The sequence below is a fragment of the Diceros bicornis genome, chromosome 23 (genome assembly GCF_020826845.1).
Source record: "Diceros bicornis minor isolate mBicDic1 chromosome 23, mDicBic1.mat.cur, whole genome shotgun sequence".
In the NCBI taxonomy this organism is placed as follows: Eukaryota; Metazoa; Chordata; class Mammalia; order Perissodactyla; family Rhinocerotidae; genus Diceros; species Diceros bicornis.
In genome coordinates, this window is record NC_080762.1 from 14,852,357 (window position 1) to 14,924,445 (window position 72,089).

Sequence of the window (72,089 nt, forward strand, 5' to 3'; positions counted from 1 at the left end):
TCTCTCTAACTTAGCTTTTCTTAACCTTAACAAGATCTTTCAAGGAGCAAATATTTTTAAATTTGATGAAGGCCAATTTATCAATTTTGCCTTTATGGATTATGCTTTTGGTGTCAAGTCTAAGTAACAATTCTTTGCCCAGGCCTCAATTCCAAATATTTTCTCCTATTTTCTTTTCCTAAAAGACTTAGTTTAATCTTTTACGTTTATGTCCATGATTCATTTTGAGTAGATTTTTATATAAGATGTGACACTTATGTTATTTCATTTTTTTTTTGCCTCTGGAATTCCACTTGTTCAAGCACCGTTTATTGAAAAGGTAATCCTTCCTTCATTGGATTGTTCTTGCGCCTTTGACAAAAAGCAGTTCAGCATATACGTGTGGGACTATTTCTGAGTTCTGTGTTCTGTTCCATTGTTCTACATGTCTACCCCTCTGCCAATACTATACATTCTTAATTACTCTAGCTATATAATAAGTCTTGAAATTGAGTAGACTGATTCCTCTCACTTTATTCTTCCTTTGCCACTTGTGTTTTACCTATTCTAGTTTCTTTGTCTGTTTATATAAATTTTAGAATAATCTTGTCTATATCTAAAAAAAAATCATGCTAGGATTTTGATAAAAGTGCATTAAACCCATATATCAATTTGAAGAGAATTAATACTTTTACTATTTTGAGTGGACCAAACCATGAACATGTTGTCTTTCCATTTGTTTACATCTTCTTTGATTTCTTTCATCATTGTTTTTTGTTTTCTGCAGACAAGTCCTGTATTTTTGTTAGATTTATAGTATTCGGCTTTTTGAATGATTGTAAATGGCACTGTATTTTAAATTTTAGTGCCATTGCTACTATATAGAAATACAGTTGATTTTTGCGTGCTCATCTTGTATCTTGAAATCTTGCTGAACTCATTTATTAGTTTTAGGAGGTGTTTGTGTGTTCCTCGGAATTTTCTACATAGACAGTGATATCATGGGTCTATAAGGACTGTTTTATTATTTCCTTTCCAAGTTGTCTGACTAATTTTCTTTTCTTGCATTATCGACTGGCTAGAACTTCCAGCAGTATGTTGCATAAGAATGGTGACAGCAGACATCCTTTATTGAATTTAATTCTGTTTCTCTCCCTAGTTTATTGAGTTTACTTCAATCTTCAAATTTCATTTAATCTGTAAGGGTTCTGACCAGTGATCTCTACTACACTTGTGTGTTAACTTGCACACAAAGCTGCTGACTTGTAAAATGAACAAACATGTCTTCTATTCATATCTTTGAGTCCCTAAAGGCAATATTAAACATTACTACAAAAATATGACTTGAGGATCACCAACTGTAAATCCCTTGCCTTGGCGTAGACAATGGTAAGTCCTTTCTGTATAAGATCACTGAGCTAGCAGTAATAAAATAGTCAAACAAGAAAATTCCAATGGAGCCACAAGCAATTGGTTTTACCTCAACTGCTTCTACAAGATGAAGCAGGAGAAGGGAATAGGAAGAAATTTGAATATACAAAGCAAAGAATAACTACAGAGCAAAGGTCTCACTAGCAATGACAGGAAACTCTTTTAGGTTCCATGGAGACTAGAAATTGTAATATACACAGGCTGAGACCCAGAGGTTATTCACATTTTGCTCCATGAATAACTAGTATACAACCTGGGGACATACCTCCTGAAGTCTTACTTGATGACTTTAATTTTAGTTTAAGTATAAAAATATCTACCATAGAGAGTTAGTATATGAATTAGATGAGATAAAGTATAAGATTTATATGGAGTGACTAGTCTGGCACATAGTAAGTGTTCACTAACAATTTCATTTTCCTTTTTCTCCCATTGTTCTGCGGACCTGAAGTGTTTTATCAAACCCGTGCTAGTACTAAGGAACAGAGAAGGTGGTATCTTGTAGAAGGTACTTGGCATCATGTGAAATGAAGACAGTAATGCTACACAGTGCTTCTATAATTACAACCATTCATTCAGCAGAAAATACAAACACAAATAGCTATTGATATAGACATTTGTTTGAGACATTGTATTCTATTTTGAAATATGTGTACTGGACATATGCAAAGACTGGTATTTCTTACACAGAGTGGAAACAACCTAACAGGGAGGGTAAGACACCAGGGGACAAGAGAAGGAACCACTGGTAACTAAATGAGCAAAAACAGGAGACAGACAAGCGGAACCACAACTGGGGACATTTCCTGGTGACTTCTGTCTAAGAATTAATTACTCTAACGAAGAAAAATGGGTAGTTTACTCCAGAATTGCACTGAAATTATACTTAATAAAATCTGTAGCTGACTATTCATCTTGAGGGTATAGCCTTATTGTTCCTAGATCTTGATAAAAGGAGAGTTGTTTTGTTTTATTTGATTTTTGATTTTAATTTTGAAAGCTTTTATGAGTTATTCCCTCTCTGTGAAGAGGCCCTGTGCCCTTTTGGGTGTGTCACTGATTATACAATTGTTTAACAGTTGGGTTTATTAAAAACTATGCCATACCGGAAAGACTCAAAATTATTGCAAATGTCAAAGAAGATTACAGCTGAAGCTTACCCCTGAGTAGTATCAGTCTGTCATAAAACAGAATTCATATTTTCTGACAGAAATTATTGCTCCAAAAACAAGGCTGAAAGAGGACGTTTTTCTGGGTGGTTTAATAGCTGATCTTTGACTCTTACCTCTTTTAATTTAATAAAATATTTTTGAACATTCCTGATAAAGAACTACGTGGCAAATCAAGGTGTTCCACCTGGCTGCTGCCCTTTTAGTTGGCAGGGGCTGAGGAGCTATGTAATTAGGTAAGTGTTCCCACCAATTCCAGGGGTGCAGTAATGTTTTTCATCTTTTCCATTATTGTACACTTAGCTATGAAGCATACACTAGTTTGGCATGCTAAGCACTTTTGATTGATTTACAATGTCAGTAAAATTTACAGATTATGCATTCCAAAAGATAAGAGGGAATTAATGTCTTAGGAAAAGTTTTTAGCATAGCTCCTCTTGCCAACATTAATTTTTTTAGCATTAGTGTGTCTAAGTGTACAGAAGTAAGTAAACATGGATAAATGTAATCCAAATTAAATTGCTGAGAATATTGTTTTCCATTTGGTTTGCTCTGGGTTTGTAAGTAATAGTTCCTGATGTATGCTTTGAGGTATGTCCTGACTTTTATTAGAATGTCAAAATAATGTTCAAAATGCTGCATCACACGCTGTCACATATTCTCTTTGGACATGCTGTTTGTTTTTTCCCAGAAACACATATAGATTTAAAAGAAATGAAAATCAATAAAAATGAATTTTGAAAATGGAACATCAGAGTGCCTCTTGGTTTTATGGAAATTTTAAGTCGTTTAATAAGAAATAATCTGAGATTTCTTACAATGTATTTTAGCTTTACATACAAATTTTATGTAGTTTATAATATTAAAGTCTAGTCAAACAATTGAGAAAGTGTATCTCTAGTTGACTGAGAGATTTGATAGTTATATAAAATGCCTCCTACTCTGACTTAAGTCACAATATGGACATAGTAGAGAAAAAAATTATTATTTATAGTGATTATATATTATTGAAAGTAAAAATCAATTATTTGAAAGATTGGGTTTAAATAAGCTTAGCAGGACTTTGCTTTACAAAATAACTAAATCCGGCTTTTAGATCATTCTTTCATTCATGATTTATAAAAGGCAAATCTGCTATTTTAGGGGCTAGGTGAGTTTTTAAAATAAATATTTGGAATCTCAGAAAGGCATTTTTAGCTGTCAGGAAGAAATAAGATTTTTTACCTAAAAAAAGAATCTACTTATAATCAAGGCCTGAATAATTTTTTTATTCAGTTCGCATTTTGAGTAAATGCCGACAGAGTTGCTTCATGACGATTTAACGTGAAGTGTGGGAGTGCGTTTGATGCAGAGATACCTAGCTTAGCTTCTGGAGAAAATGAATATCCGCACGGGATTAGGAGACAGACATTCCTAGTGAAGGAGTCAGTGAACAGAGGTTGTTAGGTGGCATGCTGTAATTATGCCAAGCTATAAGCAAAGGTGATTTTTCTCTTTGAAGAGGTAGCTGGCTACTTGACTCCTGAGAAGTCTCATGTGCTGGATGAGAGGAGATTTTCTTGGGTTTTATTTTTTGCTTTCATCTTAATTCATTTTGAGTCATCATTTTGGGTTCGTTTCTTGTCAGATCTTGAGGAATCTTTTTGGGCTATCGTCTGGCTTTTGATTTTTGAATCTCAAGGTCTAATTATTCATATTTTTCCTTCTTTGAAGTACAAAGAGAAAAGCCATTAAAGCATTGTTTAATTAAGAAGCCACAAAGATTTTCACCTACAGGGAATTGTTCAGGTATATTAGAGGACTAGCCTAGTGTTTAAGTGTTCTGATAGACTTCTGGGGATTCATGAAGCTTCTCCAAAGACCTTTGTGGAGGAGGGGTGATGGGTTAAGGGTGGGGACAGAGGGGGCAGTCATAGTGTGGATCCCTTGCTTCAATCAGAATAATTCTACCTTTATCTCTTGCATATTCATCTTCTGTGTAGGCTTTCATTTACAAAAAAGTTCAAATGAAATTTAAATACTATTGGTTGAACTCTCAGATTTGCATGTTTTTTTTAAAAAGACATTATCTAGCATTTAATTCAATGCAGTTCATCAACAAATAATTCATTTTATTATGTCTTCTATGTGTATTTTAAATTATTCAAAGAAATACTCTATGGTTTAATAATTTTTTTACTAATATATAATTGACATAACGTTATATTGATTTCAGGTGTACAACATAATGATTTGATATGTGTATCCATTGCAAAATGCTCACCACCATAAGTCTAGTTAACATCCATCATCATATAGAGTTACAAAAATTTTTTTCTTGTTATGAGAACTTTTAAGATTTACTCCCTTAGCAACTTCCAAATATTCAATATAGTATTATTAACTGTAGTCACCATGATGTACATTTCATCCCCATGACTTATTTATTTTATAACTGGAACTTTGTACCTTTTGACCACCTCCACCCATTTTGCCTACCTTCCACTCCCTGCCTCTGGCAACTACCAATCTATTCTCTGTATCCATGAGTTCAGTTGTTTTTTTTTTAGATTTCACATATATAAGTGAGATCATTCAGAATTTGTGTTTTTCCGTCTGACATTTCACTTAGTGTAATGCCCTGCAGTTCCATCCATGTCGCAAATAGCAAGATTTACTTCATCTTTATGACTGAATAATATTCCATTGTGTGTGTGTGTGTGTGTGTGTGTGTGTGTATCTATATACCGCATTTTCTTCATCCATTCATCCATTGATGGACACAGGTTGCTTCTATATTTTGGCTGGTGTAAATAATGCTGCAATGAAAATGGAGGTGTATATCTTTCCAAGTTTTCAATATTTGAGTCACAGAGGGGCTAGAGTTTGGAGAAATAAGTTTTCCTTTTGGAAAAAGACAAAATCTTAGATTGAGTTAAAAAAATATATCCAATAAAGGCAGATAAAGTAGACTAAAAAAAAAATCAAAACTAGAAAAATATTGTATAGGACATTTAATAAACTTGATGTAATATATATTGTGTATATAAATATATACAAGAAACAACAAATACACATTTTTTCAAAGAGACATGGAATGGTTTTTGAAACTATTAGACTGAAAATATAACTTCAAGAAGTTCTAAAGAGAAAAGGAAAATTTTATACAGATCACATTCTCTGACAACAGTGTAATAAAAAAATAATAAAAAATAAAAGCTCAAACCTGCCACTGGCAATTTAAAATTTAAAAACACTATTTGCAAACTATTTAAAAATAAATAATGATGAATGTGGCCAAAATTGTTCTCAATTGAAATCTTATAACTCTAAATGCTCAAAGGGAAAGAATTTAACCAACTAGAAGAAGAACAATTAAATATATGTAAAAGTAAATTAAAAGTAAAATAGTCATTAATAAATTAATAAATATTCATTAATAAATTAGAAATCAAAACAAATTAGGCTTGCTTGATAATACCAGAAATGCATGCTTTCAAAAAGATCAATAAAATGGAAAGAAGGACTCATTTTTGTAAGTCCATTTAATCAAAGAAAAAGAGACTATGTAAATTAGCATTATAAATGAGAATATTATAGTAACAGGAGTACTAAGAATATCATCTGACTTCTTGCTGCCTGTAATAACATGCTAGAGAAGACAAAAGATAAGGAACAAACCATTTAATATAAAAGTGTCAAGGCTTGTAAGTCTAAAAAAATAAATAAATAAAACTGTTTCTTTTTCTCAGCCTCTTCAGATAGCAAATAATTTTATTTTACTTTCTTCCAGTGTTATTGAGATATAATTGACATACATCATTGTATAAGTTTGAAGTCTACAGCATAATGGTTTGACTTACATATATTGTGAAATGATTACTGCAATAAGTTTAGTTAGCATCCATCATTTCATATAAATACAATAAAAAGAGAAAGCAAAAAAAAATTGTTTTCCTCGTGATGAGAACTCTTAGGATTTTCTCTCTTAGCAACCTTTCTATAAATCATACAGCGGTGTTAACTATAGTCACCATGCTGTACATCACATCCCTAGTATTTATCTTGTAACTGGAAGTTTGTACCTTTTGGCCACCTTCCTCCAATCCCCCCTCCCCCCACCCTCACTTCTAGTAACCACAATTCTGACCTCTTTTTCTATGAGTTTGGTGGTTGTTGATTTTTTTTAGATTCCACACACAAGTGAGATCACATAGTATTTAGTCTTTCTCTGTCTGACTTATTTTACTTAGCATCAAGGTCCATCCAAAGACCATCCATGTTGTTGCAAATGGCAGGATTTCCCTGTTTTTTATGGCTAAGTAATCTTCCATTGTATATATATACTACAACTTAATTTATTTAGGAAATAATTTTAAAATTAAGAAATGGCTTCTGGACAAACATCAAATTCAGAGCACTGAAGAGAAAACATGGCCTAAAGATGAAGCCTTTATTAAGACCCATAAAAGATTTGAGATATTATCTCACTGTTCCTTTCAAACAGGCAAAAAGCCCTATAAGGGTCTTAAGGATATACTTAAAGCATACTTCTGAGAATATTAGGGATGTTGTTACTTCTGCAGGCACACAAAGATCCCAGGAAAGAAGGATTTATCTCAAAGATATTTGTGGGTAGATTATAATATAGTCCATTACAAACTGACACACAAAAGCCCCTGGAGGTTTTTAAAAGGATTATATCAGTTTAGACTAACAGGAACAGGGAGAGTACAAAAGGAAAAGAGGACTTCAGGGTTGTTAACTTCTATGGGCAAGAAGCAGATGTAAAATCCTATTCTACTGTATATATGGGCTAAATTTTATGGAAAAGGAAGGGTAAACCCAAGAGCCTTGATGGCAGAGCCAAGAGCCACAGTGAATGACCCCCAGGCAGTGGGACTGAGCCCCAATTAGGGAACTGGCAATATGTGCCAGGTGGATTTCAGAATTGCTATGGACCCTTGACTCCTCAGGGCCTCACATTTTCATCCTTTTTGAGTGGGAGGGTGCATAGTGGTTATCTTATGCCTATCCCACCTTCGTATGTTGCATATGATGGTAGAGTAGATAATTTGCCTTTTTATTTCAAAAATCTTTAGTTGGGTGGAACTGTACTCAAAGAGCTATAACTGAGGAACTATACCTGAGCTTCAACCACGCTTCAACCTGATTTAGTTAACAAGATGCAGGATTGTAATGAGATGATATTTGGGGGTCTTGAGAGAAGGGATGAGTATTTTTTCTACGTGGGAAGGATGAAAGTTGTGGTCAGAGAGTGAACTGTGGCAGATTGTATTTTCTCCAAATGGCCCCACATTATGTTGTGTTATTATGTTATGATGTTATGTTATGTTAGGTTATATTGTATTATAGTAGATGTATTGTGATGATCTGTGATTATATTATATTATATTATATTATATTATATTATATTATATTATATTATATTATATTCCATCACACATGACTTTCTTACAGTGACATTGATATTCTTCCCATAAAGATTGAGGAGGAGGGGTCTTATGTTACTTCTCCTTGAATCTGGGTAGACCTGTGACTATAGTTGATGTGATAGTATGTGACTTCCATGGCCACGTCATAAAGTCTGGTAAAGCTTCTGCATAGTTTCTGTTGGAAGGTTTATTCTTAGAACCAAGCCATTGTGCTGTAAGGAAGCCCAGGCCACATGGAGAAAAATGGGAAAGAATGCCCTAGTGACCAAAATATGGGGAGAAATAATCAATTATACTTTTGTGGAGAAAGCAGACAAAACATAGAATACTTAGGGGACAATGTCAAAAGAAAGAACATAGCACATGGCATTTCCAATGTATTTGAATTATGTTATGTAAACAGTTACCTGATTTCAATATTATGAATAGGAATAAGTCAATGAATATACTTGAATTCAATTATTCAATGGCCATTCAAACCACACAGCTCAGGACCAGAGGCTTACAGTGGTTTTCCACCAGAGCAGGGAATAGAATCATTTTCCTCTCCCTCTAAAATGAGGCTCTGTCTTCAGTCACAGCAGCACCTTCTCCTTTTCCCAGCCTATACCCTCTATCTTTTCTTAGTGCTAACACAGCCTGCCAATAACCACACACACAAAAATAAATGTTGGTGGAAGAGATGAATAGACTTCTCTAGCACAATGACAGACGCTCTCTTAGGGGTTAGGATTACACACTGGAATAAACAATGATTCTTATCCACAAGGAACCACATTTCAGCAGACTGCATCAAAATATCCCATTCTTGGCCTGCCTGGAGGCGTAGAGGTTAAGTTCGCTCACTCCCCTTTGGCAGCTCAGAGTTCTCAAGTTTGGATCCCAGGCATGGACCTACGCACTGCTTATCAAGCTATGCTGTGGCAGGCATCCCACATATAAAGTAGAGGAAGATGGGCATGGATGTTAGCCCAGGGCCAATCTTCCTCAGCAAAAAGAGGAGGATTGGCAACAGATGTTAGCTCAGGGCTAGTCTTCCTCAAAAAAACAAACAAAAAAAACCTCTCATTCTTTCAGCTGTATTATTTTGGGGATTTTATCTTTATCTGAATTAACTTTTTATCTCTTTCAACTCTTTCCTTGACATTATTTCAACAATTCATGACAACATGGTTTTCTTACCAAAAAAAGTCTTAGAGGGACAGCCAAAGATTTCTCTTAAATCAACTTCACAAACTTATGAAAAGATTATTCATTTCTCTCCACACAAGTATATTTGGCTATTGGATGGTAAATACCTAATGTATTTTATATTTTCATACAAATAAAGTCTCTTTTGAAGTATCTATTTTATTCTAGCTAAAAATAAGTAAATGAGTGACAGTCATTCAAGTTTATTAAAAGTAATTCTTTGTTATATATTGTAACAAGAAAGAAGGTCACTACAAAAAAACTCAGATTATAAAATTTTACCTTTCTGCTGATCATGCTATATACATTAGTGAAATACTTTTACCTTGACACATACCGTATTAAAATGGTCAAGGAATGGAAAATCCAAATGTAGAGAAAACTGCTTTATTTTCACTGCTTTCAAAGCTTTCTCCTAAGCAATCCTAGAATGTAATGGTTTACCTTCAATATGAAGCCAAGAACTTGACATTCTTGTCAAGTCAGAGAATTGAAAAATCTTTCAAAATAATAATTTGTGTTTTTTAGACTAATTACAAATATAGCGTGGAAATAATCTCCTCAGAGTGTGTGGGTTTTAAGCACGTACTTTCCCTGTGGTGAAACACCACTGCTTAGTTTTTTGCAGAAAACACAAAATGAAAAGTGTTCAATAGATTGTTTTAAAACGTATTCCCATGTTCTACAACGACAAAACAGATTCGTAACTTCTCTAAAACAGAGTAGTAGCCTGTCTTATGAATTTAGTAGTAAAGAGAGTCAGTCCAGTCTAGTGGCTAAGGCCCAGGTGTTGGAGCCAGACCTCTTGGATTTCATTTCTGGCTTTTCAGAGTACCAGCTGAGGGGCTTGGGTAAGCTACTAAACCTCTGTATATGGGATAACCACACAACCCACCCTCTAGGGTGATCGTGAAGATTAAATGAGTTAATATATGTAAAGCTCTTAGAACAGTATCTGACACATTAAGAATAGAGGTTTTGCTTATGCTTATTGTAATATATTAAAACAAAATATAAGTACCACTCTTTTGGCACGTAGAAGTCTCATTTCTACACCTCCTCTAGAAAGAAGCTGAGTGTTGTATGTTAAGTTTTTTTCTTTAAGATTTTTAATGCCTTTCTCCAGCTGTAGCACCAGCTGTCCCTCTTTCTGTCTCTGTCTCTCTGTCTTTCTATTTCCCTGTCTCAACAGGGAAATGTGCTGTAACATCCTTTTTATCCTTTAATTTATTATGACTATGTAGGCTTCATAATCTTATACCTAAATATTTGTAGATGACGTTTTAACTTGGTCCCCAATATTTGTTGGAAATATTTTCCTAGATTTTTTTTTTTACTAGTTTATAGGATTTTTGATATAAAGATGTAACTATGATTTTCTTAGTATGTTCTTTCAGGAGTGTGTAAAAACAACGAATTTTTTATTGCCATAACTTCCGGACATAGTGTTATACTCTATCAATCTACCATTTTGTATGAGATTTCATTTGCAAAAAAATATGGTCAACTCTTCCTAAAGACATTTAAAGTGCTGAAGCTACACAACTTTGCAGCCTTGCTTATCCAGTTGTACAAGCCCACATGTGAAGACGGGAGAGCCAGAGAATATTCGTGGGCTAGCTTTGGTCACTCTTTGCCACATCCTTCTCCATTGATGGTGAGCAGTGTCGGGAAAAGTGCCAATGTTCAGCCCACTCTTGTAAGGTGGCTGTGCTATAATTCATGTGTATGTGAGTATGCAAACAATTTTTCTTGCGATAAATATCTGTGCATCAATGCATCAATATTCTTGATTATCTCCTTAAGATGGATCATAAGACTTGGGTCAAAGGTTACAAATGTAAAGGGTCTTGTTCCATGTGGGGGACACCTACTGCTTGGACTGTGCAGCACCTCCCTGCCTCTTCTTCTGGAAATGACGCTTGACCCTTTTCTAACCATGTAATTTCCAAAGAACTTTCCATGTACTATTTAACTCTGCTCCTACAGCCACAGTTCATTGGCTAGGGCCAACAATTCACCCAATATAGATCATTGAGTATCTTCCCAGCATTTATTGACAAGAGGCTAAGGTGGAGGCAAGTCAGTATCTTTCCCGGAGCTGAAGCTACAAAATGTAAAACACCAAAGCTGTTAGTAGCTCTCATGTCCATGATGCAGAGCAAGTCAATGTGCAGTGAAGAGGGCAGTGAAGTTCACTTACAGAAACAGTCAAGTTTCCAATTTCAGTGGTGCACGAGCTGCATTCTTGCCCTTTTCGTGGCCTGATTCTTTAACTCTGTCTTGGATTCCAATAGTCTCTTCCAATCTCTCTCTTTTCTTATTCAGATACGTGGAATTGGAGTCATATGAAAATGTTGTCCAGAAACCTGTAACAATTAACTCCCACTAGAGCAGGAGATGAGGACGCCACGATGTCAATAAGTATTTTATTTCTCTCAATTTAATAATTTGTAATTGTTTTAATTTACCTTACTTAGTTACCAGTGAGGTTAGATTTTGCTCATATGCTTTTAGACATTTATATTTCTCTTTCACGTATGCTGGTTCATATTTTTGTTTATTACCAATTCATATTTTTCTTTAATTTGTATAGGCTTTTTCACATTTTTCTATGTAATTTCTAGTTACAACAGCAATTTGTAATCATTGTGAAAAAATTTTAAAACTTGGAAAAGTATGGAGAAAGAATATTAGTATTTTGGTGTGTGTCCTTTCAAATGTTTTCTGTTCCAAGCCACCTCACTAGGTGTCACAAAATTGAGTTCACACTGTACTTACTGTGCTGTGACCTGTTTTGCCATTAATATGCACTTACCCATTTTCCATAACATTAAGGCTTACTCTAGAGCATAATGTGTAAACTTAGCTTAAATAAACCCTTATTATTGGCCACTAAGGTCATTTGCACTTTTTGTTCCAGTTACAAGTAGTGCTCAATAACCTTACACATAAATATTTGTAGATGACTTTTTTTGTTTTTTACATATTTTTTTGTGGTAAAATACACAACATAATATTTATCATCTTAACCATTATTAGTGTACAGTTCACTGATATTAAGTACATTCATATTGTTGTGCCACCATTAATACCATCTATCTCCAGAACACTTCATTTTGCAAGACTAAAATTTTATACCTGTTAAACGATAACTCCCCAGTCTCCCCTCCCCCAGCTCCTAATAACCAGTGTTCTACTCTCTGTCTCTATGATTTTGACTACTCTAGGTACCTCATATAAGTGGAATCATACAGTATTTGTCTTTTTGTAGTTGGTTTATTTCACTTAGCATGTCTTCAAGTTCACCCATGTTGTAGCGTGTATCAGCATTTCCTTCCTTTTGAAGGCTGAAGAATATTCCATTGTATGTGTATACCACATTTTGCTTATCCATTCATCTGTCAATGGACATCTGTCAATGTCAGCTGTGTTTTAGCTGTTGTGAATAGTGCTGCTATGAACATGGGTATACAAATATCTCTTCAAGATCCTGCTTGCAATTCTTTTGGATATATACTCAGAAGTAGACTTGCTATATCATATGGTAATTCTATTTTTTGAGGAACCACCATACTGTGTTCCACAGTGGCTGTACCATTTTACATTCCTACCAAGAGTACAAAGGAGTTCCAATTTCCCTACAGCCTGGCCAGTACTTGTCATTTTCTGGTTTCTAAAATAATGGCTATCCTAACAAGCGTGAGGTGATAACTCATTGTGGTTTTGATTTGCATTTCCCTGATGATTAGTGATGGTTGTGTCTTTTCACGTGCTTATTGGTCATTCACGTATCCTCTTTGGAGAAACGTCTATTCAAATCCTTTGCCCAATTTTGAATCAGGTTGTTTATTGTTGAGTTTTAGGAGTTCCCATATATTCTAGATATTAACCCCTTATGAGATACATGATTTGCAAATATTTTCTCCCCTACTGTAGGTTACCTTTTCACTCCATTGGTAGTGTCCTTTCATGCATAAAATTTTTAAATTTTTATAAAGTCCAATTTGTCTATTTTTTTTGCTTTTTTCCTGTTCCTTTAGTGTTATATCCAAGAACCATTGCCAAACACAATGTCATAAAGATTTTGCTGTATATTGTCTTTTAAAAGTTTTATAGTTTTAGCTCTTACATTTAGGTTTTTGATCCATTTTGAGTTCGTTTTTGTATATAATGTTAGATAAGAGTTCAACTTCATTCTTCTGCATGTGGATATCCGGTTTCCCCAGAACCACTTGTTGAAGAGACTGTCCTTTTCCCATTGAATGGTCTTGGCACCTTTGTTAAAAATCATTTGACTATAATATGCGAGTATTTATTTCTGGGCTCTCTATTCTACTGCATTGCTTCATATGTCTGCCTTTATGCCAGTACCACACTGTTTTGATCACGGTAGCTTTGGAGTAAGTTTTAAAATCAGGAAAGGTGAGTCCTCCAATTTTTTTTTTTAAGATTCTTTTGGTTATTTGGTATCCCTTGAGATTCCATATGAATTTTAGGATGAATTTTTTTTCTTTCTTTTGAATTTTAAAATTTCTTTATTGATGTTTAATTTACTTATGGTGAAATAAACAAATCTTAAGTGTACAGCTTGGCGACTTTTTACATGTGTACACTCCTGTGACTGCCAGGCAGATCAAGATATAGAACATTTCCATCACTGCAGAAAATATCCTTCCAGTCAGTCCCCCCTGGAGATACCCACTATTCTTTTTTTCTTTTTTTTTTTTAGCTTTGTTGAGATATAATTGATATACAAAAATTGCACATGTTTAATATATACATCTTAATGAGTTTGGAGATATGCATACACCTATGATACCATTACCAATCAAGATACTAAACATATCCAGCACCTGCAAAAATTTCCTGTGTTCTTTTGTGGTTTTTGTTTTGCTTTTCGTAAGAATACTTAACATAGATCTATTCTGTTTATGTATTTTAAAATACACGATACCGTATTGTTAATTATAGGTATTGTGTTGTATAGCAGATCTCTAGAACTCATTCATCTTACGGAACAGAAACTTTATACCCATTGAAAAACAGTTCCTCATTTCTCTCTGTCCCTAGCCCCTGAAAACCACCACTCTATTGTCTGCTTAAAGTCTGAGTATTTTAGACAGCTTATATAAGTGGAATCATGCAGTACTTGTCCTTCTATCACTGGTTCACTGGTGTATTTGACTTAGCATAATGTCCTCTAGGGATATCTATGTTGTCACACAAGGAAGGATTTCCTTCTTTTTTAAGGCTGAATAGTATTCTATTGTATGTATGTACCACTAGGATGGATTTTTCCATTTCTGCAAAAATGTTGTTGGGATTTTTTATAAGGATGGCCTTGAAACTGTAGATCACTTTGGATAGTAGTGACATCTTAAAGATATTAAGTCCTCCAGTCCATGACCATGGGATGTCTTTCCATTTATTTATGTCTTCTTTAATGTCTTTCAGCAATTAGTTTTGTAGTTTTCATTGTATAAGTCTTTCACCTCCTTAGTTAATTACTAAGCATTCTATTATATTTGATGCTATTATAAATGGAATTGTTTTCTTAATTTCTCTTTCCAATAGTTAGTTCATTGTTATTGTGTAGAAATGCAGCTGATTATTTTGTGTTGACCTTGTGTTCTGCTACTTTGCTGAGTTTATTAGTTCTCATAGCTGTTGGCGGAGTCTTTAGAGTTTTCTACATATAAGATCATATCATCTGTAAATAGAAATAATTTTACTCCCTTTTTCCAATTTAGATGATTTTTATTTCTTTTTCTTGCCTAATTGCTCTGGCTAGGATTGTCAGGACCATGTAGAATAGAAGTGGTAAAAGTGAGAATCCTTGCCTTGTTCCTGAGCTTAAAGGAAAAGCTTTCAGTCTTTCACCATTGGATATAATATTCACTGTGGGTTTTTCTAATATGACTTTTATTATGTTGAGGTAGTTTCCCTCTGTGTTAGTCTGTTTGGGCTGCCACAATAAGATGCCATAGACTGCGTGGCTTAAAGTACAGACACTTATTTTCTCAAAGTTCAGGAGGCTGGAAGTTCTAGATCAGGGTGCCAGCATGGTTAGGTTCTGGTGAGAGCTCTCTTTCTGGCTTGAAGATGGCACCTTTTTGTTGTGTCCTCTCATGGTGGATTTATAGAGAGCAAGCTATCTGATGTCTCTTCTTATAAGAGTACTAATCCCGTCATGAGGCACTCACCCCCATGACCTCATCTAAACCTAATTATCTCCTAAAGACCCCATCTCCAAATACCATCACATTGGGGGTTCAACAAATGAATTTTGAGGGGAATCAATTCAGGCCATAGCAACTTCTATTTCTAGTTTGTTGAGCATTTTTATCATAAAACATTGTTGAATTTTGTCAAACGCTTTTTCTATATCAATTGAAATGATCATGTGGTTTTGTTCTTCATTCTGTTAATATGGTTTATTACATTGATTGAGTTTCATATGTTGAACCATCCTTGTGTTCCATAACAAATCCCACTTAGTCATGGTGTATAATCCTTTTAATATATTGCTGATTTTTGTTAGCTAATATTTTTTTGAGGATTTTTACATCAATGTTCATAAGAATATTGGTCTGTAGTTTTATTGTATTATAATGTCCTTGTCTGGTTTTAGTATCAGAGCAATGCTGGCCTTATAGAATGAGTTAGGATGTGTTTCCTCTTCCATTTTTTAGAAAAATTTGAGAAGTATTGTTAGTTCTTCTTTGAATGTGTGATAGAATTCCCCAGTGAAACCACCAGGTCCAAGGCTTTTTTGTCAGGAAATTTTTGATTACTGATTCAATCTCCTTACTAGATATAGATCTATTTAGGTTTTCTATTTATTCGTGTTTCAGTCTTGGTAGGCTTTGTGTTTTTAGGAATTTATCCATTTCATTGAATCTATCCAATTTGTTGGTGTACAGTTGTTCAAGGTAATCTCTTATAAACCTTTTCATTTTTGTAGAATGGTAGTAATTTCTCTACTTTCATTTATGATTTTACTAACTCATGTCTTTTACTAATTCAAGACCATTTCAGCTAGTGTATGCTTCAGCTCTAGAATTCCTTTTTGGTTACTTTTTTAGGTTCTCTATTTCTTTATTGATATTTCCATTTTGTTCATGCATCATTTTCTTGACTTTCTCTATGTATTCCTTTAGTTCTTTAAGCATCTTTAAGACAGTTTTTCTTAAAGTCTTTGTCTACTAGGTGTGTCATCTGGTCTTTCTTAGGGACAATTTCTATTGGTTTATTTATTTTTTCCTTTGATTGGTCCATGCCATCACATTTTTTGTATGTCTTGTGATTTTTTATTGAAAGCTGAACATTTTAAAGTAACAAAATGGTAACCCTGGTAGTCAAATACTCCCCTCCCCCCCAGGGTCAGCTGTTTTTTGTTTTTGTTTTTGTTTTTATTGTTGCCAGCTGTCTCCATGGTGAGGATCAGCCTGAGTTAAAACTTAAGGTTTTCTCAGGTCTTTTCTGAGCCTGGGTATGTGCAGTGTCTTTCTAATTTTCCTTGTATATGCAATCACTTTTGAACTTCCTTGTTGTTAGTGTATGGGTCCCAAAAGGAAAAAAAAGACAAAAGTGATGGAATCAAAAAGGCATTGGCCCTTTAAATCAGCTGGAAGTTGCTTTAGCCTGATGGGAAGGATTGCAACAGTGGCTGCCTAGCTCTGTGTCTGCACCTCCATGATCAGAAGTAGCAATCACTGATCCAAACACAGATCCCTGATATTTGGAGGAAAGCATTGTCATTGCCCACCCTGGATCCTGCAAGGTATGTGCAAGCTATTCCAGGAACACATGCACATCTGCTGTCCATGCGTAATGGGAGATAGTTAGTCACTGCTGAGCTAAGAGGTGAAATTGACCAACATGAACCACAATTTAAAATTCAAGCCCTCCACTGGAAGTCACAAGGCTTCAATAGACTCCAGAGTTCCAAAATAGTCACATTAGACAGATTCTGCCAGTGCAATTATTATCTAGGTGGGGAGATAGATTCCTAGTGCTTCCTACTCCACTGTCTTTCCATAATCCTCCTCAGTAGATGATTTCTTAACTTGGTCTGTAATATTTTTTATTAATATTTTTCTAACTTTTTTTTTAATTAGTTACAGGATTTATGATATACAGATGTTATCAAATTGTTTGTATGCAAATTATTTTTTTCATTTTGGTTTCTTTCACTGATTTTAATCTTAGAAAGTCTTTCTCCATTTTGAAATTAGTGAATGATTCTTCTGTATACTTTTTTCAAATTTCTATAATTAAAAAAATTAACTTTCAAGTCGTCTAGAATTAATGTTTACATAGAGTGTAAAGTTAAGAGCTAAACTGATTTTTCCAAGTAGCTGGCAAATTGTCCCAGAACATTTATTGAATAATCTTTCCCTGGTTTATAATATTGTCTTTGACACACACACACACACACACACACACACACACACACACACACTCTCCCTCTCTCTCTTTCAGTATTATTCATTCTTATACTTAATCTTAATGTGATAGTCTTGTATATTCTTTACTGACACAATTCTTATTTCTGCTGTTAGAGTGAACACATTTTGGGTTGGAAATCTGGAATTATACCACCAGTTTGTGAAGCTTAATGAATATAAGCACTACATAGATTTTACATTGATAATTGACTTCCTTGTTGCCCACCAAAGAAAATTTTTTTCTCTTTATCGCATTAGATCTTTCTGACCACTCCGTTTCTTGAAAGATGTCATCCAGTCTTCTGTGATATCAGGATTTCACCTCTCTGACATTCTTCCTCAGTCTCCTCTTCAACTACTTATCCCATACGTGGTGCTTAGGCTTCTAATATCAGGTTTCTTCTCTTTCCCAATATATAATTTTTCCAGATGGCATTCCTGCCTAATTATCTGATGATCAATTAAACCTACACACATTTATTTTCAGCCATATTCCATCAATTTCTTATATTCCAAATCCATGTATTTCATTTAGTACAAATAAGGCTACTTGGATGTGCCAAAGATACTTGAAAATAAACTATTCAACGGTCATCTCTCATTGCTCTTTCAATGCTCTTACTCCCACAAACCTGTACTTCCTCCTGTACTATATATTGTCCTTGACACCAAAACAAGAAACCTAAGAACCATGTTAGAGTCTTTCTTTTCCCATTATCTTCCTCTAACATTTGCCAAGTCTTCGTCTCCATTTCCATTTCCACTGCCTTTGCTCAGGTCTTCATTATTTCTTATCTGGGTTTCTTCAATAGACTCCTTACTGGTCTCCTGCCTTTAGCTTCTCCTTTCTCTAATTCCCATTTTATAGAGTAGCATCAGGATAAATCACCTTAATATCTTTCCTTCCCCATCCTCCAATACAATTTCCCAGTTATGACATCTTCCTGCTATGTCCTAAGGCAGAGCATTGCGAATGGAAGGGCACCATCTAACAAGATAGTCCTAGGGCTCTGCCTGAAATGGTGGACAAAAAACATCCACAGTTGTTAGTTCAGTCTTCAAGAACAATTTGTGATGGTTACAATTTTTCGGTGCAAAAGAAAAACAATGTCTAAAAATCAGTTGTAGAGGCTGGCCCTGTGGCCTAGTGGTTAAGTTCAGTGCATTCTGCTTCAGTGGCCCAGGTTCACTGATTCGGATCCTGGGTATGGACCTGCACCACTCGTCAGCCACACTGTGGCGGCGACCCACATATAAAGTAGAGAAAGATTGGCACAGATGTTAGCTCAAGGCTAATCTTCCTCAGCAAAAAAAAATCAGTTCTCTAAATATTATTAGAACACATTTCAGATAATTTGAGGGGACAAAGGATATTGTGACCTTGAATGTTCACTATGATTCCATCCCTCTTTACATGCCATGGGAAACTCTACTTGCATTTAGAGTAATCTTTCTAAAATGCAAAGCTAATAATGCCACTCATCTGCTTTAAAGTCTTTCAAAGGTTTCCCATTGTCCTTAGGACAAAATCTTAGCTATATATAACAACACAGAAGGCCCTTCAGGAAGAGGCTCCCGTCTCTCTTCAGTCTCATCTTCTTCCTTTCCACTATGTTTAGTGAACATTAACACTTTTACACTTTTTCTGCAAGCCTTTGAATGAGACATAATCTTTAAAACTCTTTGCTCTCCCTGGTCACTGTTCTGGTTCTCTTTGATTTACTCGTGCTTTAATCCTATTCAGAATGTCCCTTCTAGAAGCATCCTCTGAGGTCCTCACAGGCTGTATTTGGTGTAGTGGATGAGCACAGTCAGTTTGTGGATTGAGTACCATCTCTACTATTAATACGGAATCTTAGTTTTCTAATCTATAAAATTTGTACCTAATTGTCCAATTTAGGTCAGGAGAACCCTAAGTAAAGAAGTGTGCTTGGCAAATATTAGGTACTGTAGCAATGAATATATAAATCAAGGAGTTTCTGTATAAATTTGGAGATTTCTGAGTAATCTTCTTGGCATTTAATTTACTTTTTCCTTCAAAGTTTGTGAAAAACCCTGTAGGCTCCCTAGAAAGGCATTAACATCATGCTCTAGGAAATGAACCCTCTTTGCTCATATGGAAACTATCTACTCCTGACCTCTTTATTTACTGAAACCTAACAGAGCTACATCACATCTGATGCCGCTCTTTGTAAACTGGATGATTTTAATCCATTTGGCTGCAGAGTATGACCTAAAGTGTTTGTAGAGCTCACAATGAGAACGTTTTTACTGAATTCTTGTACAGCATGAGCCATATAATAGGTCCTATGAGTTCGTCAAAAGGTTGCTGCTACCTTCACGTCTTTTTATTTTTTTTCCCTTTGCGGTGCACATTGTGGGTGAGTTCCATACATGAACTATAATTCTTTTCTCTTGACATTTAAAAAAATAATGCTTAGAGTAATGGAGCATGGAGTCTAGATTCAGACCATATAGGTTCAAAATTCAGCTCTGCTACTTATGGTCTTTTTGACCTTCTACAAATCATTTTTATTTTCCAAGAATCCACCTCCTCATGTATAAAACAGGGATAATAGCAGGATAATTAGGAAGATTAAATCATATGGCTTATATTAGATAGTTAGTTCACATTACAGAGTAATCAACAATTAATAGCAAACTATTTTCATTATTAAATATAAAATTAATTTTCCCCATTTAACTTACCTTTAGATACTTAATGTAAAATATTAAAAGTGACAATTCAATAACAAACTGATCTCCATTTTCCTTGAGATCCAGATATCACCATCTAAATGGAGGCGATTTTAGTTATTATTGTTAACCAGTATGTTGTTAGTAGTTTCAAACTTGAAAACGATTTAGTTTGACTTAGATATACATTTAATTCTAATTTATCTGTAATTCCAGATCCAAGCATATGTTTCGTTTAGAGAGAACAGCTAGACAAGGATTACTTTTGGTAGATTTTCAAAAGAATTTCTCATAAAGAAAGAACAAAATAATATCTGGACATCTGGTAAAATTCTAAGCCTACAAACACATAATATAAACGTTTTTTTTCCTACAGGGAACTATCAAATTGCCACACACCCTCAATCTTCCCATTTCTCATGCATCGTGTCAGTAACTTTCTTAAAATTTATTGCATTAAGGACAGAATAAGTGAATAATAGCACATAATGTACTTTAAAAAAAATTTAGGCTTTTCTTTTTTTTTACAAATCCCCTACCCCAAACAGGTTTACTCTTTTATGTTTCTAGAAAACCATGAAGACATGAGTTAAAATTTGAAGATCATGTATCCTTGGCTCTGATTGGATGAGAAAACATAAGAAGGAATTGTGGGTGAGGAATATTTAATTCGTAAAGAGGTACTTCTTCTAGAGGTAGATGGATCCCCAGTACTGTAAGCTGTAAGACCAGGGTTTGTGGATTGCACTGGGTAGGGAAATCTAAATAAAATCAATATAAAGAGTTCTTTGAGAATTTTATTATTTTGATTAACTTCTTGTTATCATTTGTTTATGTTAATCATTAAAGTCTCATTTTCAAACTCAGTGCACTGAGTAGTGATGTTGTAGCTGGATCTGGCATAAGGATGGCAGAAGCAGGATGACTCGTCATTGAAAGATGGATATCACCGTGACTTGGCATCAGAAATCCAGACGCAATAACCAAAATTTATGTTTCCTCTTTTACCTTCTTTACCTATTTTCTTTCCCTGTCTTCCAACTCTGCTTTAAAGCTATGATTTCCAACCACCTCTGGAATCCACACTTTGTTTGCCTTCACTTTTGCCTCTTCAATGTTGGTTTTCTGTCTTAGGTACCAGTCCCTCTTGCTGGGTCTATAAATATACTAGCATCTCTCACATGCCTTCCCTCTGCCTCCTGCTCAACCACCTTCGTCATTCTCTTCCATTATGATTTAAACTTCTTGATGAAGTAGTCTATATACTCTGCCTCCACTTTCTTACTTCCCATTTTTTCCTCACACCACCAGAATTTAGTATCTGTTCTCATTTTTTTACTGAATTTGTTCTCCCAGAAGTCAGTAAAATATCCTAAATACAATAACTAGTTAACTCATTATAGTACAGCTAGTAGGTACATTAATCTCATTAATCTCTGTGGCCAAACTGTGAGCTACTTGAGACCAGGAACTGTGTTTTAGTTATTTCTGCAACCCAGGCACCTAGAACAGTGTCTGGCACATGATAAATACTCAATAAATATGTATTGAATTAAATATTAAAATCTATTGATAAATTAAAATTTCTGACACTCTAGTAGGGAAGAAAAACAAAACCAAAATTACCTGTTTTAACCCTCAACAGATCCCGTGGAATAAGTACTATTACCTCTGTTAGGAAATTAAGAAACTTATTAAGAGTAAATTAATATTTCTTGAGTGCATTTTTCCAGGCGCTATACTAAGGGATTTACACACATCGTCTCATTTATCTTCCCAACAACCCGGAATATTCAGAATTATAGTTTTCATTTTTACATACTAGAAACCTGAGACTCAGAGTTTTAAGTAATGTGCTCAAGATCACACAAGCTGTGAGCAGCAGTAGGATTCAAGCCCACATCTGATTGATTCTAAAATTGGTGTTCTTTCTACTCTCCTTAGTATCATTTGTCAGCAGCCTTCCAACTTGGGCATGAGTACTCCTGGGGTATCTGAAGACTTTCCAAGGGGTCCATTGGCATGGAGAATTTTAGGGACTCAGTTTCTGGTCAGGGGTGTCAGTAGGTTCCACTTTCCACCTCTCCTTTCACAACTGCCATTCTTCCACTTAAAAGAAAAGACATCCCGACCCCTAATCTTGCCATTAAATATTGTCCCAGAAGGTGAAAAAAATGAAAAAAGGCAACTTCACAGCGACAAATAAAAGACCATTCAAAATATCAGTGTCTGGGAAATATTCCTTTTCAAGGTGCCATCTGTGTCTCAGCAATATATTTTTAATGGAAGAGGAGCTAAAAAGTTTCAAATTTAATTCTGTTGAATCAGTGTTAAAGAGGCAAGTATAAGAAAAATAAGTTAATAATTTATAAAAGTTAAAATTTATAATATAAAATAATATTTTATATTTTCTTTAGCATAAGTCCTGACTCATTCTAGGAAGAAGTACTATTTATTCACGAATGCATCAACTAGCTGGAAAAATACTCCGTCCATATTATTGCAAAATATATTCCTCATAAAATTGTACTTTTATTGTAATAACTATTAACATTTGGATTATACTTACATCATTTTGGCCAATTGTATACGAATAATATTTGAAAAAATAAATCTGAAGAAACTGTTTAACTCTTAGAGCCTGAAGTGATAGAAAGTTAATAAAAAACATTCAAATACATTTATATGTTTTTGTTATAAGAAAGTATATTAGGGTGATTTTAAGTATAAAGATGTATTACAATAGGATAAATTCTATAGGGAAAGTGGGATGGAAATATGAGTTCAAAGAAAGGGAAGTAGTCAAAATAGTAACTTAAAAAAGTTACTCATATATTTTAAAAATGAATAATGACTGGAGTTAAAACACTACGATATATAAGGTACATTGGATAAATTAAAGTGATGAGAGTTTTATTTTAAAATGTCTATATTTAGACTGCATCAGAAATTACCACATTTATTACTATTTAAACTTTGGAAAAATACAAACATTAACTTATAAATATGCCAGGGAGTAGAAGCGTTGTCAGAATTCTTTTAGGGGCAATGTGAGCCAAACTTTTGTGGACAACTTTGTAAAAGTGATAGAATGTGGTGGAAATGCCCTGAATATACACAGAAAACTCGGAAGTCTCTGGCAGCTTCTACTTTCCCTGAGGACTCACTGATCCTGTGAATTTGGGCAAGTTACTTAACTTTTCTGGGTCTCACTATCCTTATCTATAACCACGCCCACCTCACAGGTTGTTGGAAGAAGGGCGTTCATCTATGCAATGCAATTAGCACAGTTTTGGCTCACAGAAACCTCTTGATCAATAACTACTGCTAGTACTTTTATTTATATTATCGTTATTGTTGTGTTGTAATGATGAGGCCTAATGGCCTTAATATCAATTTTCAGAGAATTTGCCAGCACTTGGGAAGGGCAGATCTGCATCAGCTCTCCACATCCAAATTTCCTTCGCTTAGCGGGGCACAAATGTTCATATTTTGCTTGAACGTATATCTGTTTCTTGTTTAAAATTCTTCTGGCCTTTCCTGTAATTGCCTCTCTAGTGTTCTTCCTTCCCCTCCCCAAACATTGGCCCTAGGCCCATTCGAAGGTTTCTCTCTTCAATTTTATCCAGAACTGCTGGTCTCAGCATGAACTCCTCTACCTTGCTGACTTCCTTCACCTCTCCAGTGCCCAGTCCTGCCCCCTCCAACACAATTCAGCCTTCTTCCAACTTTTCTCCTGGGGCCAGTAGAGTCTCCGCTCTATCTTGAGCAAACTCCTAATTCTTTTCGAGAAACTCTATGCAAAATTATTTTGAAATTAGATGTTATGCATTGTATTATTTTAACTCGTTAAAATGTTAAAATTGTCAAAAGGAAATGTTGATAAACAGGCTGAGCTATAAGTCTGTTTCTCAGCAAAAATGCATGATGTCAGTAAAACAGCAGGAAACCAGAAGAGGCTATTGTGCAATGAATTAACTTTTGGTAACTTTAGTTGTGAGCTAGATCTTACACTCAGTCATGTAATAAAGCAATAATATTCAGAAATATGCTAAGGAATTGGTTAAGAAGGAGTCTTAAATTTCCGAGATGAAGGAAATTGTAGAAAATATCCTTCTTTTGTAATAATCTATTTGAAAATAAATTTATACCATTTTATTGAGTCCACAAGGACAGGAGCAGAATGCTAACAGAGAAAATAGCTATATTAGAAGCATGGGATAAGAGTTTTTTCCATTAAACATAAATGTAGGCATCTTCCTTCCACTTGGCAATTTGACATGCCAATCCTTCCTGTCCAGCGCTTGTCCACTTAAAATATATTATTTAATATTTGATAAATACAAATGAATATACATACCATATATGTAAATTATAAAGCATAATAATAATAATAATAATGAAGATGATGATAAAACACTTGTGATCCACCACCTAACTTTCAATGATAGAATATTATTTATTCTGTTAGCTCCCTGAGCCCCACCCAACTTTTCCTACATTTTCCACCTTATCTCCTGCCACTCGCCATTTGCTTGAGTCACGAATGATTTGTGTAGCCTCATCTAAAACTTCTACTCATCCTATTCTTTTTGTCTCTTCGCTTTCTTGTTCTTTATCTGTTCAAATTTATCCCATTCATCAAGGGCCATGTCAAACCCTAGCTCTTCCTTTACCACATCCCATACCACACTGGCACAGAGCAGTAGCCCCTACGTTTAGCAAATGTAACACGTACGTCTGTACACTTTACCTGCTACTTTCCTTCTTAAAATAGTACCTCATTTTAACTGATTGTTGGGTGCTTTCTCTTCATTCTTTCAACAACTTATTGAGCACCCCCCAGGTGATGGCACTGTTCTACGTGGTGAGGCAAGAGCTATGCCAAGATCCTTACAGGCTTCAGCTCACATACTTCTCACAGTCGTCTTGTGTGCTGACACCGCTGTTATCCCCAGTTGACAAATGAGGACGTTGCAGCTTGGAGAGGCAAAGCAACTTGCTTCAGGTCACACAGTGAGTAAATAAGTGGGGAGGTGAGATTGGTTTCAGAGCCCAAGTCCTCCTAATGCTGCTGTCCCCTTGCCAGACTCTTCAGCCCACTGGCTGAATAGAGTCACACGCTTATTACACATAGCTGTCCCTTGGTCTAAAGAGAATTCCTAAGCCTCCCAAGTACAATCTGTTCTTGGTCAGACTTCTTTTGATTCCTTGCTTTCTCTGTCCAGGCAGCGCTTTTCTTCCCATTTTGCTAGTTCCAGTCTTTTGTTGAATGACACTGCTTTAAAACTCTCCCATTTGCTTTGATCCCTGTGGTCTAAATGGCTGTGTTTTATAGACTCAGAGGCATATAGCGTCTGTTAAGGAAAAAGAGAACAACTGCCAAATCCCTGTTGCCTTTCTCAAATTATTTACAGATTTCAGTTACTGACTGAAAAGAGTGCCCTCACTCAAATATGGATAAAGGGAGTGATGTGGCATTTACTCAACATTTCATTTTTTTCTTCTTGGCTCTTTTTACTTCCCAGCTGTTCAGTGTCCTTTTTCTTATGTCCAGGCTATACCAGCCTTACCAGTCTTGGCAGAGGAGGAATGTCTGTCCCAAGAGGAAAATTGAATTCTCTCCTATCATTTGCTTAAAATTGCCTTACCCTAAGCTCTGTTTCCAAGGATGTTGGCCTTTCCATGCTAAAATGGTGGTGAGTGCTTGAGGGTTCATGCACTTTCTTGTTGAGATACATCTGCACATTTAAAAATATTTGTTGCATTTATAGCTTATTCTGATTATAAGAATAATACATATTAACTAAAGAAAGTTTGGAAAATTAGGGAAGTACAATTTCTTTCCTTCTTATCTTTCTGCTTATTATTATTATTTTTTTAAATTAGGATCATATTGTTTACATAGTGTTGAATCTTAATATTTTCTACTTAACATTTTTGTTAAGAATGTAAAAAGAATATGAAAAGGAGAATCCTATAGGAAAATATTAATAAATTTGGCCATATAAAACTAAAATTCTTTGGGGGCCGGCCCCGTAGCTTAGCAGTTAAGTGCGCGAGCTCCGCTACTGGCCGCTTGGGTTCGGACCCCGGGCGCGCACCCACGCACCACTTCTCTGGCCATGCTGAGGCCGCCTCCCACATACAGCAACTAGCAGGATGTACAACTATTACATACAACTATCTGCTGGGGCTTTGGGGGAGGTGGGAAGGAGGAGGATTGCCAATAGATGTTAGCTCAGAACCGGTCTTCCTCAACAAAAAGAGGAGGATTAGCATGGATGTTAGCTCAGGGCTGATCTTCCTCACACACACACAAAAAAAAAACCACACTAAAATTCTTTGAATAGCAAAAATGTTATAAATATGTAAAAAAGACAAGTAAACGTCAGAAAACATCTGAAATCTATGATAGATGAGATAACTATAAACCATATACAAAAGGGGTTCCCACAAACAAAGGAGATGAACAACCTAGTTTAAAACAATCAAAGAACATGAGCAATCAATTAATAATAGAACCACATCCTAACAACATTGCATATTTCCAATCTTTTAAGTCATTGTCAATCAGTTAGGCTTAGAAAAAGATACATTATTATTTAATTTGTAATTCTCTAATTATTAGTGTTAGGGAACATTTTAATGTAACCTTTACAAAAAGAGTTGCAGTAATGATTGGAGTTTCAGAATAAATGCAGAAAAACTGTGATAACTCGCAACTATACCGTGTGGGTAGGCAACTGCTTCCTACTAGTCTGTGAGTTCATTGATGTCTTTTTGTCTTCAGCATCTGGTTCAGAATGGGGATAATATATGTCCTGTTAATATTTTTGGAAGAAAATGCAGAAAACTGATGTCACTGAAGCTTTTGGGATCTCTGTTTTCATTAGCATTATGTACACTCAAGTGAGTATTTTCTAAAATTAATTTCTAATGGTGTCGCCATTGAAGCAGTTGCTGTTTACCCTTTGCTCAAAGGAATTTAGTATTTCAGCTTCAGCACATGTGGCACGGGGGTGTGATCAGCAATATATGGAAGTAAGGCCCAATCAACATGGTATTGCTTAAGGTTGATCTGATTAGATTTTTTGCTAAGTCATTATAAGTGCCCTGTAAAAGGAGACTTGGGAATAAGACAATTAGCAAATTAGGCAGAATAAGAAAAGAATAATGGAAAGAGAAAGACCATAAATTAGTTTAAAAGTGGGGGGAAATTTAGCAAACTAAGCAAAAGGAAAGAACTAAACATGAGGAAGTGTAACTAACGAGTAATACAATTTTGGCATCTGTGCTGCTTTCTAGACTCATTCAGTACATTCATGTCTCTTTGGGCTCAGATCCTGGAGTCACCAGCTGTACTTAGAAACCATGTGGGTGGGAACTGGGAGAGTACCCAAATGTGACAGCGTTGGCTGACGTGTTGCTACTTCTGTGTCAAAGGTGGTGGCTAGTGCTTATGCTACCCATATGTTGCTGAAGCTTGCTTAGGAAATTAGATTAGATTAGATCTAATCTGTGATTAGATTTTAGGATGATTTGGAAAATAAAGCATAACTCCTCATTGCTGTAGATATGGGCTGCGTATAGCGACTTCCTTTCAAAACAATATGAAAAAGGAGAAAAAGTAACTTTATCGTGGAGAAACTTGATAAACTCTACCTTAGCTATATAATCAAGGTTAACATAAATGGTGGTAAGTCATGCTAATAGTATGTACTCTTGATACTATGTGATGATAATTGCGCTTTACCTCTGTATTCTTCCTCCCAACCCCAGTCTAACCATGGAGAAAATATCAGACAGATCTCAATTTAGGGACCTTCTAAAAAGTCCTGACCAGTACTCCTCAAAACGGTCAAGGTCATGGAAAACAAGGAAACAGATAGTAGGATCTCCCACCATTAGGAACTGGTTTGCTGGCTCGCTGCTGAAAAGGAAGGCTAGTTGGGACACAATGTTAAAAACGAAATTTGGAAAATTGTGAAAGAAAAAAAATTTTAAATAAAAAATCAAACTTGGCTTCACTCCTATAAATAGGGAATTGCTAGCAATTTCAGAGTTGTGTTTACCTTTTTTGTTCTCTAACATTATCTGATCCTCATTTTTATTTGTCAGCAAAAGATGTCTTTAAATATCACAAGGGTTGTCAGTTTTGATTTTTCTAGCAAAATCATATTTTCTGGTACTATACAATTCTGGAAGACAATACAAATTTTGCTTAAACTGGCAATCTTTTTTTTTCTTTCTTTATAAATAAAGTACAAGTAGAAGTATAATATTCTCAAGGTAAGTTTTCTGTTAATAAATATTAAACCAAGTGTAGTCAACAAATTTTTTAAAGAAAGGAATTTCTCATACATGTTCTTCCTCTCACTAGACCTCTGGGTGTGCTAAAAACAATCCCCAATGAAAACTTGCAAAGTTTTCTTTTTCATTCTGCAATGTTACGTGGAGGAGACATTAGTCAGGCCACTGTTGATTTAGCTGCGTGCACTGGCAGCAGTGTAATTTATCACTACAAGCCTGTGCATGGTCCCCTTTCCTGTTCTTTCCTGGATGTTTCCTTGCCTGTGACAGCACGGTGATTGATTTGTACTTTCTCTAGTGTAATAGTGTAGACACATGTTTTTATTGCTTGTTCTTTGGTATTTTATGGACAATATTGAGAATGAACATAAAGCTAACAAAAACTTCAAAAAACATTGTTTTGTTAAAAATGTTAAGAAATCAGAATAATAATTTGTGATGTAAACTGTTAATATACTTCATCTTTTTCCTTGAAATTAAAATCATCAATTACAAAGCCAAATCATCGTTTCTATACTTCTATTGCCTATGTGTATGTTTAACATAGAAAGAACATAGGATACAGATTATCCCATGGGTTGTATTAACTGATAATCTAGAACCACATATACCCGTGGTTAATAGTTTTTATCTTATTTTGTCTTATGGGGTTTATATTTTAAAATGAAGATTCATTTTAAATTGGTAAGATCTCCTATTGGGACTAAAAATAAAATCAATGCTATTTCATCAAAACATATAATGAATAATGAATTAAAATAAAACAATGTGACAAAAGCAGTTAGAAAAACTCAACACGATCTTTTAATAAAGAATAATAATAATGTTTAAAAGTATATGGTGATTTTTTTTAGAGAATAGAGAGAACATATATGAAGCTAAGAAAATACAAAAATAATTTTTCTCACCGTGTTAACTAATCAGCATATTGAGATGCCATGAAAGCATAGACTTCCAAGATCTCTAGGACTAGAAGGAAATCCCACGGTCAACTACTGCATCAGCTCATGCAGGGCTTGAGACATGACCATCCAGTCTTTGCTTGAACTCTCCCAGTGGAAAAGTTGGTCACCTGCTTACCAGCAATTCTTTCATTTTGAACAACGTGATGGATAGAAATTCATTATATTAAATCAAAATCGGTCTCCTTGCAATTTCCATCAGTTTTTCCTGATCCTGCCTCACGTGGCTAAATCCCACAGCCACAATGCAGTGAGAATCATATGGACTAATGTGTAAATTACCAGGTATTTGTTTCTCTTTTCTTTTCTCTCCTGAAACACAGCTTTGATTATATCATTCCCCAATACAAACATTTCCAATGGCTGCCCCATTGCCTGCAGAATGAAGTCCGACCTCTTTGATTTCTACAATTGATAGTGACCAATATTGATCCCAAATGTCTGCATTAATTTTTATTGCTATCTTCCCTGAGGTATTTATCTCTTTATCCCTTGTATGTTAGTTATTTACATATATGTCAGTTTCCTCTTACTCCACTGTGACACCCTTGAGAGTAGATCTCTGCTTGATATAATTTTGTATTCCTACCATCTCAGTCTTACATGACTCATTGTAGCTACTCAATAATAAAAGAATAAATTATGGCCTCAAAAAATGGACATGCTCCAGATGGCTTTGATCAGAACAGAACACAATAGAACCATCCCTACTTTTGTCCTTGACACTTGACTTCTATTAATGCAGCCTAAATTGTCTTTACTATTTTAGAAGCTAAGTCATGCTGCAAGTTCATTCTGACCTTGCAGTCAACTCTAACTGCCAAATCCTTTCACATGAATTGCTGCTAATCCTGTACGTGTGAGGCTAATTTTTTTTAACAGAAATGTAGAACTTTGTGTTTCTAGGTCTTAAATTTCTCCTTGTTTTTTCTGGCCCAGACTGTCAGGCTGTTGAGAATATTTTGAGACCTGATTCCAACGTCTCTCCTATTAACTCTCTCTTCTAGTCTGGTGTCAACTAAAACATCGATAGTCGTGTCTTTTCTTTCTTCACCCAAGTGTTAACCAAATGTTGAACACTTGCCTGGCCAAGGGTAGAGGCGTAGGCATGACAGAAGAGAGAGATATCCTTCCAGATGGCAGCAGTCCAGTCGTCAATGCTTGTTTTGTGCAGTCAATCAGATTTGACTACATATAATTACTATTGCCAGGTTCAGGGATTTTTCACTCTTTCACCAAATATCAGAAGAGATTTTATTAAATGTCTTGCAGAAGTCACAATGCGTTGTATAATAAATGGTAGTTTTTTGAATACCTATTTATTAAAGTCCTTGAAAGTACTGTATTTATCAAATACCTATTGAGTTCAAGCACTCTACCAGACATGGCACAAAAGTTACCTTTTTGAATACTATCAGTTCCAGACATCATTATCCTGATTTTAAAGATGAGAAACCAAAGTCTCAGAGGGTAAAATACTTATCAGAGGTTTCATAGCTAGCAAGTATCAGGACTAGGCTTCCAACCTAAGGTCTAGCTAATGCAATGCCAAGTCTCTCCTTAACGCTTCTCCTTACCCTACTCCTCATACTCAGTCCATCAGCAACAAGTCCTGCCAGCCCCACCTCTAATGTCTGTATCCCAAACTCAATCTCTCCTTCCATCTCCCCAACAATCTTCTGGTCCTCGGGGACCATCCTCTCTCCCCTGGATCCTGCAATAATTTCCCATCTAGTCTCTCTGCTTGCATTATTGCCCCCTATAGGCAATTCTCTATAGAACAACCAAAATAATCTTTTAATCCTAAATTAGATCATGTCATTTCTCCATTTAAACACCCTCCAACGACCTCCCATCGCACTAGCAAAAATTTTAAACACAATTTTATGGACTATATATCCCTAAAAAAAAAATTAGACCTCTGAGTATCCCTCAGTGCATTACTACATTGTTTTCCATTTCTCATATTGTGGCCACACTGTGTCTTCTTGACATGCCTTACATGTCATCAAGCTTACTTCTTCTTCCTAGAAACTTCTAGCATATTCTTGGGCAGTTGGTTCTATCTCGTATCAAGAGCTCAGCTCAAATATCCCCTCTTCAGAGAAGACGTCTGTCACCTCCCTGTTTGTCTCCTCTCAGCTGTTGTTTCTTATTTTATTTACTTCTTATGTATTTAGTTAAAATTATTATATTTATTGATATCTTTTTTATAAAAATTTTTTTCCCCTCAAAAATATAAGCTCCATGAGGGCAAAGAATTCTATTGTGTTTTTTACTGCTATGTTCCCCAAAACTAGTAGATAGTAGACTCTTGGGTAATACTGATTAAATCAATTAAATAATTGTCTGATTTCGAAATAAATAAACTAAAATAAGAAATCTTTCTTCTAAAATGTCAAACATTTCCCTAGCCATGTATGTAGCACTTAGACTAGAAAAAAGGAAAAGAAACGAGTAGAGTGGAATTAAAAAAAAAAAAAAGAGCACCTTTTACACCAATGACTCAGCAATACAAATGAAAATAAAACCACATTAAGAAGGAATGTACTTTCATACATCCTGACAGTATTTTTCAATATCAGGATGTGTATTTTCTGGCACACAAATTAGAGGAAATAAATGCCAGTATGGTAGCAGAAATGCAAGCACAAGTGGGGGAGGGATATTGCTTTATTTCTTATAAGCCAACATTGAAAATCTTTCTTCAATAAACTATACAAATTGATCTATAAAGCTAAGGTTGTATAATAACTTAACAGGCATTAATATCAGTGATAACAGCTCTTAAGTGATTTTCTATTTAAACTTATTAAAAAAACTCTACACTCAACAATATCATGTTCTATAACTCCAGGATTTAATGAGAAAATTATTTTTATTATACACCTAAGAGGCTTAATATATGTAAATATGTATTAATCTTAGACATAACTTTATAGTAAATTATTTCTTAAACTTCTACATATCAGTTAATGTATTTTTTGTATCTAAGAATTTATGTTTATAAAATAATTTTACTTGCATTAGAAAAATTTTAGGGGAAAGTTTGAACACTTTTTTTCAAATATATATTTCATTGTACAAAATCTAGTATAAATACATTTGCCTCCCAACATTTGCTCAGGCTATTGTGTTTTTTCTAGAATGTTCTTCTCCCTTTGGCACAACTATATAAATAAATATGCCAAGATGCAACTCAATTGTCACCTTCCCTATGAAGATTTTTCTGATCTCCTTCCCAACATACATATGTCGTAATTAATTGTTCCCTCTCTGATTTTCCCAAAGTCCCTTTCTATGTCTCTAATATAGCACTTATACCTCATTTCTATTTTCAAAGGATTCATAATCTAGTGTGAGATGACAAATACACAACTTATATTACTCATGTTGTACTCTCCAGGACCTCTGACTGTCTCTGGAACATAGTAGATTTTCAAAATTGATTTATTCCTTCCTTCCCTCCCTCCTTCCTTCCATTTTTCCTCCCTCCCTTCCTCCCTTCCTTCCTTCCTTCCTTCTTACTTTCCTTCATACATTTATTCAACATGTAATTATCAAGTGCCTGCTATTTACCAGGCACTATTTTTAGTGTTGAAAACAGCTGTGATGAAGACATACTCTTCTACATTCTAGTGAAGGAGAGAATAGAAACGTTAAAAATAAATAATGTCAGCTGGTGATAAGTGCTGAGCAAAAAAATAAATAAATAATATAGGCTAAAAGAGAAAGAAAAGAATGACTAGGAGGGGAGGCTCCCATTTTAGGGTCGGGGAAGGATCTCTGGGAAGGTGTCATTTAAGCTTAAACCTCAATGGCAAGAAGAAACCAATCATGTCAACCTCCTGGGGAACAGTCTTTCAGCAAAAGGACTAGTGAAGGAAAAATGCTAATAGAAGAATAAACTTGATTTGTTTTAGGGACAAAAGGAAAGCTGGAGGTATTCTGTTGATATTAGTCAATGTAGTTTTATGAGCAAGGTATATTTCTAAGGATAAAGAGAGTCATTTTACAATAATGAAAAGGTCATTCATCAAGAGGACGTAACGATCCTAAATGTGTAGGCACCTAATAGGAGATCTTCGAAATACATGAAGTAAAAAAATAATGCAACTGAAAGGAGAAACAGATAAGTCTAAATTATAGTGGGAAATTCCAATGCCTCTTTCTCAATAAAAGATGAACAAATAGACAGAAAATCAGCAAGGTTAGAGAAGAGCTAAAAAACACTAGTAATTTGACCAAATTGACATTCATAGAATAATCCACCCAACAACAGTAGAATGTACATTTTTTTCAAGTGCAAGTGCGACATTTACCAAGGTAAATCATATTCTGGGCCATAAAACAAGTCTAACAGACTTTAAAGGATTCAAGTCATATAACTTTGACCACCATTGAATCAAATTAGAAATCAATAACAAAGATATCTGGAAAATCTTCAAATATTTGTAAATTAAACAACGCATTTCTAAATAGTCCATGAGTCAAAGAAAACATTACAAAGGAAATTAGAAAACATTTTGAATTCAGAGAAAATTAAAAAAAAAAATCGTGAGATGTAGCTAAATTAGTGTTTGGATAGTGCTCTATAGCATTAAATCTTATATTAGAAATGAAGAATGATTAAAATTAATGACCTTAGCTTCCTCCTGAAGAAGGTGGAAAAATGAGAAAAAGTGCAATCCAAATTAAGCAGAAGGGAGGAAATAATAAAGATAATAGCAAATACTAATAAAATAAAATTTTAAAAACTGTAAAATAATCAAGAAAAATCAATGAGACCAAAATGTGTTTCTTTGAGAAGATCAATAAAATTGTTAAATTTTGAACCAAACTAATCAGGAGAAAAAAAAAAATGAGGGAGAGAGAGAAAAACAAAGTATCAATATCAGGAATGAGAGAAGGGACATCATTTCAGATCTTACAGACATTAAAAGGTTAATAAGGGACCATTATTACCAAGTTTTACAACTACAGATTTGACAAATTGTGTGAAATGGGAAATTTTCCTAAAAGATAAAAGCTACTAAAGCTCACTCAGATGTGCTCTTCTTTAGTTTTGACCTTATTTTCTCCTATTGCAGAAGGGCTTCCATCACAGGCTGGTGGTGCCAAATATTTGTTTCTCTTCTCCTTCTTCCCCGAATGTTCATACCAAAAAAAAAAAAAAAGAAAATCCCAGGGAAAATTGCTGATTAATTTTCTTGGATCAGGTACCTAACCTTTGTCAATTACAGTGGCCATTCCTGAGGCCCATATTCCACCGCTTTGGCCATCTGCCTGGATACTGTGATTGGCAGACTCTCAGAGCCACAAGGAGTGGGGGAGGGTATTCCCCAAAAAAGAGACTGGTGTCATCAAAGAAAGGGGGAAAGATGTGTTTGGCTGGCAAAACCAACGTTTGTTCCAAGGAGATCTATGATTAACGAACTTCTGTGGGAAAGTTTAGAGGACTCTACAAAGATCAAATTTGAGCAATTCCAGTTTGAAATTGAGTGGCTTGCCTGGAAGTCAGACAAGAAAGCATCTTGTTTCTCTAGTGAATGGAACTGACAGAGGAAGCTTGCTTCCCTTGGCCATTATTGAGGTGGAAGAGGGTGAACCGTTAATAAAATAAAAGCCTTTGCTTTATTCATCATAGTAAATAATTGGAGACAAAAAAAATAAAAACATTAAAAAAAAAGATATGGCTCCTAAAATAGATAAATGGTTATAAAAACATAATTGTAATTATTATAATGTACTTAAGTAGAATAATGATAATAATATCACCGCCCCCTATCATTTTTGTCAATACCTGGTTTGGTTGTTGTATTTCTCAGTGATTTTTAGTTCCTGATTCACTACTACTTTCCCCAGTACCATTACTATTTTAATCCTTGGCCACTTAAATAAACATGACAGTAATCCCTTCAAAACCTCACCTCTTGGATATCTGAGCCTGGAGATGACGGGTGCCAGCTGCAACATCCACTGAATGTGTTTCCTCAATGTCGCTTTTTTTTTAAAGATTTTATTTATTTATTTATTTCTCCCCAAAGCCCCAGTAGATTGTTGTATGTCATAGTTGCACATCCTTCTAGTTGCTGTATGTGGGATGCAGCCTCAGCATGGCCGGAGAAGCGGTGCATCGGTGCGCGCCCGGGATCCGAACCCGGGCCGCCAGCAGCGGAGCGCACGCACTCAACCGCTAAGCCACGGGGCCGGCCCCTCAATGTTGCTTTTAAAAACTCTCCTGCATCCAGACAGGAGGTAAGCTGCTCTGCTACAGCCCATTCTGAAAGCATCATTACAATATCCATGAGATGGCTTTCTGTGTTTCTGAGGTCTCAGAAGTTGTGCTTCTTTAAAGATACTGAGGAATTTCTGATGTAAATAAGGTCCATAATGCCTGATATAGGAAAAGGAAAACACACGCATTTATGTAGCATGAATAGGTTACAAGGAATTTTCAGAACAATCTCTTTTTTACAAGTGATGAAATGAAAGCTCAGAGATAGTAAGTGACTGTCGAGATCAGCTTTTCTCAGTCTCAGCACTATTGACGTTGGGGCAGATAATTTTTTCATTAGAGGGGGCTTTCCTGTGCACTGTAGGATGTTTGGCAGATTCTCTGGCCTCTGCCCACTAGTGGCACACCACTCTCCCATTTGTGACAAGCAAAAATGTGTTGGTCATTGCCAAATGTCTTCCAGGGGGCTAAATCGCCTCCAGTTGAGAACCACTGGTCTAGAAGCTGATACAGCAGTGGCCAAAATGAGCTTTTAGTTATTTATTAGTAGGAACTGAAATGTATCTTATAAAAATTATTTGCTGAACGTGAAATAAATGTGATGCACTTAACCCGACAGATACAGAGACTAGGTACTTCTTAGAAACACTCCAGAGACGTAGGTCTCTGCAAATACTGGCAGGGTGCCATAGCCCAAAGGCCAATGCTCAATAACTTGGCTGAAGTCCTGGATCCAAATCCGTATGTGTTTTTACTAAATAAACAATCGAATGGCATCTTTAAACAAATTATTTAAAGCTTTGTACACTCAGTCCAATGACAGTTAGATTCTCCTCAAGAATTAAAAAGTGTATTTCCTGTCTGTAGTGAAGTAGAAAATAAAAGAATTGCTGGAGAAAATGCGATGACCGGACCATTCAGTCCAGCCCAAATAAACAGTTTTCTTTCTTTTCCTTTTCTACAACAAACACAGTTCAACCCAAAGTTTATCTTTTCTTCATTTGGAATTCTGTTGTGGTGCTCACATCACACAGAAAAAGTGAACTGTTAGTGAACGAGCATGGCTCGCAAGGGGAACATAAGGCATTTATTACGAACGAATTCCAAATAATTAGTGGAGGAGATCATGAAATGTGCAGAGGGAAAAAAAGGGCTGAATTTCAAACAGGAGGGGGTCTGAATCATTAATGGGTAATCTGCACGACTTTTGCTAATCCCCTGGGGCTCCTGTTACAGGTGGTTCATATTTCTAAGCAGTGAAGTATGTGAATGAATGGAAAATTTCTCCCTAAGATTTTCCACTATCCAGCCTTAGCATGAAAAGCCCTAACCCGGATCAGGCAGCTGGTTTACTATAACTTCTAACTCAGAGACGGATCACTGTTCAGTATTCCCACTCCTTGCTACTCACCAGAATTTTTCCTTTCCACATTTCCCTGGTGTAGAATTTCTTTTTAGAGAAAGTTTGCAGTTAATTTTGAATATAGACTCAAAGTGTTATTTAGGTTTGAAAACACTGGAGCACTTGAGTCAATGTTCATCTTTATTAGGTCTGAGAAGGAGATTTCATATTTAAAAGAAAAAAAGTACATATATCTTTTATATGACATGGCTCTAACCCCTGCCAATAATTGCAGTAGAGATGAATTAGAAAAATATCTATTACTTTTCCTATAAATATCATCTGAGTTTAAAAAGTACGGAAAAAGTGTGTAGTGAAATGTTTTTAATTTTATCCAAAAAATAATTTAGATGAGGTAAGTTGAAAAATGTGCAAATACACAGAGAATCAAAAGCCAAAGCACAAGTGGTGTTTTGTCTGCCCCTGAACCAGGGAAAGGTAATATTACATTGCCACTTTTATCTTTCATATCTAAATTATGCTCATGTTTATTCCCATGAGCCCCTATCACAGTCTCTGATTCTAGTGAAGTTGGTCTTCTCCTTTCATTAAAATTCTGGGTTTCTTTCTCTCCCTGTGCATTCTTACTTCCGGTTCTTCCTTTCCAGAAGGCATCCCATTCTCCCTTCAGTGCAACTCCTCCTATGCAACTTTCCTGATGTTAATTAATCAAAAGCTATTTCTGTTGGTTTCTAAATCTATTTAATGTACAGCTTTGCTCAGTTCTCTGGAGATTTAAATGAGGTACAGCCCTGGCAGTAGGCCACTGATGAGAGGAGACTTCAAGGAGGTGAGATGCAAATAGGGTTTAAGAGACACGTGGGGCATTTTATAGGAAAGGAAGAATAAAAATGGCATCGAGGTGCCTGTTTCTTACGTTGTTTGCTGCCTTTTTTCATAACATCAATTTTGAACTTTTTAAGCTTTTCATTAAAAACTTGGAAAATGCAGTCAGGGCTTCCTTAGTGCTATTAATATGTGATCACGGTAGCAATTTGTTTGTAAACTGTTATCCCCCCCAATCCTTTTCCTTCTATTAATTCATTCTCTCCATTGCCACCAAAATTCTTTTGCTGATCTGCAGATCGTATTACATCACTCTGCTGCCTTAGAGATTTCATTGGCTCTCCTTTGCCAACAGATGAAAGTCCAAACTCCTCAGCATGGCAGGTAATTGAGCTTGTTCATTATCTGACCCCCACTTTGCTCTCTCAGCCTCATTTTCTGCAACTCCCCAGCTCTTTCTCTACACTCAATGGCCCAAGTAATCTTGGTTCCTAATACATCCTGATATTTCACATATCTCTATAGTAATAGCTAAAGCTGTTCTAAGTACTTTATATAGATTAACTCATTTAATCCCCAGCAACTCTTTGAAGTAAAATACCATTCACCTCATTTTGTGGAAATGAGAGCACTGAGACACAGAGTAAGTGAGTAACTCAGAGAAGGTCATTCAGATAGCATGTGTCAAGGCAGAGTCAGGATTCGAATCCAGCACTCTAGTCCTGGAATTAGTGCTTTTCCTTTTCCTTCCACCCATGTCTGCCTGACACAGTTCAATTCATTCTTCAAGATGTAGCTTCAATTTTATTGTTTCTTTAAATTCTGCTTTGACACTCCCCTCCACCCCAGAGTAAGTTAGTTATTGTCCTCTGGGTCACTACTGTTCTTTAAATGTTCTTCAAATATTACAGTTATAACCCTATAGGACATATATTGTCATTAATTATTTGCATGATTCCTTCTAATTCAGATCAAGTTCCAAGTCTTATCTGTCTTTTTAACACAGTGTGTAACACTGTGTTTTACTTGATGAGTAAATAAAGAGCTAAATGAGCATCTCTTAATTTAGTTAATAGTAGGTACATAGCCCTTTGCTGAATTCAAGGCCATTATAAACCTTCTAGAATATCTGGATGGTAGAATGATGAGTGATTTTAATTCTTTTTGTTTTTTTCACTTATCCGCATGCAATCTCAATTTTTCTTTAAAAAGAAAACCCACCATGTATTATTTAGATTAATTTTTTAAATTTAGGGATCTAAAATAATAATAAATCTTTGTGCATAGAAAAAATTATTCCGAATTAATAATATCTGTTTCCTTTTTTAAAAAATTACATACCTTGATCAAGATGTATGATATTAAAATGCAAATTAAATATACCAAAGTATTTCACATTTTATCTTAGAATACAAGAAATATTATGTTATGGAAGAGTTATACCTTTGTCTTCTACATTAGACCATCCAGTCAAGAGTGGACTAAAAGTGCAGCTGAATTTCCCAGGTAATGGCCACTTGGTGGACTTGACCGAGAAAGGTGCTAACTTCGAATCATGGTGCTAGCAGCTTCAGTAATGGTTCCCTGTTTCATCTTGCCCGCTGTGGGTGATTTTAGGATAAATAGTTTTGGGCTTAAAATGTATACAGCTTCATAGATCAAAGGCAACCCTTTGAACTGCATCCAGAAACAGCCTGGTAGCCAGTACAAGCCATAGTGCCCAGACGTTAATATGATCCATTTGGCTTAGACCCTTTAGTAAGCAAGCTGCCGCTGCATTTTGTAGGAGCTGAAATGATCTAGTATGCAAATTAAGCTTCCAGAAGGGTTTTCATGATAACCTTTGCTGTATCACAGTGTTGTAATATTCTGGAAAACACAAAAATTAAGGGTGAGGCAATTCTGAATAAAAAGGGAAGTTGTAATGTCTATGTTAATTGGTGAAAGGAGATGTTCTGAGTTTTCATTATTAGATTGATTGCAGTTTTACAGGATTTAACATTAAGTAGTTGTGATGTGTTTTAGATGTGTGTTTGTGCACCAAAAAATGGTTCACAGTCTAAGAAGGAAACTGTATTTCTTTCTTGAGGTAAATTTTTGACTTTTGGTGTTATAGACAAAAAATATATTCCAAAGGTAGTTGATACTCACCACAGAAATTTAGCTGTAGAGTTTAAATAGTAAGGCATTTCTGAGCTAATAAAAAAATAAATTATTACTCTTTTAGTAGATAGTGCCAGCACACTGCATGGGTATTCAGAAATCAATTAAAAGTAAAATGCAACCTGTTTTAGGATTCTATTCCTCCTCCCAAAAAAGAACTTATTTGGAATTGCATAATATATGGTTTTTGTCAAAAAATTGTGTCAGGTTTTTCTAAGTTAAAGCAGGATTTTTTAAACGCGAAAGGCAATATATAAGTAAATACTTAAAAAAATATTCGTTCTTTTTTTGTAGAATTTCCTCAAATAAAATTCTCCCAGCTTCTTTCTTCTTCTCTTTACTATGCTGCTAAGGAGGATTAGTAAACCTGTCTAGTGGAGAAGAGTATAACATTGTTCTATGAATTTTTAAATAAGTGGATACGCAAATCAATGCTCAAAAACACAAACAAAAAAAGACAATATATTTTTACTAATTTGAAAAAAGGCAGAAAAGAAAATAATGTTTAAAAATTTTATGTTTTTTTAAAGTTTTAAAGTTATGTTTTATTTTATTTTAAAATAACCATTATAGAAGAATGAAGGACCTCAGCACAAGGCTGGTTCTCAATTAGCTGAGGGGAGTGGGTGGAACCCATCAGAAATTTCAACCTCCATCAGAATTTTCTGAAACTCTCCATGCCTTCACTTTGCTCACCACCCATCCCTCATCCCCTGAATCAGTGTAAACAACTGAGGTCTCCTGGGAAACTAGACAAAGGGCAAGAGGCTTCATCACCCAAGGACAAGAGGCAGAGTCAAAGGGGAGTTTCTCACACTGGGTGTGCCCTGAGGATGGAAGCACTAGCACCTTCTCTGGCTTTTGTTCTAATGCTTCTTTAGGCTGAATCTTTCTCTTTACCCCAGAATCAAATTCCAGTTCTTCCGTAGGATGAAAGAAACTCTTAAATCCCCAACACTGTATGCAAATTAAGTTCCCAGAAGGGTGTTTCCTGTTCATTTGGGATCATGTTTACAGGACAAGAGCCTTTGTCTCCTGTTGCTTCTGTCTAGAATGTTATTCCCTTTCTCTTTCTCCTAGTAAAATTCTGTTTATCCTTTCAAGCCTCACCTAAACGTAGCCTCCTTTCTGAAACCTTACCTTATGCTCCAAGGCCTAGTGAACCACTCCCCCCATTGGGTTTGCATTCACAGTGTAGAAACTCTAATACTCTGACAGTTGTATAGCTGTCTACCCATTCTCTTTAAGTGGGAGCAACTTGAAAGCCGAGTTGCTTCTTATTCACGCATCTTCTGTACCTGTCTGCATCAGAGTAGATCACTTGATAACTTGTCAGATTGTATTTACCTATGTGGAATATATAATAATAAAATAAATAAATAAATAATAAATAAATGTGCTACTCCACCATGCTACAAATTCTCATGGATTTTTCATTCTTTTTCACAGTTGGAAAATCTTAAGGAAGAATAAGCGTTTGTACCATTAGCAGTGTGGTTCCACTGTGTAGTGTTCAACTGACAAACTTGATCTTAGCACTATGTTGTGTCTTTTTTTTTTAGCACACACATTTAACAGCATATATGGTTTATATAGAGTGTACAAGACAGTGTTCTAAATGTTAAGAACATTTGTGATAAAAAGGTTCCAAGGTAGTACTTTAACAGTATAGCATAAGTATGGTCGAGTGACATTTGTCCCAATAAACCTCAGAAATAGTTTAATGGAACCTTGCTTTTCAGCTAGTCCTTAACCTAGAGCTCTAGCAACTTTGACCAAAGTTTCAGACACCTCTTTGGCCCACCTGAGGTTCTCTTGGTCTCACTGTCACTGGGGCTCTTGGCCACTTGATCCTCCCTGGCTAATGTTATAGTGACTAACTCTGCATGGTCTCCAATCAACTTCTGTTTTACTTGTGGCTGTCAGGAATGGGGTGCTGCAGACATACTCAGAGCCTGGGCGCATGCAACTTGGAAGTTCAGGGGAGTTAAGGGCCTATGGAGCCATCAACCTTTGGCCAACGAGAGATAGGAGATATTGAAAAAATTCATCTTCTTTCTTCCCTCTGGATGAATTGTCCTGTGATGTGGTTGTTCACGTGATCTCTCTGAAGATAATTCTGTAATATCAAACAATTAGTGCTATTTGACCACAAGCAGTAACCGGCTAGATCATGCACACTTTATATTTGTTCTCTCTCCTTCCCTGCCTCCCTCCTCTTTTCCTGCACTTCCTCCCCAGTAAAGTATTAACACATAATATTTTGCACCAATTTTTTTCTAGGGAATCCAGGCTAGGATAATGATGAACATTTATTAAACACTTCTTAGAAACTAGGCAGTGTGCTAAGTGCTTTACGGGGTACAACATGAATAAAGCACGATCTCTCCTCTTAAAAAAAATGATAATCAGGGGGTGAAGTAGCACAGCCTGACATAGATTCATACAAAATCATGATATAAGACAGTTATAATAGCCTATAGAGTTCCAAGAAGGAAGAATATTATTGAGAGAAATCCAACTGGCTACTCAGCGTCGTCTGGTCCTAATATAGGATCCCTACATCTTCATTTCTTTTTCTTCTCTCCTTGGAGTTGTGTATTCTGAGCCAGCTACCTAAAGGTAGAAGGGTATTTTTCTACCAAAAAAAAAAGGAAGGAAGAAAAAGGAAGTTTTCAGAGAAACAAGAAGTAAGAAGACCTGTCTCCAAGCCTTAGATTTTTGGTGTTTTCCCAGCAAGGACACCCTGTATGAATGACAATCTGCTCATGTTTGAAATTGACTCCAATGAATACCTGGCCTGTAAATCACATTAGCATCCTAGTTTCACCTTCCCAAATACTGATCGAGCCCCAAGGCATGCCCGTGGATCCAGGGTGGCCTTGGTGTTACACCCAGGGCAAGACCATCTACTTGTTATTTCAGCCCCAGGTCAGTCTCTGTCTCAATTTTTCACTTGCACTGGGATTGGTGAGGGGAACCGTATTGTCAGCTGGAGAAAAACAAAAAAGCTAATAGAGAAGCAAACACAAATATTATTGTATATTGTTCATAGACAAGGAGCTGAGTAAGCACAGAGGGAGATTAAAAGAAGATAAGACTTGGTCCTACCCTCTAATGGTTTTTATAATTTTATTTATTTATTTATTTTTCCCCCAAAGCCCCAGTAGATAGTTGTATGTCATAGTTGCACATCCTTCTAGTTGCTGTATGTGGGACGCGGCCACAGCATGGCCAGAGAAGCCGTGTGTCGGTGTGCGCCCAGGATCCGAACCCGGGCCGCCAGCAGCGGAGCGCGCACACTTAACTGCTAAGCCATAGGGCCGGCCCTCTAATGGTTTTTAGTTTACTTTCTAGACCCAACTCAACATTTGTACATAGAAATTCGTTCCTGTGTTGTTGTGTTGTTGTCGTCATTATTGTTATTTTGCTGTAGACTACTTTCCTATCATGAGCCCAAGCTGTTCTTTTTGAGGAATGTGTTTTACAAAATGCTTTCTCTTCCCCTTGTCACTGAAAAAAGGTTCAGGATTTTCTAGCTCAGAGTCAAGCAGTGATAATGCAAGCAGATTTTTCCCAGAAAAGCCCTGCATTAGGTTAATATCATCTTCCCTAAACAGTAAAATCATTAGGCAGGCTTAGAGATTGCGGGGGAGTGCTGGATTGGGGGGCTATACTATGGTTTTATTCAGCCTATCCTGGATTTCGTATGAGTGAAACTTAAAGGGAACAGTGAAATTAGAATCTAAACCTAAGGCTTTTATTTAACAAATGTGAAAGAGGCAAAATATTCTGTTTTAAGACAGATGGCTTTGGTTGACAGTTAATCCAAACATCCAGCCTAAAATATGGAAAAATCACCCTTCCAGTTCATTGAGGCTGTTTTGACGTAGTAGCCCCCAGCCCCTCTGTTCCCCACCTCGCTGCCAACGCCCTCCATTACCTGGTGCACTCCTGAGATGTTAGAGGTCAAGGATGCACGTGGAAGAGAGAGCTGATCTCTCTGGGCTGTCTTATGGCTACTGAGATGAAATGTTGCTGTGCACACATTTATTTATGGAGTTGGACTTGTTCTTAAATATTTGAACATTTTTATTTAGAGTACAGAAAGTTTTATGAATGGAAATGATTAACAACATCATCTAGGCTCCCACGTCTGTACCTGGAGGAAGCGGAACCGGCCTATTTGACACGCCATTGATAAAACACCCCGTGTCTCCTCAGTAGGAGCTGCGAACACTATGTCCCAGGTCCAATGCAGAGCTCAGAAAGAGTTCCCATACCTGGTCCTGCCTGAAGAAGGGATTGGTATGACTCATGACAGGCTAGGTGAGTGAGGGGATCCTTCTCCTCAATGACGTCCTTGTAGCACGGGCCTCTAAGGTATTTGTCTTTAATTAGCAGCTAAGCTGTTCAGTTTAGACTTTGTCCAGAAAAAGGAAGACAATGACAGTAACGACATGGAGGAAGAGAAGGAGGAGGGGAGGAGAAGGATTCTGGAAATCAGAGTTATGCCACAGGGCCAGCTCTGTGCTTCTCAGGGTGACTTCCCCTCCTCTGCGTCCTGGTGACTGTGGAGGGTAAGCCTCTTAGAGTTGTGCTTCTGTTAGAAGGCAAGCAGGCATAGGGCAAAGGCCCAACCTTGGCACCTGGAGACCTCCAAATGCCGCACCATCACCTCCTGACTAATGAGTTAAAGCAAGTCCCTTCATGTTCCTGAACCTCAGTGTTTCGACCCACAGAATGGGATAACTTTACAGAATTGTTGAGATGATCAAATGCTATATTGCTTATAATAAATGATTCACAATCTAAAAAGCACTGACTACATGTGATTATAATAATAATATTTTAGGAAGGATTCACATTGATGACTTTCATGCATTTGGTAAAAGTACTTTGAGGATATATCTTGACTCCCCAGGAAAATGCGACCACGTTGTCTTTCTGTGATTTGTGACCTAAGAGACTTGGGGGCATTGCACAAGATAAAGAATCATTCTTATTCCTACCTGATTGGGCCCCTAGGATGGAAATATAAAGGCACTTCTCGAAAACTGCAGCTGATAGATACTGGGCAGAGAAATTAATCCTATTTTAGATTTATAGTCCCGTAATAATATTATAACTAAAGTACCAAAAGTTTTAATGTTAAATGTTTATGCTTTTGAAATGCTTAATGATCTTTCCTGCATAAAATGGAAAGGATATCAGCTCAGAGAAAAGTAACAAAATGTCCAAAAAGGAATCTGTGAAATATCTTTTGCAGGTTCACAGCTCATGATGCTTCCTGTCATTCATCCAAATATTTTTCACTGAGAGATACTGAAGAATAATAAATGACGGTGAGATTCACAGTATCAGTTTCCTCACTTCACCCTGGATGAGGAGGAACTTGAGTCTTTGTCTGTTATTTAAAGTTTACAGATTAAGAAAATAGTAAAGGAGATTTTTAAAAGATAAAACTGACTCTCCTTTCTTGAACAGGCCCAAGACTCAGAGATAGTCATGCAGTCCCAAAGCCTTATCATATTTTTTGTTTCAAATGTTTTAAAAATGCTATCAATACTCTCATTTCTTAGCGATTATACTGTTCTGAGAATATGAGCTAAACTTTTTTCTTAAGAGTTTTCTCTTGCCTTGGAAAAATCAGTCTGACCCATTGAAGGCCACACCACCTATGTGAGGAAGGTTGGGGGAGCTTTATGAACATGGAAGGTCTCTTTTGTCAGTGTGGACTCGGCCATGGAGCAAACTAGTCTCACTCCTCTTTGTACCTTCCCTCAATCTTCAGAATCTTTCTCCCACACCTCCCAGACCCAGTGGCCACATTACGCTGGCTGTTATCTCCCTCTTTCCCCTCCCATCACCACCCCCCCAACCTGTGTTCTGGACTTGCATTCTCCTCCCTTCAGCTGGTACCTAGACTGCCTTCCACTCCTGCAGGCTCCCCACTCAATAAACTGAGAAGTCACTGATTGCTTCTCAGCAGTTATTGAAAAAAATTATTGGACAATTTTTTACAATTGGACAAGGGAAATGTTAGGAGAAAATTCCTTAACGTGTAGGAGTAAATGTTCTTGGAAGAATTTCAAGCAGTTTGACTGAGAGACAAGGAAGGTATCAATTTGAGTCTTGGAAGTAACACTGCTTGAGTGACTCTGGAAGGCAGAAAGGGCCTCTAGAGCAGACAATTGAAGGTGAGTGGTGTGCGTTGGTTGTTGGATTGTGCATGTACTGACTTGTGCCACTCAGGTCAATTTTAAAGGGAATTCTCCCTGGTTTGGGAAGTCTAAAACTGAGGAAGGGGGAAAAACATCAGATTTCATTCTGAATTTCACTTCCTATTGGTAGTCCTAGCTCGCACGTGCTGTGACAAGTAGTGGCTGATACAAAGACCACCTATACAGCGTCCAGGTGCCCAGAAACCAAGCCTGCAGAGGACTGGCTATATCTGTAGTTCTCAAAGGTGGTCCCCAGACCAGGGGCATCGGTGTCACCTGGTGACTTTTGAAAGATGCAAATTCTTGGGCTTCACCTCAGACGTCCTGAATCAGAAACTCTGGGCATGGGGCCAGCAATCCGTGTTTGGACAAGGCCTCCAGTTAGTATGGGACGTGCTAAAGTTTGAGACCTACTGATGGAGAGGTAGAGCCCCGCACTTTGCATAGAAGTTATCATGAAAATCACAGCTACACCACAATCTATACCCCAAACGGTTTCAGAAAGGTTTTAAAGATGGCTATCTTACTTTCAACTACCTGTGTGACCTCAGGGACCTTAGGTAACAATCTGAATCTCTTTAGTTAGCTATAAAATAGAACTTGTGACATCAAATTCGGAGTTGTGAGGAAATGTGAAGTATACCTGAAAAGTAAAGGAAATATGAGGTAATATAGGGGAAAAGACTATTTGAAGCTGTAAAGCAATATGAAAACATCAGATAATCACCTTCCTTCTCTCTTTCTTTTTCTTTCCTTCCTTTTCCCTCTCCTTTCCTCCCTCCCCCTTCCTTTCTCCACCCCTTCATTCCATCTTTCCTTTTTCCCTTCCTTCCTTACTTCTGAGTTTTTGCTATACATGTGTGTTACCTACAGTTCCTTGGTTTTCAAAGTATTGAATTAATTTATACTCTGTTAATCGTTGTATTTTTGAAAAAAATCAAAATGTTTTAGTCAGTCCTCAAAAATATTTTTATTCATCATAGCCCTTACCAAAAAAATTTTTTTGATGAGCCTGAGTACAAATGAATCAGAAATATTTGGATTAAATTTTCCTATTATCTTTTAAACCAAACATGGCTTTTAAATTATGGGATGAATTCCTTGGAAAAATGAATTTCAGATTTGAGAAAAAATGTTGGATGTTCCAATCCTGAACACTGCTGAGTTTATATCCCTGTTGATGTGAAATATTTAGTGCCTTATTGATTTTAGGATACAAATGAAATGAGTGAATATCCATAAACTGGTTTCCTTTGTTTATGAAATAGGCAATGCCTGTTTGATACCTTAAAATTCTACTGTTATGTTCAAACTAAAAGGAATAGACAAAACACCAATAATAAATGAATCCCAGTAATAATTTTTATCTGTATATAGATATATAAATCAAACACTACGATTTGACAATTCATGTCTTACTTGACATATCTTTCTTTTCTTTCAAAAAGACACTGTAACAATGGAAAGAATATGTGGTTTGGAATTTAATAGGCTGTATTTGAATAGTAGCCATGCTTGTGGGCAACTAGCTTGTGGGCAAATTATTCTACTTTGATGATCACCAGTTTTCTCATAAATAATGGGAATGATAACATGACTCTATAAAACTATAGTAAAGGTTAAATTAAATTAAAAGAAAATCTGTGAATTATTGTGACAACCACATATTAATTTATGGTTTACTTTATATTGATAAAATTCACTCCTCCTAAGTAAATGGAATACACAATAGACATAGGTTCAGATATAATCCCAATACATTTCAGAATAGGGGTGTCATACTTATGAAATACCATCCCTATGAAATATTATTAAGTATTTACAGATTAGTTTTGACTTCTAGATAATACTGATAGAAAAATGAAAATGTCGATGAGAAAATTAGGATTTTTGGTCTATAAAATGCGAAGAAATTTGTGTTTCTGAATAAACAAATTATTTGGTCGAGTACAGACTTCACTCACGTGCATGTCATGAAGGAAACAGAAATGTTCCATTTGAATATTGCTTGCCCAGGTAGATTACACTTTAAATTATTGCATATATAGAAAAGAAGGTGTTCAGTTTCAAAAATATATAAAGCAATAAAATTAGTTCTAAGTAATGTCATCAAATTATTCTGATCTTGAATGCTCCATTGAACTGAGTTAAGGAGCTGTATCCAGTCATATGAAACAGATTTTCATTTTTTATTTATTAATAAGTGGTTCTTACCATGGCAAAGCAGTCTTGCTCATGATTTAATTGGCTCAAATCTTGCTTGAGAAATGAAGGTATACAAGTCTCTAATCCCATTCCTTATCCTAGCTTAACATTCAATTCTCAGCCCCTACATCCTCCTCCTGGGTTTCATGCCTTAGACTTCTTCCTCACATTCTCCACCACTTCAAATCCTCTGTATTCTTGAAAGACTCCTCCAAGAAACCATTTTCTATCATCCCCTCACTTCCTTAAAGTGGGCAGAATCTCTCTGACCTTTAAATCCCCATGAACTTCATAAATTTTGCTTTACTCCATTTTGACTTGTGACTATTTATGCCTGCTGCCCTGTGAGGTCTCTGGGGAATCTTACTTTGGCATGACCTGCAGTGTCTAGAACAATGCCTAACACAATGCCTGCCACATATAAGTGTGCAGAGTTAAACTGTTCCAGCAGAGTTGGGAGGTGTTGAGGGCAGTATGACATGGGCTGGACAATTTCTAGAGCAAGAGCCAGATTCAGCTCACATGTTTGACTGAGTAAGCCATTTTGGCTATAACGATAAAGCCACACATGCAAACAATTTGCTTCATCACAGATCTGTTTTAGTTGTCCCATGTATATTTATGCAAAACCTACGCACTTCCTCCGCTATTTTATTTTATCTTTTTTAAAGTTACAAATATACACTGGCCTTGGAAATATATTTTTCATGTATTGTTGTTTTTTTCTAGAATGGACATACTGACACTGACACGTTACAAAAAAGACAATTAATAAGATACAAACCATGAAACATGGCATTTTTCAAATACTGAAGTAGAACAGTACGACTTATAAAATGTGTACCCTTATCATTTTTTAAGTTTTTTTATTCCTATACTTATGAGACAATCCTAGAATGCAATGCTTAATATAATCATCTAATATTTTTTCACACTATGCACGTAGGTGTTATTTCATTATAATGCAGACGTGAAATATTTTGAAGAACAATGGTCTTCTTCAAAGAGCAGATTGTTGATTTGAATCAATTCCAATTTATTATCTGAATAACTAACTTTTAGTCACTTTTAATCATGAAAGTCTGGATAAAATTCTTAATGAGACTAATTAAAGAAGACACATTAAACACAAATCTTGCGCTGTGGTCTTCCCTCAGGTGTGCTTCATTTACTCTACTGACCCTGCTGCCAGTATTTCTGGGGACAGCTGTGGTGAGAATAAGTAGCTCTGTCATGAGTTTCTCAGTTTAGAGGAAGATAAATGGGCAGAGTTGCCCAAAGAATAAAAGGGCAAGAGAAAGAAAGTAATGCAAATCATGTTGTTTATTATTTGTATAACAGTTTACAGAACTGTTTGTTTTTGTTTTGCTTTCCTCCAAAATTATCAGGAAATATTGTGATAGTTTTTGAATGTATTTACTCAGCTCTGCAAAGGAAAACCTAGATTCACGGCAGAGAAAGAAGTGAAAAAATTAGCTTATCCTTCATACACTCTCAAAAAAAAATCACAAAAGACAATGAATAGGAAATTATTTTCAAGTGTGAATTGAATTTACAAAATAAAATCACCAAAAGATTACCTTAAAAATATCTTTTTTCTTTTAATTTTCCTATCTTGCTTATCCCAAAGACTCAAACATTATGATAATTAGATGAGATGCTCTTTTAAAAAGGTCTAACAGAGAGAAAATTTTCTGAGCAGTAAAGGGGAGGGTTGTGACCTGATTTTTTTATGTTACTAAAACAGCCACTACTCTGTCACTGAGAGATTTATGAGTGAACAAGAGATCAAAGATTCCTTAAAAATGTTTGAGGTTCAGTAAACACCAAACCATTACTTTCCAAACAAATTTCTATTTTTTAAAAAAGTCCTTAAATTAGAAAGTGAAATTTAATCTATGTTTGAATTATGGTCATTTGTGTCAGCAAAACATTATTTTACAAAGCTAGTTCTTGTTCTTGAAGCAATTTGGGTTGTAGTACGGGGAAAGGAGAGATGAACATTTAAATTTTAAATATAATGTTTAATTTCAGTTTAACAAATGAAAACTAAAAAATAATAATTTGGTACTATTCATAATCTAATGCCTTTATTAAGTAAATACAAATAATGTTAACTACATTTTATACTACTTTACCAAGTATAAATCTATTAGATGAAAACTTTTAAAATATGTGCTCTTTCTCTACTGTAAGTTGATAATAAGATGATAAATATTTAGAACTATATGAAGGAATCCATTTTTTATGTGTTCTTTGATTACTGTTTTGAATCATTGATAAAGGTATATGGACTTGGAATAATAAACTTTAATTTTTAGTATATTTAAGATACATTGATTATTTTTTCTCCTGCCTCATCATTTACCAGGTGAACAGCATTGTCTGTGCGTCTAACATCTGCAGAGATGTGATACTGGAATATCAACATGTGTGGTTATGTTTTTATACTACCTGGAAAGTCAAGAACATTATTTTCACTATCCAATTTTTCTTAAACCTTACTGAAACTAAACAAGACACTGTAGTTAAAAACACTCGTGCTACTCAATGAATTAGTGCTTTGGTTAAATTAAGACTGCTGTTGGACAATTTCATTTCGTGCTCTGCTTTATAACTGTTCTTGTTGCATAATGTAAGCCACATAACGTTATACCTCTCTATTCCCATACACATGTACAGTAGAATTTTTTCCTAATGAGCAAGTTTTTCTATTTCTTTTATTTACGGGAAGACTGGACAGTTCTTTTGGATTAGCCGCTGTCCCAAGATGCCACGGCCATTTTGGACATATAGCACCAAAAGTAAACAAAAACATTTTATTCATTCCTGATCTTTGCATTTTTACATCTTATTTCTCAGAATGGTACCAGGACTGCTACCTAATTTGATTCACTCTGCAGGTACAAATCTTGGAATTATTAATTTTTAAGGACCACAATGAGAGTCAACTGTAGCACTGGGATTAGAACCATGGCATTCCTTGGCTCCAGGTCTAGCCCTCAGACCACATTATCCTCCAAATAAATTAATGAAAACAAAAGAGACCAGTCTCGTGAAAGGTCAGACTGACTCCAATAAAAGCAAAGTAATGTCAATTATATCAGTGGATAATGTAGCACATGTGTCACACAACATATAATGTTTCCGGAAGATGCTTTCCACAGGATGAGCTGCAGGTTTCATATAGAATCTCAGACTTTGTCTAAAACCCTGTTCTGAATATAATGCTTTCAACTTAACACTTAAGTATTAAGGATTCAAAGAGACATTTCAAGGTCTGAGGTTAGGATAAATAGCATCTGGATTATAATCATATTATATTCTTCTAGTGAAATATTTATGTGCTAGGAAAATAGCCACATCTCACAGCAAGGAGGAAATAAGCAAACCCTGGCAAGATGGAGATTTCCTCTATCGATCTGTCAGAGCTTGTTAATAATATTGAAGCCTAAGTATTAGTAATAACAACTACCATTTGTTGAGCACCTACCATGTTGCGGGCACTGTGTTACATACATTTTATTCTCTCTAATCCTCACAAAAGCACGGTAAAGTTGTCACTATTATGCCTATTTTATAGCTGAGTAAACTTATAGGACTAAAAGGATTAAATTATTTGCCCAAGGCCAACACTTATGAACACTTGAATACAGAAGTGTCTAAGCCAAGAGATGCTTTTATCACTACATACTTTAAGAACTCAAGTTTTGGAGCCAGACTCACCTCATCATGTATTTATTGAGTTATTTAACCATCACGCATTTGCCGAGTTACTTAAGTGCTGTGTTTTTCTTTTGACAAATTGGGGGTGTCGATAATGCCTATTTCACTGGTTATCAACCCTCTGTACACTTGGAATCAAAGGGGAGCTTTTAACAAAAGTGATGCTTGGGGCCTATCCTTTATCAGTTGAATAAGAATCTCTTGTTAAAATCTCCAGAGGCAATTGATTCTAAGGTTTAGAAAGGATTGGGAACACCTGACATGCCCCACTGGCTTGTTAAGACAGATCTATATTATCAAAGCGCTTATTGTAGTTCCTGACACCTAGTTGTTGCTCATTAGGAGTTTGCTATTGATTTTTATGGTATGTTTGTTGAGAATACCGCTGTTCTCCCAGTGAGAACTAAAACTTCAAGCTTCTGGCATACGATAAGACACAATTACTAGAGACTAGAACTAAAGCATTGATCCTTGGATTACTGACCCCATCTGAACCATGGCAATATACTCAATGCTAGAGGGGCTGAATGTTGAAATGAGGGACTTGACTCCTAACCTCTAAAAACTCATCTAACTGGGAAGATAGAATACATGCACTTGGATTAGAGTGAGTTTAAATTAACTGAGGATTTGTGGTAATGAAGACAACTATTCACAATGTTTTTACTAGCTTTTTTAAACCCCTTTAGATAATGATTCTTTTAAGATTTTTAAATTTATTTTAATGGCGCTAGTAATACATTCCCATTAAAAGTCAGATAACACCAAAAAGCAATCATATCTTTTTTTTACTATGTCCAATCTAGTTCCCTCCCCAGATGCACACTCTTCTAGGCTCTTCTAGACCCTCTTCAATGTGCTTATATAGATATGTATGTAATTTTGCTTTTGTTTAATTCTTACATAAATTATATAAGATAGTGTATGTTCTGTAATTTGCTTTTTTCACTCAGTGTCATTTCTTGACAACACAGATGGAGCCGCCTTATTCTTTTTAACTTCTGCGTAGTATTCCATATATGCATAAGCCTAGTTTACTTAAGCACTGTCTTCCTGATGAACATTTGTGTTGTTCCCACGATTTGTAAATCTTAGGAAAAGGTAGCAATAAGGCTGGTCAAAGTGTTAATATATTTTGCATGTAAAAGCAGGAACAATGGAAAAAATTAAATGAAAGCATCAAATCAGCTTAAACAATTTTTCTTAAAATAATATAAAGTAAATCTTCTAACAAATTTATATAAATCCATTATTTTAACTGGCACAAAGCTAGTAAAAACAAAATTTTAAAAGTTCTGGGTCAGGGTGGAGAGACTGACGGCACTTGAATTCGCTGATTGCTTTCAATGAGGAGCTTGCAAATGTATTCCATGTGTTATCCGCCTTTGAGGAGAATTGAAGATGGGCTTCCTTTCAATGAACTCTGTAGCAATGGAAAAAAATATTTACTAAATTACCTATTCTTTATTTTTGCCATTAACCCAGTTCAAGTATTGTTTGTGATTTTAAAACATGTACAAGGGGAAAAATAGGTACAGACTATGTAATTAGACAGTGTTACCAGAATAAGTTTCAAGAGAATTTTCCATAACACAAAGCCACGTCAACGTTTTATTTCAAAGATAATAGATGTATCATTTGTTATTTTCTTTGTTGCAAATTGTGTGCCAGGAATTTGCAGTAGTGTCTAGCGTGGCAAACCCAACATCTTTCGAAATTCTAGAATTTGACATTTCTAATTATTCATTTTTTTCTCTCTTCCTTCCTCCCTCCCTATCCCCCTCCCTCTCAACCACCCTTTTTCTGTTGCCCTTCTTTTGTTATCATGATAGAAAACATGAGCACTGTCAGTCTCCAAATTATAATGGACCCATCTGGTTTTGATCTACTCAATATTCCTTCATTGGGTGAATGTCTGACCCTCTCCCATGCCACATGATTTTTGTGGGACGGCAATCATAGGACCCCACTTCGTTCACCATCCTTCATCCTACCCTGCAGTGGTTGATGTGTTATTTAAGCAAGGCCAATCACACTTTCAATGTGGAAATTTGTGTCCTGAAAGGAGACAAATGAAGAAGGAAAGAGTGAATCTGAGTCTTCCAGTTGTAGCACTCTAAAGAGATAGTCCCTGAGATCTGATACTAGATCCAAAGATTCAGGTTCCTGTGTTTCCCAAAGTTTGTTCATCTGTCCCTATGATTCTGTTCTGTCTTCAGCATGCTTCTAATAAATTTTGCTCTTTACTTAATAGAACCATTTCAGTTGTTTTCAAAGAACTCTTGATGATACAGGAGTTTTACATTTTATAGACCAGGCACTGAAAGAAAATTCTTATTTATTTCTTCTCCATCCCCATCCAAAGCTTTAGCACAAGAACTCAGCTCATATAAGAGCAGAAGATGACTGGATTCATCAACTGGGACCAAGGATTGGAGCTACATTGAAACCATGTTGAAAAGGGAAAAATATGCAGAGAAAGAGTACGTAGACATACGAAGAAGGATAGTTGTCATCCTCACTAAGGCTCCTCGCTCCTGCCCGAGACCACCTACCACCTCCTCCCCTTTCACCTGTGCCCAACCCCCACCACATACACACTGTTCCCCAGCAAAAATTGTTTGGTGTGTGCGGAATGCTCTTGTTTTTTCTTTTGATTGTCATATTCATTCCCTCTCGATCTATCAAATTCACTTCATCTTTGGGCCCTACATCCCAGTGAAGTTCTTCTTAACTCTCCAAGCCATATCAGTGTCTCATTTCTTCGTACTAACCTGTTAGCATCTTGTCAAACATAGGAGAACAGAGGCAAAAAAAGATTTAGACGTCAGAGGCAAGTGCAAAGTCAAAAAAAGAAAGGCACACATGGAAAGCAAGAGAAATAAAAATTTAGGATTTCTGAGACCCCGTTACACTGTTGTCTTGGTTACATGCTCTAAGCTTTTAATTTTATTTGAGTGCCTTGTAAAGCTCTTTTGGCCCCATTGAGTCATTTCAGGGCTGTGGATGGATGGAGTATCATTCTAATCCCTATATTCTTCTTCCTCATAGGAGAGTGAAAATAAGATGGCAAATGTCATCAGCTAGAAGGCCACTTGCAGGGCAGCTGCTGAAGACTTTACTGCCTTTACATGGACCCTGACTATTGTCCAGCTCATATTAGGGCCTTTGAGGGTGTATCAGACAGTGCTACTCTGCCCTTAAAGGAAGATAGTTTTTCTACCCTTCCCTTTATGAAAGAGAGATGGAGAGGGAACACATTCTAGAGTACCCTTTGCCTACTTTCAGTGAGAAGAATACATTGATTGGTAAGAAATTATTCTCCAGTTTTTAATTCAGTTCAATGTTGTGCAATATTTCCCCTCATTTTCTATCGTTTTCCTTATCTCTAGTTAAATGAGAGTAATTCTAAACTTTCATTGGCATTGATGTAAATTCTGAGGCTTCTAGCAAAGCATGAGAAGGAGTTGCCATTGTTCTCAGAGTATTCCCTCTAGGGACTATGGGGAAAACTGAAGATGCAGTTGTGAACTCAGATGCTGGAGAATCTGCTCCAGCTGAGACTGGCTCATGTTTGTTCTTGTTGTGCTACCATGAGTGTTGGGGACTAGGTGTTTGACTCTGCAATTCACTAGATTAGCTTCCTCTGGGCTCTGAGGATACTTGATCTTACCCTGCCTTCTGTCTTTCCTTCCTTGATTGATGCAAGTTGAAGATTACAACTTTGATCTTGTTTGCCTGTCTCTTTTCTGATGCATAACGGCTTACATATGTTAAAGTAGAATATTTATGATAAAACCACCTGGTTTCTCTAAGAATACTAGGAGGAATGATTCATTTTCCCCTCTGATTAGACTGCATAGCATGGCCTTTTTTTGTTTTGTTTTTGTTGAGCAGTAGTTCTGCTATTATGACAAATTTTATGGGGTACTGTGCACCAGCCTAGATGTCACATCCATTTCCAATAACCAATATAAGAATATAAAGAAAAAGTAATTAAAAATAAAAGCTCTCAAAAGAACACAAATCCTCCAAGGAAAGGAAAACGAGATGTGAGATATTAATTTGGCAAACAGATGCATCTAAAAATGGCTCTCAGGAAAGTGGAAAACAGAGTAAACATCTGGGAGACTTCGACTGGAAGGTACAATTACAACCAATCGGTTACAGAGACTTCTCTTGCCCCTTATTTGTAAACGGCCACATAAGTTCATGGAACAACATACAAGTAGGAGGAATCGTCAAATCCCAAACTAACAATCCCTTGTCAGGATAAAAGAATAACTTTTGGGCAGAAATTCAGAAAACTCTTAAAAAAATCTGTTTCCAAAATTTGAACTTTACAATACAACTCACAAATCAGCCCCCACCTACTCACTGATCTCACATTCTACAACCCTCTTCCTGGTCCCTCCTGCTTTGTGAATACACCGGGGCTTCCCACTTGTGGTTCCTTCTCTCTGGTGTGCTCTTTGTCCCTTTATGAACACGGCTTTCTCCCTTACTTCCTTCAGATGTCAGCTAAAATAGCACTTCCTCATCTTAACCTGAGGTATTTTTCTTGATAACACTTATAATTTTGTGACTTATTATACAGTCATGTGCAGCATGACAAAGTTTGGTCAACGACAGACCACATATATGACGGTGGTCCCATAAGATTAGTACCTTATAGCCCAGGTATGTATTAGGCTATACCATCTGGGTTTGTGTAAGTACACTCTATGATGCTCGCACAACGACGCATTTCTCAGAATGTATCCCTATCGTTGAGCGATGCATGATTGTATATGTGTTTGTTTATTATTTATCATCCCTTTCTAGAATGCTAGCTCCTTGAAGGCAAGGATTTGTTTTTTTCATTGTTAAATTCTCAGAACTTGAGGCTTATGGAAACATACATTAATATTTGCTGAGTGAATGAGTGACAACTATAAAAGAAAGAATGAGAAATACAGAATGTGTAGTGGACGTGAAGATACACCACCCAGATCTCCCTTTCAGGAAAGAGGGCTTGTTGACTACAGCCTCGAACTATGGGCCCTTCCAGGATCACCTCAGCTGCAGACAGCCCCTCACCAAGGTCATGCCCTTTTGTAGGTGGTCCGCAGACAACCTCTGATGGAGGAAGAGGTATACATGTAGGGCCATTTGATACAACGCAGGAAAACTCTGATGAGCCATTTCAGCTCCAGAGCTTCCTTGAGGAGCCGGCTGAGGCTGCTGACCCGCATCACAGCTCAGTTCCTGCCTTGATAAAGTCTACGTTTCCCCTCCCCCTCCACAGCTATGGATCCCAAGGACACCCCTTGGTAAACATCCCAAACACAAAGTCTACTTCCTGGAAAACAAAAGTGCAACAAGATGAGAGGAAATATCTCCTCTCTACAAGCTACTGCCTTATTTGATAAAACTATATTTTCATCCAAAAATATATTCCTTAATTTGGCAGATATTTGTGAAGAGACTAGCATGTTCCTGACACTGTTTGTGATGATATAGCAAATGAAACACAAACCCGTTTCATGAGTTCCATGAACCTTGTATTCTAGCAGAAAGAATAAAAAATGGTAAATAAGTAAACAGATAAAGGAAAAGATAATTTGCAGTATTGATAAGAGAGGTGAGGAAAATAAAGTAGGCACTGGGTGTAGAGTGATGGGGAGTGATGAGCTACAGTTAACTGAGTGCTCCCTGAAGGGGTCTCTGAGGCAAAGACCTAAACCTGAGATGGGATGGCGAGAGGAACCAGGCATGCCTAAGTCTTGGGGAGAATTGTTCCACACACATTTATCGAGTGTGGACTACATAGCAGGCACTAGTGTAGATACCAGGGTTGCAAAGATTGATATGGCACAGCCCCTTGCCTCTGAGAGGGTAATTTTCTAATTCATAGTAATAAATATTGTTAATGTTTTACTATAAGGGAATCTGGATATTTTGCCCTTTTAATTTGACGAATTATTTACAAAATTATTAACTGATAACACCTATATTGAGCACTTACTACATGCCAAGTCTTCTTCTAAAGAATTTTCACACACAGAAGCCCTATTAGGCTAGTATTTTATTGTTATTATTATTATTATTAAGTTAATAAAACCAAAGCATAGAGCAGTTGATTTCTCAAAATCACAGTTAGCAGGCAGAGAGGCAGAAATTAAACCCCAGTAGTCTCAAGCAGATCTAGTGCTCTTGAGCTTTTGTATTATACTGAACCTTCTCCTTACTGTATTGGTAGATGTTCTTCCCTATATGGAGGTTGGAAGGTGTATATGTAAAAAAAAAGAGTTGATCTTGTCATTTTGGAGCAATAAATATTTTTCTATGTCAATATTCGGTTCAACTATTTTGCAAAGCAGAAAGTAATATATTCCTCATTAAAATAATTTATAACTCAATGGTACTCTGTGTTTTTTACACATTGTTTCTATTAGTAATCTCATAATCTTGAAAGCATCATAATTAGTTATTCTTGAAGATACAATGGAGATTTTCCTAGATTTTCTTCCAACACTAAAACTTGGGAATGAAGCAAAAAATTAATCAGTACTTGCCAAGATAAAACCAAAGCACAAGAAAATAGAAAAGAACCTCTTTTTAAATGTAAAAGTAGATCAGAGTACACAACAAATAGTGAAATATTATAGTACAAATGTTCACTTAATCCACAGAGAATTGAAATGTTTTCACGGCCTTGGTTCATGGTTCTCAGAGTGACTGGTACAATGTTCCATTGGATGAGGTACTTATCCTTTGTGACTTCGAGTTTTTTAGAGTTTCATCCTCACTCATCACTGATGGAGTCACACAGCAACTGGACACTTAAGTTTCAGTCTCATCAGCAGACATTTATGCTTACTTCCCTATGTTTGCCCAAAATCTATTGCCAGAGGAAAGATGCTTCAAGCTATGGCTACTTGTATTGATATTTTTTAAAGGAGGAGTAATAAAAATAAAAAATTTGGGGCTTATGGTATGCCAAGAGTATTTCTGTTTGTTTGCGACAACTTAGCAAGTACATATTATTTTAGAGATGATGAGACTGAGGCTTAGAGAGGTGAGGTACATTGCCTTGGGTCACACAGCTATTAAGTTACAGAGGATTCAAACCTAGGCTGCTTTAAATTCCACGTCTCATCCTCATGGACACTACCTTAAATTGAGGAAAAACTAAGTTCACATGTGAATACTCATTAGCAGCCATTATATTTTTCAGTTATTTCTACCTTGTGGCTTAATGGACAGATCTTCTGTCGGGAATAAATCTAGTAGGGTTTATCCAGTTATGATAATCCGTCACAGCTCTGGCAATTTATCTTTATAACACTACTCAACTTGGATTTTAAATTCCAAGGACTTGAGCCATTCTTTCTATCTGTGAATCTTTTAGAAATCACCCCTAAGTTGTATGTTTCATGATTTGACTAGTAATTGGCTTAACTGCCTATGTAGTTCTATTTTAATTTTATGACATTTTGTGCCCGTCTCTTAATTGCGAATGCATCCTTGACCTATTATTCTAGCTACCTTTTTTGTGTGTGTGTGAGGAAGATCAGCCCTGAGCTAACATCCATGCCAATCCTCCTCTTTTTGCTGAGGAAGACTGGCCCTGAGCTAACATCTGTGCCCATCTTCCTCCACTTTATGTGGGACGCCGCCTCAGCATGACCTGACAAGTAGTGTGTCTGTGCGCAGCCAGGATCCGAGCCCTGACCGCCAGCAGGGGAGCGCACGCAGTCAACCGCCACACCATGGGGCCGACCCTCTAGCTACCATTTTTAAAAACAGCTTTATTGAGATATAATTCACATACCATACAATTTGCCCCTTTAAAGTATACAATTCACTGGCTGTTAGTATGTTCACAGAGTCATGCATCCATCATCACAATCAATTTTAGAACAGTTTAATTACCCCCCAAATTAATCTGAACTCCTTAATTATCATTCTCTAACCTCCCCACACCCCCAGTCCAAGGCAACCATGAATCTACTTTCTATTTCTATAGATTTGCCTATTCTGGACATTTCATATAAATGGAATCTTACCATATGTGATTTTTGGGGGCTGGCTTCTTTTACTTAGCACAATGTTTTCCAGGTTCACCCATTTTGTAGCATGTGTCAGTACTTCATTTCTTTTATTACAGAATAATATTACACTGTATGTACATATCACATTTTATTTATCCATTCATTAGTTGATGGATATTTGGGTTATATCCACTTTTTGGTTCTTAGGAATAATGCTACATTCATGCATAAGTTTTTGTGTATCCACATGGTTTCATGTCTCTTGATTATATACCCAGGAGTGGAATTGCTAGATCATATGGTAATTCTATGTTTAACTGTTTGAGGAACTACCAGATTGTTTTTCAACGTGGCTGCACCATTTTACTTTCCCACCAGCAGTGTATGAGGGTTCTGATTTCTCCACATCCTTGTCAATACTTGTTATTATCTGTCTTTGTGTTTATAGCCATCTTAACAGGTGTGAAGTGGTATCTCACTGTGGTTTTGATTTTCACCTTTTTTAAAACATAACTTCCTAAAAGTAGTAAAAGTACTTATTAAAAGAAGTTCAGGGGCTGAGCCGGTGGCATAGTGGTTAAGTCCGGCGTGCTCCACTTTGGCAGCCCGGGTTCACGGGTTTGGATCCTGGGTACAGACCTACAACACTCGTCAGCCATACTGTGGTGGCGACCCACATACAAAATAGAGAAAGATTGGCACAGATGTTAGTTCAGGGCCAATCTTCCTCACCAAAAAAAAAGAAGAAGAAGAAGAAGTTCAAAATATCTACAAAGGATATGTGGCAACTAACCATTAGAAACAGGAAAAAATTGCATGATAGAAAGTGCAGCCATGTTTTCAAAACCTGCCTTTTAAAATTTAGAAGGGAAAATATTATCAAGTATAAAATTTATATTTGAAATACACTCAAGCCAAAAGGAAAAAATCCCATGTGATAAATTGTGTGTGATAATGATGACAATTCTCTGAATAAATAATATGCTAATCATTCATTACTTTGTATAAGATACTTGGCCAGAAAGAATACAAGGGACACTGTCAAATGAACTGTGATAATTCCAAGCAAACGTTAGATAATCGATTTCTGAAGACCTTGAACATCCATATTAATCTGGCAAATCAGCAATATTACTTGATGGTTCCATTGATTCCTACTATGTCTTCCTGCAGTGTATAAGACAGTGTATGTATAATGTACTTGTGGTAAATGTAAGGTAGATTAATTACAAAGCTGAGAGCTGGATAGAGTTGATGATCCCTTGCCAGTGAGCATTTGTAGTGAAAGACAAGAAAGAATCATAAAGGAATGGGCTTTGAGTACTGGGAAGGTATCCACCGAGCAGCATTGGACCCAACCTTCTTTTCATAAAACCCTAAAGGCTTATGTTGGGGTGTCCATATATCCTGATTTGCTCGTGCAGTCTTGAATTATTAATTAGAACTATTAAATATTAATAGTCCTGTCTATTATCCCTATGTCACTCTCAAAAGTAATCCGGAAAGATATTAAATCATTATCTCTCTCTCTCACTCTCAAAAGTCATCTGGAAAGATATTAAATTCTATTTTCATCCTATTTATAAAAGACCTCCTATTGCAGTAGGAAATATATGAGGGAGATATAGCCCTTGAGGAAGGGAAACTGTCAGGAATTAGGCAGGTCTTCAAACCAGGGCTCTGTTTTAGATGGGAAGATTAAAGAACTAAGAAGAGAAAAACCTAAACTGATACCCCATCCTGAATGGTGTCAGATTTCCCCTGAATGGCTTCCCTGGCGTGCCTCTGATCTAACCCATGTGTGCTTGGAAACACAGGTCTACCCACCTGAGGGGTCCTGTAGAGGTGGTACATTAGAGCACAACCTTCCTGATTGGGACATTTGATTCTGTAGACTGAAACCTACTTCCAAGCTCTATCTGACAGAATTGAAGAGGTTGTTAATACCTACCTATCTCTAGCAGGATCTGCTCAAAACTGTGGGTAGATATACAGGTAGTTCAGTGGATTGGGCTCTAAAGAACTGGGGTGGCTGAAATAGCAGCTGACCCTGTTCTTTCCTCCTCAGGCAACTCTAGAAAGATGGTTAATCAGGAGCGAGTGTGGGTGGGCAGGACATGAATTTTTCTTCTTCCAAATGAATCGGAATTAGAACTAATCCAAAATCCACAGGCCTAATTTTTGATCATGGTTAGTGGCAGATTCTTGGTTGTAATTTTTAACAACTTTCAAGATTTACTCTAAAAGGTGGTAATTGAGGCACATGAATCAAAGTAGAGAATTTACTTTTTAGAGCTTTGCTGTCTGCTGCTTGGACAGCAAAGATTGGCTAGATCCTATCATATGTCACACAACGAGTCACCTGGTATATAAGCAGGAAATAATTGTTGTACATACTTTAACTTCACTTTGAATTAGTTTCACGAATTGCATTTGCTAATTTGAGGCATGACCCTGGATGATTACAGAGAATTTGTCTGGAAAAGAAGTTATTCCATAAGGGAAAACAAGCACATTAAGAATCCCATTCTCACTCTCAGAATTTTTACATGTGTAAAATTAAACAAATTCCTCTGTATTTTTGCCTTTGAATTTAGCAAAAATTACCTTTTAGAAGTAACAAAAATGAAAAAAAATGACTTCTCTCTAGGTCAATATGATTTTAAAACCACGAACAACAGTGACTTGCATGAAATGGACAGTGGGTATTGCTACTCTCTCTGGAATGTCATAGGCACAATCTTCGATGAGATTTTTCACTGAAGAACCATGATTTTTCAAACATATACTAAGTCTTCACCTGATATTAAAAAAAAACTCAGAGTTTTATGGTGGACAAACTCTTCTGCCTGTATATTAGGGAGCTGTTGTCTGAATTTGGAAATGGACTCCTATCACCCTGGTGCCATGTCCTGGAAAATGGCAAATACTTTGCTTTTATAGAAAATTGTATGGTGCGTTCTAAATTTTAAAATTCCCTTCCAACACATTTGCGCTTAAAAATAAAACAATGAGCTAATGGGTTGAGCATCTTGCCTTCTCAGAGTGAATATTCTGCATTGGTTGCTACTGTTGTCTCTACAAATGTGTGTATGCTTCAATGTCTCTCTTTTTTCTGTCTTTTACACACACACACACAACTTCTTTCCCTTAAATTTAGAATTGATCATATCCAAAGTCAATTTATTAACTGTCACATTTATATGAAGCAGTTTATAACTAGCCCAAGATATTTGTTAGTCATGTAGTAAATGGCTTTTAGCTTTGGATGCCTGAGAATTGGAGAAGTTCACCATAACAGAGAGAAAGCAAGAAAAAGGGGAGCATGTTCATACTGGTTCATACTGTATGATTCTGATTTCATCTCTCACCTACCAATGAATATCATCTAAATGAGTCTAAAACTTCTGCCAATATGGGGTAAAAAAGAGCACAGAACAAAAATACAACGGCATAGATGGCAATTAGAGGATAAAACTTATTCTGAGATGAAAAGGCAAATGAAGTAGAAAGAGTCAGTTTCTAAGTCTTCTGATCAAATAATGGAAAGAAAAGGGCTCATCAAATAAGATTCTGGAAACAGAAGATGCTGAGTGTGAACTATGTTGAAATCCTATCCAAACCCCAATATACATGTTGGGAGAACAAGTATCAGCGTGTTCTGTTGAATGGTCGTGTGGTTTTGGGATTTGCTCTAATTGCTGCAGTCGGCATTTCTGGTTCCATCCTGATCCTCTGCCCAGAGGACATCTTTACGGAGACTTGCAATGTGCTCTCAGCACGGGTCCCTGTCTTTAGTCCCCAAAGCACTTTCAATGCCATGTACATCCTTCAGGGCAGCGCGACCCTTATGAAATCACTTTTCTCCAGTGCTTCAGTTATTTTATTACCATTGGCATCTTAGTTCTGGCAGCTTCTGGTTCCTTAGAAGGTTCTAGTTTGACTCATAGAAAAGTGTTGGGGGTACGAGCAGCAGAGAAAGAAAGCCACATTCTGAAACTCTATATGCTCGCAGGGTCTTAAATTAAAGTCAAACCTGGGTTTTCAGTGCTTTTAGTTTTTTCTAAGTTTGAAACATGGAAGATAACAGGATAAAATTTGAGCACTATGATTGGAAATATTTTCTAATATGATTAGTTTTGCTGTTGGTTAACATGAAGTTCTTCAATTTGGTGTATATTTTCTGATACTCCCATATGTTTTATATAAACTTATGTGCCTACAAACAACAACAACAACAAAATACCTGGGTCTACTGTAAGAATCAACCTGACAACTTACTACCTTAAATGAGAGAGAAGATCATCCCTCCACCAGTATTCCATTCCATAAATATTTAAGTCCCTTGCTTGAATAAGATACTGCACTAAAATGCTGCAAAGGATACAACTATGAGACCATTTGAATGTGATATTTAGATGTGACCTAATAGAAAAATAACTTACATTTTGGGCACGAATACAAACCAAACATGGCTTAGTTCTTAATAATGAAAAAATTGGAGCATTTTCATTGAGTTGGCTCTATGTTGCTCAGCCAAATTGCCATAAATCTGAAGGTTATATATAATATAGCTATACGTATTTTAGTTCTGAGCTTTAAGTTGGTATTGATAGGATATGTCTTAAAGCAAAGTGGGTCCATTTTATATACTATCATGCTTTTGTGAGGACAAATCAGGCATTTGTAACAATCATTAAATAATTGCAATCCTCTGTTGTTAAAAAAAGAGGAACAAAATAGCCCGAACTCAGTATTTCCTAGTTCATTTTTTTACTGCACATGAGCATTTCCTTCTCTCACAACTTTACATAAGCAGTTTGCCAACTTGCTTTGCTATATTGATTTTACCTTTGTCATTAATCATATCTGCCATATTTTTTTCTCCAACGGATGGACAACTTTGCAGATTGATTTCCATCTCCAAAGTGTTAAATTTCCTTTCATTCCCAAGGTTCAGTTTATGATGGTGCTCACTGAAAAATACTATGTCAAAATTTGGGGCAAATTGATTCGTCTTTTTGGATTTCAATCTTCTCATCTGTAAAAAAACAAGAAGCTCAAAACAGACAATATCATATTCCCTGTAGCTTTAAGTAAGTACATACAAGTGACTCATGTAAACATATATAACAAACATCACAGTAGGATTTACAATCCTATGAATATTTACTCCTTCTGAGAGGTAGTCAATAATATAATTTAGTCAGTAGATGGCACTGTTTATTATGATATTAGCATTAAAAAAGCAGTCATAGAATGCCATTACCTCACCTGATCAGGGTGGGGGGTAGGAGAGGATGAGGCTCTGTTCTTATAGGGGAGACCTAGATTCCTTAGAGGTTAGTGTGACCTTGAGAAGGAATCCAGTCCATCTTCCTGGCTCACTAGATCTTTAAAAGGAAAATTCTATTTCAGATATTTTTCAGAGAGATGGATATTTTTAACACACTTCATTTATGTCTTTTGAATTTGAAACACTCAAAAAAATCTTCTATCCAAATAGCATCTTTTCTTTCATGTCTTCATGTTTAGTCCTGAGTGGAATTAGGAACAATCCTTCCCTTTCTGGTCCTGTAAAATTCCTCCAGATCTATAAGAAGCGCGATTACTTTATGTATGTACTTTTTCTTTCTTGGGGTCTTCAGTCTGAGAAACACATCAAATTTATGAGAAATGACTATACACATTCTAACACGTAAATTCTAATATTAGAATACTATCTTGCATTCTAATATGACAACATAACAACCCACATGTACAATCTAGTATCTATACAAGCATTTAGTCATTAATCAAACTATGTAAATCTTTATAGTACACAACAGATATATATTACACTTCCATTAGCCAGAACGAAATCAAATCTTTTGGAGAAATTGATAGGGCAAAATAAACAGAATATAATTCATAACTATTAAGTACAGAATGTTGCTTTCAACTACTATCTCTTTTCCTCATTCTCTCATTTTGCTATGTTTTGTTCATGAATTTAAAACAGTTTCTAAATGAAAATCAATTAGAAATTAAAGTACCATGTAAGTAAACACTATCAAATAATTATTCAAAATAGTTTTAAGTTCAGAGAATTAACCATCGTGGACCATAAGATATCATTCTTCTTCTTTAAAATTTTCAAGGAAGTATAAGTGCACTTAAGCTTTTTATGATTCTGTTTCTCTCTACTATATTTTAAGTCTCTTAAAATCATGGACTATGTTTTATTTGTCCATGAATCCCAAGATCCTTGCATAGCACTTGCTTAATAAAGATATACAATGGGTGTTTAATGAATATTGGTTGAATGAGTACTTTCACCGAAGTTAATTCAATTATTCAGGAGAATTATTATCTCTGTTGAAATTCTAGTTTCAGTAACTATCATGTCAGCATTTGGTTCCCCTGTGACAGTCTAATTATCGTATTGTGTGTCAAGACTTGTCGGTAGCTTTCCCTGTGCTAATAAAAAGTAAAAACAAAGATAAAGAAAACCACTTGAAAAATTAATCTACACAGAAATGTAATCATATTAAATAATTATCTTCTCTTCCATTCTGATTGCTATGAATATATTCGTTATATAATATTATCCTCTACAAAATATTTTTTTATACAAAGCATTATTATAAGCATTTCTTTTGTGTTCTTTTACAATTATAAGCTTACTCATTGTTTTAAATTATCTGGAAAACATTGAGGTCTTAATTTTTTTCTTTGTTTCATTTTGTTTGGGGATTTTAAATTATTTATGCTTTTTACTGTTTTGAAAACATTTCTTAAACTTCACTAACGGTCATTAATTATAGGATGGTATAGGCACTGTAATTTTATTCTATACAATTCCTGGGGTTATGTCACAAAGGACCCTCTGTAGGAAAGTCAACATGTTCAGTTAATAAATACACTCACTACTTAAAGAAATCACTTGGTATCCTGTGATATCATTTGGTATCTTATGAATATATTTAAAATAAATAGACTTATCTCCTTAAGGAGATATACAGATGGTAATAAGTGCATGAAAAGATGTTCAAAGTCATTAACATTAGGGAAATACAATTTGAGACCGTGATGAGATATCACCATACGCCTATTAGAAGAGCTAAAGTGAAAATAGTGACAATAACAGACGCAGGCTGGGATGCAGAGAAACTGGATCTCTCACATATTCCTGGTGAGAATGTGAAATGGTACAGCCACTCTGGAAAACAGTTTAGTTTTCTTAAAAACTAAACATACACTTATCATACAACCCAGTACTGGCAGTCCGGGACATTTATTCTAATAAAAAGAAATGAACTATTCATAATGCAACAACTTGGATGAATCTCAAGGGCATCAGGCTGAGTGAAAAAATAAAATAAAACCCAATCTCTAAACATCACATACTGTACGATTCCATTTATATAACATTCTTGAGATGACAAAATTATAGAGATGGAGAACAAATTAGTGGTTGTCAGAGATTATGGATGGTAGCAGGAGGATGCTATAAAAGGGTAGCAAGAGGGAAGGGATCTTTGCGGTGATGGCATAGTTTTATATCTTGATTATGGTGGTCATCACACGAATCTACACATGTGATAAAATGTCATATAATGACACACACACACATTGTACTAATGTCAATTTTTCTAGTTTTAATATTATACTACAGTCACGTAAAACGCAACCATTGGTAAAACTGAATGAAGACTACATGGTACTTCTCTCTACTATCTTTGCAACTTCCTGTGAATCTATAATTTTTCAAAATAAAAAACTTTAGAGTCATTTGTCATCTTGTCTTAAATTCCAAAACAGACAGCATAATATTTTTTTCCTTCTTTCCTCAATACAATTTTTAATTGTTTTATACTTCACAATTATTCTCTTTTGGTGGGATTGTTTCAGCACTGGCTAGACTAAGCCATCTCAGCAATCTCTTCTGCTTTTGAAATAGTGGTAAAGATTAAGGGTATGTGGGAGAAATTTTGCAATTTCTCTACTCAATGGCAAGGATAGTTAATACACAGAGTATGCCAAGGTTCATTGGGGAAGAAACATGGTCTTGTAGGAGTGTTTATTTTTAAGATACAAATTTTAAATGTTTTATCTACTAGCTGAGGGAATGACGACTCTTTTTTTTTGAAATATAGATCATTGTTTTAGGAGACTGTAATCAAGACACTACCAAACTAGAACTTCCTTCCCATTCCGTGTTATTTATTTAAATGGGAACAGAGAAAGAAACTATTAGCAATAAATCTTCCACTTATTCCCCAATCAAATGATATACTACACAATGAAATGCTTTTCATTTTCATTTGGTGCACAGATGTGTCTGGAAGGAAACTGTCTTGAAATTTGAGACGTCTAGCCATAAATTATTCTCTGCCTCTTAGTGCGATACACGAGATATGAACTTTAACTACTGATTCTACTGCTAAAGGATCCTTGAAAGTACTATTATGAAGGACTTTTGAAATAAAAAATGAGATACTTATCTGTCACTCACAGATACATAGTTTAGGTCACAAGTTTGGAAAATGCTATCAATTATATGCCATAAAATCTGTAATCATTTGTAATTACTCCTTACTACTATCCCTTCACTTGTCAAAATTACCCCTGCACTCACTCACAAAAACTAAAATAACATCAATATCTCCAGCTTAAATTCTAATAGAATACTTGATTTACTAAACATTTTTGTCCATGAACATTTGGCCTAAAAATATTTTTATATTTCTCTATAAACATGTGTAAAATGACTTTATGAGCTAATATAAAAAAACATATCTCACAAGCCATTTGCAAAATGTATTGATGCCCCTTTCTGTATGTTGAAGCAATTGTCTATATTTCCACTCTTATTTTCTTCACTTATTGCTTATACATAACTCCAGAAGTATGTATGTATTTCAACAAATATTTCTTGTTCCAGCTTCAGACCTATTATATACCTTGCATGGGGCTGAAGGTGCCATAGAGTACCTGTACCTGTCTAGGCCCCGGTCATTATTTCCATCATGGTCTATGTTCCTTAATGAGCTCCATGAAGACAAAGCTCAGGGGTGGTGTTGAGAGCCCTGAGTATGAAGTGGCCTTCATGGTGGATGGATTTGTTAGTTATAATTCTACACTAAAAGCATCAATTAAATTCCTTTAGAAGTCTGAGTCCAGTGCATGAAAGGAGAAGCAGTGCGATAGCATGCAAAAATACTGGTGAGCAGGATGACCCAAGAATCATGGAAAGAGAGCAGTGTGGTTCAGCCTTCCTCACTGCAGCTCTTGGCTACCAGCTTCATACACTGCAACCATCTGAGCTCTGCCTCCACTCACTCTTGTAGATTGGACAATAACTGCACTTAGCCCTCTGCCTGTATAAGAAAAGAAATGTGTAACTCAGCTTTTTAGTGCATGTCCCCTTTTAATAGGTATGGAAAATCTCATCCCTTTTTTCGAAGTTCATTGAAATAGCCAAATAAATTATGATGACACAACACACACACACACACAAACTCTAAAGTTGTTAAACTACTGAATATGATATTTCAGATTTGTCCATCACCACTACTCTTTGATTCTCATATACGCGCATTGCTGTAAAAGACTCTTAGCTTACATCGCCATAAAACCAATCGTCACTGGCATCAGAGACTGGGAGTAGGTTCTGGATTGAGTGTTGGTTTGAAGTCCTGTTGCTTTGGTGTTTTCCAGAATATCATAAAATGCCAATGGTGAGTACACATTCAAATACAGTTATTTGACAAATGACCTGGGGCTCCAAAAAAGAGACAGAATGAGTGAAGAAACTTTGACTTGCAAGTGTGAAAGTGCAATAAAACCTGATTGGTTCTCGAGTCCCATCATTCAAAAAGAGGTCTAACTAGTTTTGCAGGTAGTCAGTTTTCTCATTGCCATCTCCTAGGCTGCACCCTGAAGACCGCAGGGTTTGCCAACATCCAGGGACCAAAGAATTCAATAAAATACTCCTTTAGCTTATTGGGAAGAACTTCTCCAGGGAGCTCCTCTCTCCTCCTGGCACACCTTCCTCCCCACTGGCACTCAAGGATTCCACACCCAATTTGATCTTTCCTACTTGTCTTACTCTGTCTGCAATTTAGAGCTTGATTTTGGTCTGTACACTTACGAATGACTTAGAAGTTCCCAGCATGAGCTCTAGTGAAGTAAGCCAGAAGATGTCTCATTCTGGAATCCCATCAAGGTCCCTAGAACAGCACCTTCTGCACCCCTTCCTCTCGCTCAACCCGGGAAAGGAGAATGCAAAGTCATTTCCAGTCAGTTACTTCACTGAATTCTCTGCGTAGATGCCCTTATCTTTTTGTTTAGTTATTAGGCTACAAAAATGAAGTTACAAATTCTCAGTATCTAAAAGAAACCATACCATACCAGGCTGAAAATGAAGTCAGTCAGTGGGTCAGAAATTGACTAAGGTAAACTGATATTTTTAGCACTTATCTTACAGTAAGAGATTAGCACGTTTGGGGTTGGATTATAGAGGTATTCACATAGCAGGCTATTGAAATTCTTTACAAATCTGAAAATACACACTATGCACACACACACACTCTTGTGTACACACACACACAAACACATATACACATGCAAATACATACACACTCTTCATTAGGACGGTTATATGGTGCACAATGCGTTACTTAGTGTTTAAAACTGTAGTTGAAATTCATTATGAAATTGAGTTCCTGGTGGCTGGAGATAATGATTGCATGGTAAATATCGATTACTTTGGTGAAAAAAATAAAACCTCAAATGGTTTACTAGATTTTTTAAAAGAAATACATATGTTCATAAGAAGAAAACTTGAGGAGTAGGAAAAGATAAATTATGACATGTAGGCATAAACTTATTTTTAAATGTTTTTCTGAAGCTTCGGTTACTTTACAGTTGTGAAAATCACTTAACTTACAATGATCTCTGAAGGGCAGGAAAAAGAAAGAAAATGTTGGATGACAGTTGAACTGCAAGTGTCATCCATACAGCCCCACTCTTGTCTTTTTGTTTTTCTGGACCCTTTGGTTAACTGTCAATGTGTTTGGTCAGTTTGATGGATTTGGGTCTTTCAGTGTATTCTGCCTGTCCTAAATAAACATCTTTCAAATAGGGAAACAAAGAATAAAGCTTCAGCACTCCACTCACTTCTGTTCAGTCTAGTCTTTCTTACTCCAAGCACATCATTCTCATTTTCCCCCTGAAACTCAAGGAAGAAAGACGTTATTACAGGCAGGAAAGAGAGCTCCACTCTACTATCTCTTGATGCCCTCTCCATTTCCGTAAATTACTAAAGATTTGTGATAAATTGTCTTGAATGATATTTCATCTATACTTTTAAAAAATATAGGGAATTTAATGTGAGATCAAATGAAACACCATAGGCATTACTAGCCTACTCAAAGATTAAGTAAAAAGTCTAGGAAATTCGGGATCCCCGCAACTTTAATGAAAGAAAATTTGAGTCAAGGACACTGAAAGTAAGAATACTTCTTTAGGAGCTGTTTTGTTTTGTTTGCAATACATAAATTTGTGTAAGAATGCTGGGAGTGTGGAATCTTCTATGACCATCTTGATGTTTTCTACATTAATTCTCCTGTCTAGAAATATATCTTGAGTCTATATTAATCTATATAACTTTCAGAGTGTTTGTATAACATGTTC